A 58,865-nucleotide genomic window follows, 5' to 3' on the forward strand; every position below is an offset into this window, starting at 1 on the left:
AATCCCGACCATATTTCCTACCATAGACAGACGCTCAAAGGCAGAGGTGGGATCTCTCAGTCTCCCACAAAGGGTCCTGTGGGAATCAGCCCTTCTCAGTGGTGCTGTCTGAATGCAGAGGGGGCACGGAGAAGGGGCAGAGAGGGTGAGTGAGGAGAGGCAGCACCTCTCTACCCCTGTGCTCTCCCTCGCCTCTTATCCCATCATCCCCAAACACTCGATACCCCAGGACCCAGCTCCCCCTGCTTCCCAGCTCCACCAGCCCCAACTATTCAATGCCCAGTGTCCTTCCCAGAACTCATCGGCCTGGTCTCTTAACATTTGATCCCCCATAGCCCAGCGCCCTGAGGGATTCGGGGAAGTGAGGAGTTACCAGCCCCCAGGGACACTCCCCCTGCAGGGACAGCTCCAGGTAAGTGGGGGAGCCTAGCCCAGAGGCTGGTGGAAGATGTGGGGTGGGGACAGGTATGTAGAGTGAAGGTGGGGCCTGGCCCCAGTGTCCTTGTTAGGGTTTCTTCCCCACTCTGAACTCTGGGGTACAGATGTGGGGACCTGCATGAAAGACCCCATAAGCTTATTTCTACCAGCTCAGGTTAAACTTTCCCAAGCACAAATTTTGTGTGTGTGTTTGGGATTCGGTACGCTGCCACCACCGAGTGATTTAACAAAGGATCAGGGAAAGGACCACTTGGAGTTCCTGTTCCCCCAAAATATCCCTCCAAGCCTTACACCCCCTTTCCTGGGGAGGCTTGAGAATAAACAAGATGAACACAGACCAGCCTTGGGTTTTTAGGACCCTAAAAATCCCAATCCGATTTTTAAAAAAACCATAGAACTTTATTAGAAGAACAAAAAAGATAAAAGAACTAGCCTTGTAAGATTAGGATGGAAGATAATCTCACAGGCAATTAGCTTCAAAACATAGAGAATCCCACTCTCGGCAAAACCTTAAAGTTACAAAAAGAAACAAAAACAGGAATGCACATTCCCTCCAGCACAGAGAATTTCACAAGCCAAAAACAAAAGAAAATCGAACGCATTTTCTAGCTCGATTACTTACAAACTCTATAGGAGTTGGATTGCTTCCTTGAGCTGTCTCCGGCAGAGGCATCACACAGATAGACAGACAGACAAAAAAGCCTTCTCCCCCTCAGATTTGAAAGTATCTTCTCCCCTTATTGTTTTCTTTTGGTCAGGTGCCAGCCAGGTTACTTAAGCTTTTTACCCCCTTACAGGTAAGGAGGAATTCTAGGCTACCCTTAGCTGTATGGTTATGACACGCCCCCCCAAATCACAGATAGTGTGAAACACTGGCTGTGATTTCTTCCTGGAGCTCTAGGAGAAAACAGAATTAATAAGACACATGCATTTGTAGATATACTACTTGACAATATAAAGACTAACAATATATTTTACATTTTAAGGATGATTTTAACCACTTGTTTCTGGGAAACTTTTATGGGAGAGTGCATTAGCCACTTTGTTAGAAGCTTCTGAAATGTGTTGTATTTTAAAATTAAAATCTTGGAGAGCTAAACTTTACCGAAGACGTTTTTTGTTATTTCCCTTGGCGGTATGAAGCCACGTTAGCAGAGCATGGTCAGTTTGCAGGTGGAAACGCCGTTCGGAAACGTATGGGCATAGGTTTTCCAGAGTGTAGACAATGGCGTAACATTCCTTTTTGCTGATTGACCAGTAGCTTTCCCTCTCAGACAGCTTCTTGCTGAGAAACATGACAGGATGGAATTTCTGATCTGGTTCTTTCTGCATTAAGACTATTCCCACACCACGCTCGGACGCATCTGTGGTTACTAGGAACAGTTTGTCAAAGTCTGGGGCCCTTAGCACAGGGTCAGACATAAGTGTTGCTTTAAGCTGGTTAAAGGCCTTTTGACACGCATCAATCCACTGAACCGCATTTGGCTGTTTCTTTTTGGTTAGGTTTGTCAGTGGAGTGGTGATTCGGCTGTATTGCGATACAAATCGCCTGTAATATCCAGCCATGCCTAAGAAGGATTGGACCTGTTTCTTTGACTTTGGGACAGGCCACTTTTGGATAGCATCCACCTTGGCCTGTAGGGGGTTGGTAGTTTCTTGACCCACCTGGTGTTCAAGGTAAGTCACTCTGTTTAAGCCTATTTGACACTTCTTAGCCTTAACAGTTAGTTCTGCCTCCCTTATGCGCTTGAAAACTTGTAGACGCTCCAGGTGTTCTGCCCACAAATCAGAAAATATGGCCACATTGTCCAGATAGGCGACTGCATATTCTCCCAATTCCACTAGGAGACCCTCTACAAGTCTTTGGGAGGCGGAGGGTGCATTTTGCAGCCCGAAACGGAGCACATTGCATGTATACAGCCCGACACGGGTGGTGAAGGCTGACCTTTCCTTGGCGGATTCATCTAGCGGTACCTGCCAGTACCCCTTGGTTAAATTTAACATAGAGATGAACTGGGCCCATCCCAATTTCTCCAAATAGTTAATCTGTCCGTGGCATTGGATAGTTGTTGGGGCGAGTTACAGCATTTAGCTTACGGTAGTCCAAGCAAAAACGTATTTCCCCATCTAGTTTGGGAACTAGAACCACTGGAGATGCCCATGCACTGTCAGAGGGCCGGATTACACCCATCTGTAACATATCCTGGATCTTCCGTTCTATAGCAGTTTTAGCTTGAGGAGACACCCGGTAAGGTTGGACTTTAATTGGGTGAGCATTACCTGTGTCAATGGAGTGGTATGCCCGTTCAGTCAGTCCTGGGGTGGCTGAGAACGTCGGCGCGTAGCTAGCGCACAGCTACTGGACCTGCTGTCGCTTCATATGCCCAAGGGTCATGGAGAGGTTCATCTCTTCCACGCCACCATCACTTTTCCCTTTGCAGTAGACACCTTCAGGCCACTCAGCGTCATCTCCTCCCTGGACTGTAGACTGACAAACCTTTAATGCTCTGGGAATAAAAGGCTTTAGAGAATTAATATGGTACACCTTAGGCTTTCGGTTGGAGGTGGGGAAGGCTATGAGATAATTAACAGCTCCCAGGCACTCTTGGACCATGAATGGCCCTTCCCACGACGCTTCCATTTTATGAGCCTGGAGCGCCTTTAAGACCATGACCTGGTTCCCTACTTTGAAGGAATGCTTTTTGGCACGTGTATTATACCAGGATTTTTGCTCTTTTTGAGCAACTTTTAGGTTTTCTTTAGCAAGGGCTAAAGAGGTTCAGAGGGTGTTTTGTAGGTTGGTTACAAAGTTCAGAATGTTAGGTCCTGGAGAAGGTGTAAATCCCTCCCATTTTGCTGCTTTACCAACTGTAATGGCCCCTTAACCTTGCGGCCATATACAAGTTTAACTGGTGAAAACCCTAAACTGGGATGTGGTACAGCTCTGTAGGCAAAGAGCAACTGTTGCAACACTAGGTCCCAATCATTGGAGTGCTCATTTACAAATGTACGTATTATAGCCCCCAAAGTTTCACTAAACTTCTCCATCAGGCCATTCGTTTGATGGTGGTAAGGGATGGCAACCAAGTGGCTCACCGCATGAGCTTCCCAAAGGTTTTTCATGGTTCCTGCCAGGAAATTAGTTCCCGAATCTGTAAGGATGTTGGAGGGCCAACCTACCCTGGCAAAGATATCTGCTAGTGCCTGGCACACACTTTTAGCTGTGGTGTTGCTTAGAGCTACTGCTTCCGGCCATCGAGTGGCAAAATTCATGAAAGTCAGTATGTACTGCTTTCCTCTGGGTGTCTTTTTTGGGAAAGGACCCAGAATATCCACAGCTACTTGCTGAAATGGAACCTTAATTATGGGGAGTGGCTGGAGAGGGGCTTTGACCTGGTCTTGAGGTTTTTCCACTCTTTGGCATACCTCACAAGACCGGACATAGGCAGAAACATCCTTGCCCATTCCCTCCCAGTGGAAGGACTTTCCCAAACGGTCTTTGGTTCTGTTCACCCCAACATGGCCACTAGGATGATCGTGGGCTAAGCTCAAGAGCTTTACCTGGTACTTAGTTGGAACTACCAACTGTCTTTGAGGATGCCAGTTTTCCTGGTGTCCACCAGAAAGAGTTTTATGGTATAAAAGTCCTTTTTCTACAACAAACCGGGACTCCGTTTGGGTCTTTGGTAACATGGACTGGGCCCTTGTAGAAGTCTGAGGAACAGAGCTAGGTGTGACAGCTTGCTTAGCCTGGCTGTGGATGACCATTCCCACCCTCTTGGCTAGCTTCACATGACTGGCCAAGTCTTCCCCCAGCAGCATGGGAATGGGATAATCATCATAGACTGCAAAAGTCCACATTCCTGACCAGCCCTTGTACTGGACAGTCAACTTGGCTGTAGGCAAGTCAAAAAAGTTTGACTTGAAGGGTTGAACTGTTACTTGGGTCTCTGGGTCGATTAAGTTGGGGTCCACTAAGGATTGGTGGATAGCCGACACTTGTGCTCCAGTGTCCCTTCACACTGTAACCTTCTTCCCGCTCACACTCAACAGTTTTCCTTTGCTCTGAGGGTATCTGGGAGGCATCTGGGCCTGAGGACCTTTCCTGTGACTGGTGCAATGAACAGTAGTCTGTTGGGGTTCTTGGGGCAGTTGGCCTTTACATGCCCCGGCTCGTTAAATTTAAAACATCGCCCAGCTAACTGGTCACTGGGGTGAGGTGGGTTGCTGAAGAATGGTGTGGTTGGACGATAAGGTGTCTGGGGTTTTCCTTGGGGTGTAGCTGGGGCCTTGGGTGGCCCCTGGTAGTAGGGTGTGGTCTGAGCGTATCCCTTCTGGTGTTCGCTTAAACTGCGACCAGGGTTGTTCCTTTCTGCTCCCTCCACCTGGATTTTTCAGTTTGCCCCGCCTCTTTGGCAGTCTGGGACTGCTCGTATTGGTCAGCATACGAAGCAAGACTTTCTGCTGAGTCCATTTTCTTATCCCACTGTTTTATATTATCATTGGTCATATTTAGGAATTGTTTCTGAGTCATCAAATCACACACTCCTTCAAAGTTAGTTATACCCCTTCCTTTGACCCATTTATCTAACAGATCCTTTATCTGGTTTACATAAGCCACATTACTTAGTCCAGGCCCTCTCTTAAGGGCTTTAAATTTACTCTGTAAGTTTCAGGTGTAACTTGAAATTGTTTCAAAACCAAATCCTTGAATTTATTATAGTCAGAAGCCTCATCAATAGGCATCTTGTTGAATACGTCCAGAGCTCTTCCAGTCAATTTTGCTACCAATGTGGTCATCTTGTGAGTGTCAGGAATTGCATGAATTGCAATAGTCTCTCAAAGGTGAGGAAATATTCAGCAATATTACTGGATTCATCATACTGTGGACATAGTCGCTCCCATTGGTGGATTTTTGGGGAAGGATTGTTAGGGTTGGACCCAGTGGGCCCATCTTAGTGCTTTCCAGATCTAAGCATTTCACCTCCATCTCCGCCTCCAAGTGTGTCACCACCGCCTCCATCGCTTTCCTGTGGGCAGCCTTTTTGGCTTTCTTTTTTCTTTCAGCAGCATCTTTCTCGAGTTGTTTTAATTCGATCAGTCTTTTATGTTCCTTTTCTTTCTCGTCTGCTTTCAGTTTGGCTAAATCCAGGTTTTGTTGGACATTGCTTTTTGTCACCCTGGTCTTTTTGTGTTTAACCGAGCTATACCCAAGAGTTAGAAAGAAAAAAAAAGCCAGCTTGTGAATTCCCTGGCTGTAATCGAATACCTCTGCCTCCAGGCAAAGAGACAGAACCTGTAGCTGTTTTCAGCTAACAGAAAACCTCTTCAGTCTGTGCTTTTGGTTCAAAATGATCCCACCTCTCCCACCATGTCAGGGTTCCTTCCCCACTCTGAACTCTGGGGTACAGATGTGGGGACCTGCATGAAAGACCCCCTGAGCTTATTTCTACCAGCTCAGGTTAAACTTTCCCAAGCACAAATTTTGTGTGTGTGTGTGTGTTTGAGATTCGGCACGCTGCCACCACCGAGTGATTTAACAAAGGATCAGGGAAAGGACCACTTGGAATTCCTGTTCCCCCAAAATATCCCCCAAGCCTGACACCCCCTTTCCTGGGGAGGCTTGAGAATAAACAAGATGAGCACTGACCAGCCTTGGGTTTTTAGGACCCTAAAATCCCCAATCTGATTTAAAAAAAAACCCACAGAACTTTATTAGAAGAACAAAAAAGATAAAAGAACTAGCCTTGTAAGATTAGGATGGAAGATAATCTCACAGGCAATTAGCTTCAAAACATAAAGAATCCTCCTCTAGGCAAAACCTTAAAGTTACAAAAAAAAAAAAAAAAACAACCCAAAACAGGAATGCACATTCCCTCCAGCACAGAGAATTTCACAAGCCAAAAACAAAAGAAAATCGAACGCATTTTCTAGCTCGATTACTTACAAACTCTATAGGAGTTGGATTGCTTGCTTCCTTGAGCTGTCTCCAGCAGAGGCATCACACAGGCAAAAAAGCCTTCTCCCCCTCAGATTTGAAAGTATCTTCTCCCCTTATTGTTTTTTTTTGGTCAGGTGCCAGCCAGGTTACTTAAGCTTTTTACCCCCTTACAGGTAAGGAGGAATTCTAGGCTACCCTTAGCTGTATGGTTATGACAGTCCTTCTCCTCATCTCCATGGCAGGGGGATCCCGGCTGGGAGGGGAAGGGAGAGGGGGGAACTTCAGCCAGGCAGAGGGAGCAGTTGGAGGAGTTTCTCTCTCTCCCTTCCCCCACCTGTGGCCCATCAGCTCAGCAGCCAGGGCTGCAGCAGGGAGGAGGGGCTGATCGGGGCTTCTGCTCCTTTGTCTGTGGTTTGCTTAGGCCAGGCAGAGCCAGAGGGTCACTGACCAGCTGATTCTCGGCTGCTGCTGGATCCTTATCTGAGTGATGGGCAGCTGGGTCCTTGGGAGCCAAATGCCCCTGATGTGTGTGGGAATGAGGAAATGGAGGTGTCTCTGATGTCCACTGTGGGGTTACTTTCATTTGGAGCATTTTCCACACTGAGAACATCTCAGAGGTTACTTCCCTGTGCAGATTTGCAGATGCCTGATACTCTGGGAGCAGCACGCTGAACTTGATCAATTAGGACAAACTGCAAAGAATGGGGCAGACAATCCCCCAAACTGGTGGATATTCCAATACTTAGATTCACCAAACCAGCAACAAAACACCTTCTATGCCTATCTTACTGGTTACCCAGAAGCCAAAACACAGTTCCCTGAAAGCACAGGTAGTCAATTCTTTTTTTCAAGGTCAAAATTTCCTTGTCAAGCTATAGACAAAGTCCACACTCCAGAGAAAATAATAATAAAGAAACCACAACAGTAATGATAATAGAGAAATAAAAACATTTCAGGGTTCCATTCAAAAGCACCTGGTTGTCTAGATTTGGCCCATGTCTGCCTATTGACTACCCCAGCATTAAAGACACCCAGCCTTGGGCTCCCGCCCAGACAGCCCAGTTAAATATAATGCGGATTACTGAAAATCTTGTTCATCATCTAAAAAGTTCAGCCAACCCCAAACGATTGGATACATTACTCAAGAAGTTAAGGAATACTTCAGTTCTTACCCAAATACATGCTTACAGCCAATTCTTATTAACTAAAGTAACATTTATTAAAAGAAGTAAAGAGAAAGTCTTGATCATTATACACACAGACATGAATAGAGTCCTTAGGGCAGTTTCACTGCAGGGATGGTGCTTTAGAATTGAAGGGTCCTTTTTCGAATAATTTCATCAGGTTCTTGTCCAGATGTGGGCAAACCTTGGCCCGCAGGACAATCCTGCCAGGCCCCCAAGCTCCCAGCCGGGGAAGTAGCCCCCGGTCCCTCTCCTGCTGCCCCCCTCCCTCACAGCAACAGCGCGCCCCGCGGGCAGCGAGCTCCTGCCGCTTTGAGCGCCATGGTAAGGGAGCAACGGTGGGGGCAACAGACGTTCGGGGGGGCAGTCAGGGGACAGGGAATGGTTGGATGGGGTGGAGGTTCTGGGGTGGGACGGTCAGGGGTCGAGGAATGGGGGGGGGTGGATAGGCATGGGAGTCCCGGGGGGCCTGTCAGGGGGTGGGGGTGTGGATAGGAGTCGGGGCAGTCCCGAGACCGGGAGCGGGGGAGGTTGGATAGGGGGTGAGGTCCCGGGGGGGCCTGTCAAGGGGTGCGGTTGTGGATAGGGCTCAGGGGGGGAGTCAGGGGACAGGGAGCAGGGGGGTTGCATAGGGGGTGGGGTCCGGGGGAGGGCGGTTTGGGGCAGGGGTCCTGGGACAGGGTGGTCAGGGGACAAGGAGCAGGGTGGGGTGGATAGGTCGGGAGTTCTGAGGCCGGCAGTCAGGGGGCAGGAAGTGGGAAGGGGCGGATGCCAGGCTGTTTGGGGGGCACAGCCTTCCCTACCCAGCCCTCGATACAGTTTGACACCGCAGACGAAAAAGTTTGCCCACCCTTGTTCTAGTCTAATGTCCAAATCAGGGCAGTTCACTATCAAGGCAGTCCAGATGGGACTGGAGATCTCAGTCTTATGACTCAAGCTACCCCCAAATAAAGCTTAAGAAGATCTGAGAGAAAAGGATCAGGTCCCAAGAGTTTTTATACAGATTTTTACAGCCTCTCGATGGTACGTGGTCCTGGGGTGAAAAATAGGCTTTTGAAATAACCTTGAATTTCCTCAGCATCACCGGCAATTAACTACAGGGATTAACAGAAGGTGATTATCCATTAAGCAGTTCATGGACTGTTTACCACAAACTTTAGAGAGACATGCAGACAAGGACATTATTACACCTAACTTTTATCTAAATGTTAATATTTCCTTTTGATCTCCAAGTTAACAGAATACAGCCCTAGAGAGGAACTGTTTGATTACATTGTTGACCTCTAACAAGACATAGGTAAACAGAGACTACTACGGTTACCATCTTCCAATTCTTTAGGAATACAAGTTTAGATTTCAAAGCTCAAGCCTATAGAACATGCAATGGCCCTAAATACCATTTACACACTTAGGATATGTCTACACTACGAAATTAGGTCGAATTTATAGAAGTTGTTTTTTTAGAAATCGGTTTTATATATTCGAGTGTGTGTGTCCCCACAGAAAATGCTCTAAGTGCATTAACTCGGCGGAGCGCTTCCACAGTACCGAGGCTAGAGTCGACTTCTGGAGTGTTGCACTGTGGGTAGCTATCCCACAGTTCCCGCAGTCTCCGCTGCCCATTGGAATTCTGGGTTGAGATCCCAATGCCTGATGGGGCTAAAACATTGTCGCGGGTGGTTCTGGGTACATATCGTCAGGCCCCCGTTCCCTCCCTCCCCCCGTGAAAGCAAGGGCAGACAATCATTTCGCGCCTTTTTTCCTGAGTTACCTGTGCAGACGCCATACCACGGCAAGCATGGAGCCCGCTCAGGTAACCGTCACCCTATGTCTCCTGGGTGCTGGCAGACGTGGTACGGCATTGCTACACAGCAGCAGCAACCCATTGCCTTGTGGCAGCAGACGGTGCAATAGGACTGGTAGCCGTCATCGTCATGTCCGAGGTGCTCCTGGTCGCCTCTGTGAGGTTGATCAGTAGTGCCTGGACAGACATGGGCGCAGGAACTAAATTTGGAGTGACTTGACCAGGTCATTCTCTTTAGTCCTGCAGTCAGTCCTATTGAACGATCTTATGGTGAGCAGGCAGGTGATACGGATTGCTAGCAGTCCTATTGCAGCATCTTCTGCTGGGCAGGCAAGAGATGAGGATGGCTAGCAGTCCTATTGTACCATCTTCTGCCGAGCAGCCATGAGATGTGGATGGCATGCAGTACTTCTGCACCGTCTGCTGCCAGCCAAAGATGTAAAAGATAGATGGAGTGGATCAAAACAATAGACCAGATTTGTTTTGTACTCATTTGCAAACTCTGCCCCCCGTCTAGGGGACTCATTCCTCTAGGTCACACTGCAGTCACTCACAGAGAAGGTGCAGCGAGGTAAATCTAGCCATGTATCAATCAGAGGCCAGACTAACCTCCTTGTTCCAATAAGAACAATAACTTAGGTGCACCATTTCTTATTGGAACCCTCCGTGAAGTCCTGCCTGAAATACACCTTGATGTAAAGCCACCCCCTTTGTTGATTTTAGCTCCCTGTAAGCCAACCCTGTAAGCCGTGTCGTCAGTCGCCCCTCCCTGCGTCAGAGCAACGGCAAACAATCGTGCATCTGAGTTGCGAGTGCGGTCCAGAGCAGTCACAATGGAGCACTCGGGGATAGCTCCCGGAGGCCAATACCGTCAAATTGTGTCCACAGTACCCCAAATTTGACCCGGCAAGGCCGATTTAAGTGCTAATCCACTTGTCAGGGGTGGAGTAAGGAAATCGATTTTAAGAGCCCTTTAAGTTGAAATAAAGGGCTTCATCGTGTGGACAGGTGCAGGTTTACATCGACTTAATGCTGCTAAATTCGACCTAAAGTCCTAGTGTAGACCAGGGCTTAGAAGCATGTCTCGAAAGGCTGAATCTAGATCAATTAACCTGCAAGTTGCTTCACCCTTTCTGGCCATGGGTCACAGAAGTTTAAATGCTGTGTGGATTCTTTCATGTTTAATGAGGTGTGATCTCCCATGGATTCTCCCATGTTTAATGAGGTGTGATCTCAGTGTGAAATTTTTCCCACAGTCCAAGCACTTATAGGGTCTCTCTCCCGTGTGGATTCTCTGATGTCTTATAAGGTCTGACCTCAACGTGAAACTTTTGCCACAGTCCAAGCACTTATGGGGTCTCTCTCCTGTGTGGATTCTCCGATGTTTAAAGAGGCCTGATCTCCATATGAAACTTTTCCCACAGTCTAAGCACTTATGGGGTCTCTCTCCCGTGTGGATTCTCTGATGTCTTATAAGGTCTGATCTCAGTGTGAAACTTTTCCCACAGTCCAAGCACTTATGGGGTCTCTCTCCTGTGTGGATTCTCTGATGTTTAAAGAGGCCTGACCTCCATATGAAACTCTTCCCACAGTCTAAGCACTTATGGGGTCTCCCTCCTGTGTGGATTCTCCCATGTTTAACAAGGCCTGATTTATCCTTGAAACTTTTCCCACAGTCCAAGCACTTATGGGGTCTCTCTCCTGTGTGGGTTCTCTGATGTGTAACAAGGACTGATTTCTGTGTGAAACTTTTCCCACAGTTTAAGCATTTATGGGGTCTCTCGCCTGTGTGGATTCTCTGATGTCTTATAAGGTCTGACTTCCAAAGGAAACCATTTCCGCAGTAGAGGCATTTATAAGGTCTCTCTCCTGTGTGGGTTGCCTGATGTGAAAAAAGGGCAGATCTCTGTATGAAACTTTTCCCACAGTCCAAGCACTTATGGGGTTTCTCTCCTGTGTGCGTTCTCTGATGTGAAACAAGGGCAGATCTCCATGTGAAACTTTTCCCACAGTATAAACACTTATAGGGAACCTCTCCTGTGTGGATTGCCTGATGTGAAACAAGGGCAGATCTCTGTATGAAACTTTTCCCACAGTCCAAGCACTTATGGGGTCTCTCTCCTGTGTGGATTGCCTGATGTGAAACAAGGGAAGATCTCTGTATGAAACTTTTCCCACAGTCCAAGCACTTATGGGGTCTCTCTCCTGTGTGGATTCTCCCATGTTTAACAAGGCCTGATTTCTCCGTGAAACTTTTCCCACAGTCCAAACACTTATGGGGTCTCTCTCCTGTGTGGATTCTCTGATGTGTAACAAGGCCTGTTTTGTGTGCAAAACTTTTCCCACAGTCTAAGCACTTATGGGGGCTCTCTCCTGTGTGGGTTCTCTGATGTGTAACAAGGCCTGTTTTCTGTGTGAAACTTTTCCCACAGTCTAAGCACTTATGGGGTCTCTCTCCTGTGTGGATTCTCTGATGTGTAACAAGGCCTGTTTTCTGTGTGAAACTTTTCCCACAGTCTAAGCACTTATGGGGTCTCTCTCCTGTGTGGATTCTCTGATGTGTAACAAGGCCTGATTTCTGTGTGAAACTTTTCCCACAGTCTAAGCACTTATGGGGTCTCTCTCCTGTGTGGATTCTCCCATGTGTAACAAGGCCTGATTTCTGTGTGAAACTTTTCCCACAGTCTAAGCACATATGGGGTCTCTCTCCTGTGTGGGTTCTCTGATGTCTCATTAGTGCTGACTTTGAGTAGAAAGTTTTCCAGCACTTGAGGCACTGAGAGGGTTTCTCGCCTGTGTGGCTTCTCCCATGGTTATTCAGGTCTGAGCAATTATTGAAGCTTTCGCCACGGTCCAAGCATTGAAGGGGTTCCTCTCCAGTGTGGATTGTCTGATGTGTCACAAGGTGTGAGCTCAGAATGAATCCTTTCCCATAGTCGAGGCACCGATAGGGTTTCTCTTCATTGGGATTTCTCTGCTGGGCTGTGGGATCCTTGTGTCCTCCACCACCTATAATAGATTCATCAACTTCCCCAGGAACGTCCTCATGATTCCCATCCTCACTCTCACTCACTCTCTTAGCACCTGCTGGGAGAGAGACAATCCAGACAGGAGTCATCGTGCTGGGGAGAAAGAGGAATAGCACACAGGGAAAACCCAACACACTAAAGTTGTGAAGAATCAGCAATTGGATTTTGACTCCACATTCCACCCAAACACTCACAGGGAAGGAAAGTTGGGAAGTAAGCTCCAGCAGCTCACAGGGTGGGTGGAATGGCGTGAGCGATATCTGCTGACTACGGCCCTGCCCTGGCTGAGATGAGGAAGATCAGAGGGCGCTTACTCACACCACACATTTGGGATTCTCAGCTTTTTCCATCACTCACCACATGGTTTCTGTGTCAGTCCTCACCTGTGTGGGTGCCTCTCGGGATCTCTCTTTCCTCACAGGCCTGGAGATCCGCGACCCACAACTCTTCCCCTCGTTCCATCTGGGCGATCAGCTCAGGTTTGGGAATGGGAAACCCTGCGCAGGGGATGAAATCAGACCAGATCAGGGTGCATGGAGGATTGAGAGAGAGTCTGTCACAAAGGGCATTCCATGTCCCGGTGCTGTGCTGGGGGAACGTGGAATCCAAGGGGACAGGAACATGGTCACTGAGCCCCCTTGGGAGAGGCAGACATCTGGGGAGGTGAAGGGAATTGTGACTCCCTCACTAGGAGTTTGCAGGATCTGTGCATTCTGCGGGCCTTGCTGACAAACACACAGCTCTAGAGTTAAACCCCGGCCTCCTTCTAAACCTGCAGAGCCCAGAGCCCTCCCCATGGCGAGAGCTAGACCCAAGGAGGGAGATGAACAGAGATGCTGTGTGTGAATGAGAAATAATAGACAGGACACTTCATGAGTTCTGCCCCACTGAAAGCTGGAGGTGGGTGGGAATGGTTTCGCATGTCCATTAGGTTTTGACACTGTGGTCCCATTGGAGAGGGTACAGAGATGCAAGTCTCTCTCGCCGCAACTGTGGACTATGGGACAAATTCTCCTCCAATCTAACTGACCAGGGAAGAACGTAACCAGAGTCAGAAATGCAGGCCCTACACTTTCTAATAACCGAGGGAACGGGAATCGCTTACCCAGTGAGGTCACCGTCTCGTAGTTATCCTGCATGACGTCCCTGTAGAGGGCTCTCTGACCGGGGTCCAGGAGAGCCCCCTGCCCCTGGGTGAAATACACAGCCACCTCCTCGAAGGTCACCGGCATCTGGAACAACAAGAGTCCCCCACTCAGCACCTGCTGCTCCAGCCACAATCCCACTAGTCACGGGAAAGGAAGAAAAAAAAGCTCTGGGAGGGCCAGAGAAGCAGAATCCCTCTCCCACCCTGCAGCAGCCATGTGGCTTCAGGGGTGGGAGAAGGTGAGAGCTCCTTGTCCCCCCAGCACACAGAGCAGGGCAGGGTCTTCTCATTTCCCACACGCCTGCCAGCCACAGGCAGATACAGGAAGCAGAGCTCTGAGCCGGGGACAGGAATCCCGACAGCTTCCCTTCGTATTTCACAGCAGCCTCTGGCCAGTGGGGTCAGGCTCCAGCACTGGGAGTCTGGAAAATGTTCCAAGCCCTGTTTCCTGTTTCATAAATGAGGAAAGTTCCCCTGCTGCCAATGGGCCTATTCAGAAAAGCAGCAGGTGTGAGGATGCAGATATGCAGGCCTGGCTGTAAAGGCCGATACTCTAAGAATTTAGGTGTATTCTTATCACTTGGCTAGTTCTAGTGGTATAAAAGAAAGAATCAAAATCACTGTCTGCGGGTGGAAGGGCCTTCTCTTACTGTGACAGTCTGAGGCCCTGTGCTTAGGCGAAGGCCTTTGGCTAAGCAGCAGAGGCAGCCATAAGCCGGGAAGCGACCGGTCACCTCCTCACATTTCAACCTAGTCACATTGAAATAAGGTGCTATTGGGCTGTTAGGAATACAATCCTGTCCTGATAGTGCCTATCACCTCCAGAGAAAGGGAAGTGCCTAGAAAATGTAAAAGGAAACTTAGTTTGATAGCATCCTGTCTGTCAAGAACCCACTTATCAATAGCTGGGATGTGAAATCCTCACTTCTCTATTGTTTTGTCATTATAGTTCCCACTTTGCTATTGTTTATTTGCATGGTCTCTGTCTGATTCTGAGATTGTTTCGTCTTCTGTATAATTAATTTTGCTGGGTGTAAACTAATTAAGGTGGCACGATATAATTGGTTACATACTCATGTTACAATATGTTAGGATTGGTTAGTTAAATTTCAGGAAAATGATTGGTTAAGGTATAGCTAAGCAGAACTCAAGTTTTACTATCTAGTCTGTAGTCAATCAGGAAGTGAGTGGTGGGGGGGGTGGGGAAACTGCAATCATGTTTGGCTAAGGGCAGGAATGGGAAGAGGGACACAGGTAAGGCTCTGTGGTGTCAGAGCTGGGAAGGGGGACACTAAAGAAGGAAACTGGAAGTATGCTTGCTGGAAGTTCACCCCAATAAACATTGAATTGTTTGCACCTTTGGACTTCGGGTATTGTTGGTCTCTGTTCATGCGAGAAGGACCAGGGAAGTAAGTGGGTGAAGGAATAAGCCCCCTAACAGCAGGTTTATCACACCCTGTTTCCTCCCTGCCTCTCCCTTCCTCTCCTCCCCCCAGCAGCTCCCTTAAAATCCCCTACCTGAGCTGGCTCCATCATGGCCATTTTCCTTCCCTTTCTCCTGGAAGATGGGTTGATCTGGAGCGAAATCTGGACGTGATTCCTCAGCCTGTCAGGGTGAGAGGGGCAATGGGGGAGGTTTCAAAAGGGGCTTGAGTCCATTTCGCACCCCGATTCCCCCCCCCCCCCAGACTCTTTCCCTTGAGTCAGACGCTCTGGACTTTGCCATGCTGGGAAGAAACCCAGTTAGGTTATTACCACCCAGGCCAGCCCCCTCCCAGCAGAACTGAACCCACCGGGACACTTTGAAACTCTCCCTGTAACAGTGTCTCTGAGCCAAATGCTGGAAAAAGAGCAGAACCAGAAAAGCCACTTTTGGGGATTCCCTCTGACACTGTCCCCAAAGGCAGCGCCTGTCCCCCCACTCCACAAGCAGTGCAGTGATTCCAGGCAGTCAGCAACTGGCTTTTCCTCTCTCAGCTCCTCTCCTTGTGCTCAGGAGAGTCAGTCTGCCCAGGATAATGCAGGGAATGGATCTGGGCAGATCTGGGAACTTCTCTTCCTGCTGCTCCTTCCAGTCTCTCCACTCTCCCTTTTTATCATCTTCCCTCTCCCTGGAGAACTGGTGACTGCTCCATTGACGTGGGCCTTTGCTCTCCTTCGGGAGATCAGCCACTGACACTGCTAACAGGGGTTTGAACCCTAGAACTATCCATGAGGACAGCAGCTCTGGGACTCACAGACACACGGGGAGCCCCTCCCTCCTGTACTTCAAACTCGCCAGCAGGTCCCTGAAAGGGGCCCTTTGTGCAGAGTCACTTTCCTGCCATGTGGAGGAGCAGAAACTGCTCCCTGTAGGAATTTGCTACTTAGGGTGCACTGAGCATGCTGACTGAACTGAGCACGCTCAGTAACATCTGCTGAAGTCACTGCCCTTCACCCTGCCCTTATTACCCATAAGATTCTGCAGACTGTTTTTACAGGGGTTAAAAAGGAGGAAAGGGGGCAAATCGGAGGAGGGAGGTGTTGGCCAGATTCTGAGCAGGGGGAAAAAATTCATTGGTCAGGAGGGTCAAGCAGCTGGAAGCAGGGTTAGGATAGGGCCTGAAGGGCAAAATCAGGGATGGGGGGAAGGAGCTGGGGTTAAGCTCAGGGGTAAGGCGCTGCCAGAAGGTAATAGAGGGTAAAACCCTGGCAGGGGCAGATGGGGTATGAGTTACGCCGGTGGACTGAGACATCAGTGTTTCCAAAAATAGGGTGTGTGTGGGGGAGGGAGAGGGTCTTTTTTTATTTCTCCTCTCACAGACAGCTCCTGTCAGCATGGGCTTCCCAGGGCTGGGTTCTTAAAGGCATCCCAGTGACTAGCCACTGGAGCTCCTCTCTGTCTGATGTAACCTACTAAGGTGCTGCAGGAGACTTAATTCAGTGAAACAGGGACTTCCCTCCCCCCTCACCCCATCCTTTCCCCGCCCCGCAGTGATCAACTAGTTACCCGCAGTGTTGCCAATTTAGTCATTGGTTGGAAATTGCAATCGAAATTGAAACATTAATACACACTTTAAAATACACATACAGTGTATGATCAAATACTTGTACCTGAAAGTATAATAGGTTTGAAAAGTCTGAACAAAGACTGGCTTCCTCACACAGCTGTCGGCACACTGGTTTCGGCAATGTTGGCCAACCTTATCGTTTAAAATGATGATTTGTAAACAAGGTGTGAATGAGTTCTCCCCTGACAGCGAGTGATGAGCCAGGGGTAGGGGGAAGGCTTCAGGACCAGACTGTATTTACATGAACTCACCTACTCTGCGGAGGTATCCAGCAGACAGAGCTGTGGGGCCCAAGTGATCAATTTTGGCTGGTGTCGGGAGTTTCTGTACTAAACATTTTTATTATATTATAATTAATTTTTGCATAAGAACGTAAGAACAGCCAGACTGGGTCAGACCAAGGGTCCATCTAGCCCAGTACTCGGTCTTCCGACAGTGGCCAAGGCCAGAGGCTTCACAGGGAATGAACAGAACAGGCAATTATTGAGTGACCATCCCCTGCCGTCCACTCCCAGTTTCTGGAAAACAAGAGGCTCTCAGAGCATGGGGTTGCATCCCTGCCCATCCTGGCTAATAGCCATTGATGGACACATCCTCCATGAATTGATCTCGGTCTCTTTTGAATCCTATTCTAGTTTTGGCCTTCACACCCCCCACCCCGGCAAACAGTTCCAGAGGTTGACTGTGTGTTGTGTGAAGAAGTCCTTCCTTTTGTTTGTTTTAAACCTGCTGCCTATTAATGTCATTGGGTGACCCCTTGTTCTTGGTTACGTGAGGGAGCTTATTCACTTTCTCCACACCAGTCAAGATTTTATAGACCTCTATCATATCCCCTCTTAGTCCTCTCTTTTTCAGGCTGAAAAGTCCCAGTCTTTTTAATCTCTCCTCCTGTGGAAGCTGTTCCACACCCCTCATCATTTTAGTTACCTTCTCTGTACCTTTGCATGCAGTATTCAAGATGTGAGCGTTCCATGGATTTATAAAGTAAAAGTGGAGGAGCTTGGTTTGCCAGACTGACTAGCAAAGCCAATGCTGACAAACTATGTGAAAAGGCTGCAAAACACCAATCCTCTGGACTGCATCGACATGCAGAAAGCCTCATAAGCCAGTCGTTGCCAAAGCCAATCTGAGAAGAATTTAGTGAGGTGTTAAGAATGCTGGAGACACACCACAGTTTATGCGAACAAACATGGCTGTCACATCACACTTTCTCTTTAAGCAAGAATTACCACATGCTACAAACTGGGGGCCAATGTTAAGTGCACTGTCCAGCTGAAAAGTAAAGTACATTGACTTGATTCTTACATCTCTACAACAACAACTTTTGGATTCTATCAACCTCTACGTTGCTTTTACAGATGCCTGTCTTATAAAACACCAACAGTTGAATGGAGTGAGGCATTCCCAGCAACAGGGCTGCCATGTGATCAGGACAGAATAGAGAATATGAACAAAGAGTGGAATATCACATGATGAACAAATGAAGATTTGATTTCAACTTCATCATCATCACAAATGGTTCAACCCAATTTTTGTGCTGTGTTTCCTGGGATGAAAGAAGTAGGAATTCACCTCTTCCTACTCTCAGTCACAAGAGCTACAGCTGCGTGTTCTTGTTCCTCATTGAATAGAATTGTGTGTTCTGAAAGAAGTCATCTTCTGCCTGATCATGAGCATATCTTGAAGGAAGGAAGTATCTGACACATGAGAAGCCTCCAAAAATGAATGCCGTGCATTCGAGAAGTTCATTAACAGAGTTTGCACAGTAAGCTTGTATAGAAATCTTTAATTTGTGTGAGGATTTAAAAATGAGCTAAATCTAATAAAATGGTTGTGAAACATTTTTCAGTTTTTACTATGGTGCCATACAGCCCACCTTCACCCTAACAATCTCACCTGTCATCGGTCTTCCCCCCTCCCTCCAGAGGAGAAGGTGATACATCTTCGAGCAATGGTGGTAGGTGCGGTGATTGTGCTGGTGGAAGCCAGGGGAAGCCCTGGGGCCTCCAGGAGCACTGGGGAGTGAGGGTTGCCCTCACCAGTACAGAATAGGTGTAGCAGCATACACTCCACAGAGTGCATGGCTCCTCTGGGCTGCTCAGGACAGCTGGCAGTGCCTTCTGCCCCCACCCGTTTGCCATCAGGGTATTTCAAGAGCAGCAACATTGCGGCTTCCACATGCACGGGAGTGTTTGGGGAGGGAAAGGACTTTTTGGCCCCCTTCTCACCTCCACCACCACTAATGGCTCTGTGTGACGGCAGCCATATTTTGACCCTGTAACAAATAGATAGGAATTGTTTCTGCCAAGAAAAACGTCAGGGGAGCATAGGTGGTCCTCAGTAAGGGAAACAGGAAATCCAACATAGTTCTCTCTCCTTTCTATCCAGCCCCCAGAGACTAAAATACACCTGCATGAAGACAAACCCCTCTGGCTCATCTTTACCCTACAGATTTCAAAATCTCTGTCTGAACAAGCCCTTTCATCGCCAGTGAGACATTACCCTAGGAGCTGGCTGGAATCTACCCTCCCTTGGATTGGAACCTTTCTCAGTCAAGGCAACAGGACAAGGGCATTGCTGCCTGGGCCTGCCAGCTGAGCCTATGAACGGTCAGAGATCACACCAGCCCAGAGTTTAAATTATCCTCCATGTGTCCCGCGTCCCACTACAATGAATCCTACCCACAGGTCACTTGCACGGAAATATCAATATCAGGATGCTACATTGTTAGCACAGTAAGTGATGCTGCACAACAAGTGATGTTTAAATGACCTCACTATTTTTGATACATCTGTACACCAGGCAGGGTCGTTTGGAAGCTGACGACTTTATGCTTCCATCCCTTGCCACTGTCAAGTTTTACCAAATTACGACAAGTCAGCCCATAAGAACAATGTTCTTAGGTATGAGTAACTGCTACTGTTAACAATTTGCTACCTCTGTCCCAGAAGACAGGAAAGGTGAGTAGTAGCAGATTTCTACAGATAGCAGTTTCTCACACTATAGGGTGTGAGAAACTGTTATCTGTAGAAATGAGCTAAGTCAGCTAGCAGTTTTTAGCAAAGTAGGACTTGTCTGCTACATGTAGCAATTTCCTACAGGGAGCAGTTTCTCATACTATACCTACCCCAGCACTTTGCCCCAGGTCTCTCCCCTCACCTGCAGGCTCCGGCTCAGGGGCTGGTGTCAGCAGAGCCTGGAGTTGCTCTGGGGCTGGTTCCAGGCACCGGAGAAAGTCCCCACCCGAGATGGGCACTGAGGGGGCTTTAACAAAGGTCGCTCCTCTGCTGGATAAGCAGCAGCTTCTCAATTTGGGTTCCCAGGTCAAAATGCAGGAGGCAGCTTCTGATCCAGGCAGCTCAACTCCAGAGCTGTATCCTGAGCAGAGAGACACACACCAGCCTCCTCAATAGCCGGAGTCTTCTGGTGGCAACACCTGATGAATGAGTTTCCCTGGACTCCCCCTGCACCAGGGCCGGCTCTAGTTTTTTTGTCACCCCAAAGGGGAGGGGGAAAAAAAAAAGGAGTGCCATCCCTTGAGAAGTGCCGCCCCGCCCCAGACCGTGGCCCCTTGAGAAGTGCGGCCCCAAGCACATGCTTGGTTGGCTGGTGCCTAGAGCTGGCCCTGCCTGCACCGCCCTGGGACAGGCAGGCAGAGACTGATCTCACTGGCCCTCTGCACTCACCCCCTGCCAGAGCCAGCAGTGACTCCGGTCTGACTCCGGTGTGGCCGAGATCTGAATCCTGCATGGAAATCAGACCAGGGCCCTGGGCAGCCCCGAACGCCCAGGAGACAGACCCCAAAATCATGATTCTCTCTTGAAAAAAAACAAGTGAATAATACCTTGGGAGCACCGTGTGTGGGGGGAGGAGGGGGGTTGCCTGTGGATATTTGCTGTGGAGTTTCTGAGCGGTGAGGGGTTAGATCCCTGCCCAGCCACCCCCCAATGCTTCTGTGACCAGCTCAGGAAAAAACCTCCCACCCACCGGCTGCTGGAAGGGGCAGCCCCGCCCCCTCTCCTACTCCATGGGGCGGGGAGCTGCCTTGTGTCCCTCCCCACCCCCTCCTTGCTCTCTGGCTCTTCCTTCTCCCCCCAGCCAGTCTCCCCTTGCTCTCACATTCTCCCTCCAGCCTCCCCGCCCCACATCCCCCCTTTCCCTCCAAGTGACCCCCCCATCTTCTCCCTAGACCAGCCTCGTTCCCCTCAGCCCCATAATTCCCCCCACACCCTGATTCCCTGCAACAGCCCATCCCCCCTTCAGTGCAACCACTGCCCCCATCTCCTCCTGCCCCTGGATCGCCTTTAACCCGCCTCCTGCCCCGCACACACCCCTGTCCCCCCTTCGGTCCCCCTTTCCTACACCCCACAAAGCCCCTCTCCAGACCCCTCCCGGCTGCCCCCACGTGTTGCCCCAGCGCGGCCCGGCCGGGCTCCCCCCGCCCCGCGCACACCGGGGGCTGCGGCAGCTTTCCCGGGCCCGGGGCAGGGAATCGCAGCCGGCTCCGCTGGGAGCAGCCCGGGGGTGCCGAGGGGGGGCGGGTCTCTCTTACCTTCCCTCCGAGCGGGGCCCCCCGGGGCAGGGGCCGGGCCGGGAAGGGGCCCTGGCCGGGCTGGGGGCTCTGCCCTGGGAGAGGCTCCCGGGGAGCAGCGGGCAGGGCCCGGCTGGAGGTTCCCCTCTCCCGGCTGCAGCCCGGGCTCCGGGCTCCCAGCACCAGCCGCCGGGGCGCGGGGATCTCGCCGGGAGCCAGAGTCCCCGCAGCGGCTGCGAGTCACTTCCTGGGGCCGGGCCCGAGCCCCGCGATCCTCCCCCCAGAGCCGCCCCCCAGCCGCTCCTGGGTCCTAGCGATCAACCCACCGATCTGCAGGCCCCTGCCCCAGACCCTGCCCCCTGGGGACCCCACCTGACCTGGGCGCGGGCAGCTTCTCCCAGCGCTATGCAGGCCTCCTGCCTCGAAGCCACAGGATCACTGCGGGGACAGAAAGGAGACGTGCAGAGCCCGGGGCGGGTGGAGAAGGGGGGTTTCTAGGGAGACTCCAGGTTGTTCCAGAGGATCCAGGGGTGACGGAGCCGGGGACACTCTGTGTGTGATCCGCTCTGGTAACAGACTGGCACAGGGAGCAGGTGGTCAGAGCTGGTCTCATCTCTCCACACCAGGCTCACTGGCGACCAGCCCTGGGCTTCCAGCTCGGATCCCTCCCCTCGCTCGGGTCATGGAGCTGTCATAGATTTGCCCCTGGGTTCCTCTGGTTACCTGTAGGTCTGGATGAACCCACCCCTGGGCTCTATTTAAACCCCTCTCGTGTCTGCCTCCTCTCAGGGATCCCCTCTGCCCATGTCCTGGCTGGCTCCCCGTGTGGGCACTGACTGCAGCTCCCCTTTGCGCACCTGGATGTCGGCAGCGAAGCTCCTGTTGCTCTGGGACAGGGACTGGTGCTCTGCCCGCTCAGGCTTGTCACCTGTTTCCCCCTCATCGTTTTCCGATTGTCACCAAAACCTCTCCAACGCATCATCAAGGATCTACAACCTATCCTGAAAGACGACCCATCACTCTCACAACTCTTGGGAGACAGGCCAGTCCTTGCCTACAGACAGCCCCGCAACCTGAAGCAAATACTCACCAGCAACCACACACCACACAACAGAACCACTAACCCAGGAACTTATCCTTGCAGCAAAGCCCATTGCCAACTGTGTCCACATATCTATTCAGGGGACACCATCATAGGGCCTAATCACATCAGCCACACTATCAGAGGCTCGTTCACCTGCACATCTACCAATGTGATATATGCCATCATGTGCCAGCAATGCCCCTCTGCCATGTACATTGGTCAAACTGGACAGTCTCTACGTAAAAGAATAAATGGACACAAATCAGATGTCAAGAATTATAACATTCATAAACCAGTCAGAGAACACTTCAATCTCTCTGGTCACTCGATCTCAGACCTAAAGGTTGCAATATTAAAACAAAAAGACTTCAAAAACAGACTCCAACGAGAGACTGCTGAATTGGAATTAATTTGCAAACTGGATACAATTAACGTAGGCTTGAATAGAGACTGGGAATGGATGGGTCATTACACAAAGTAAAACTATTTCCCCATGTTTATTTCCTCCCCTCCACTGCTCCTCGGATGTTCCTCTTAACCGCTGGAAATGGCCCACCTTGATTATCACTACAAAAGGTTTTCTCCCCCCCGCCCCGACCCCCGCTCTCTTGCTGGTAATAGCTCATCTTAAGTGATCACTCTCCTTACATTGTGTAAGATAACACCCATTTTTTCATGTTCTGTGTGTATATAAATCTCCTCACTGTATTTTCCACTGAATGCATCCGATGAAGTGAGCTGTAGCTTTCAAGAAAGCTTATGCTCAAATAAATTGGTTAGTCTCTAAGGTGCCACAAGTACTCCTTTTCTTTAAGGGCCTAACTGGCCCTTAAGACGCTGATATCTTCCCTCACTCAGGCCTGTTACCAGCCTGCTTATTTGTCCCCTTCCACTGAGTGTTGAAGGCCACTATAGCTGGCACAGAACAGCAGTCATGAGTGAAAGAAGAAAACGCCCCTCTGGGGCAGCACTCAGAAAAAGAAAGAAAGTGAAGGAAGCTTTTCTATCTAAGCAGGAAGGAGCTCTCCTGAGATACACAGACACAAATGTTCACGGTGAGCCTTCCGGCCCCAGTGAGGATGTGAGTGGTGAGGAGATGCCTGATCTTCCAGTTAGTCGGAGTGCAGGTGACCTGGCAGCTACTGCAGCATCCCTATCTCCATCTCAAATGGATGTAACCATGCACATTCCTGAAGAAAAGTGTAGATCAGAGAAAAGTGTGGTGGAGGCACAAGAAACAGCTGCTCCTGAGTTTAGTTCCTTAAGTCTAGATGATCCAGGACTGTGGACCCACTTGAGCAGTAGCCCGAGGGACCTCCTTGTACTGCATTGGCCTCAACAAGTGAAAAACTTCATGTTCCCCAAAGACAATGAAAAGAGAAGTTTCCATCCAACACTTTACTGGTGTGAAATCCCCAATGGTGACAAAGTGGAGAGGCCATGGCTTATGTACTCAAAAACCCAGAATGCTGCATACTGGTTTTGTTGCAAACTCTTTCCGTCTAATGTTCCAGCCACATTGGGTTCTGCAGAAACAAAGGACTGGAAAAATCTGGCTAGAAATCTGGCATGCCATGAGAAGGCAGCAAATCACCAGAGAGCATTCCATAGGTGGAAAGAGCATGAGATGAGACTAAAGGTTAAAGGCCACCATAGATGATCAGCATCAAGAGAAGATTGCATCAGAGTCTCTTTACTGGCAAAATGTTGTGAAAAAGGCTCATTGCCATTGTGAGAATGCTTGCTACCCAAAACCTAGCACTGTGTGGCACTTCAGATCAGCTGTATGTGCCAAACAATGGAAATTAACCTTAACTGATCTTAAAATTGTGGAGCTGATGGCTGAGTTTGATGCTGTATTCCAGAAGCAGCTAAGAAGTGTCACCACCCAAGAAACGTGTACACACCACTACCTTGGAAAAACAATTCAACATGAGATCATACAGTTACTGGCAACAAAAGTCAAACAGAAGATGGTGGCAGATCTGAAGTCAGCAAGATATTACCCTGTTATTCTGGACTGCACACCTGACATCAGCCATACAGAACAAATGACTTTAATGGTGCGTTTTGTAACAACAACAGAACCTAGTGAAAATGTCCCTGCAATGGTGACTGTCAGAGAGCATTTTCTAGAATTTATTGACATTGATGATACCACAGGAGCTGGTATGACAGATGTGCTTCTTAAAAAGCTGGAAGATATGGGAATTGCGATAGCTGACATGAGAGGTCAGGGCTACGATAATGGTGCCAACATGAGAGGAAAGAACAGAGGAGTGCAGACACGGATCCGAGAGTTAAACCCTCGAGCTTTTTTTGTCCCATGCAGTTCTTATTCATTGAATTTGGTGGTCAGTGATGCAGCATCAGCTTCTAGTGAGGCTGCTGAATTTTTTAATGTAATTCAAAGCGTCTATGTATTTTTCTCGGCATCAACTCATCGATGGCAAATTTTGAAGCAACATCTGGGAACATCCTCTCTGATACTGAAACCACTGTGTGCCACTGTGACGAAGCGGGACTGTTCGTAGTGTTTCCTCTGAATATTGTGGGGGTGCCTCAGTTTCCCCTAGGCAGTTCTTAAGTATCTAGGTGGTGGGATAAGGGCATATGATTGTTGCAGAGCCCTAGAGGGCAGGTATGTGCAGGGGTCTGGACACAGAGAATGGCCAACACCCTGTTTCCTGGCAACTGATGGCCTGGGCCCTTCCCCCCTGCAAGGTGAGAACTAAAGGGTTGGAGAACAAAGGAATCAGGTGACCTCCTGGCCCGGGAAATGGACAAAGCCCAGAAGAGGAGGGGCTGGAGGGAGTTTCAGTTTTGAGGCTGGCTGGGGACATGGAGTGAAGTACAGACGTGGTTGTCTGGCTCACTGCCCCCCAAAATGGACCCGGCTGAGGGGTCCTGGTCTCTGCACCTACAAGCTCTGTGTTAGACCGTGTTCCTGTCGTCTAATAAACCTCTGTTTTACTGGCGGGCTGAGAGTCACATCTGACTGCGGAGTTGGAGTGCAGGACCCTCTGGCTTCCCCAGGAGCCTGCCTGGGCGGACTCGCTGTGGGAAGCGCACGGTGTGGCAGAGGATGCTGAATGCTCTGAGGTCAGATCCAGGAAGGTGGAAGCTGTGTGAGCTGTGTGTCCTGCAGACAGTCTGCTCCCAGAAAGGAGACTTCCCCAGAGTCCTGACTGGCTTCGTAGGGAGCAGTTCCAGAGCATCACCCAGGGACTCCGTGACAGCCACACAATAGGAAAGTTGAGTGGAGGCGATAAAGCCTATCAAACACCAAATTGGGAAGATAGATGATGCCATAGTTGCTATTATGGAGGATAATGCTGTGACAGGAACTGTTTGTGGGAGAACAGTGGCAGAGGGAAATGGAATCACCAGAAACATACATAACTTCAAATTTCTGTGTAGCTTAGTGTTGTGGCATGACATAATGTGTGAAATAAATGTTGTAAGCAAGAGACTCCAAGGTGTTGACCTTGACATATCTGGAGCAATGGAACAACTGGACAAAACAAAGTCATACCTACAGTTTTATTGCTCAGATGAGGGATTTCAAAATGTTTGAAAAGTGCAGAGAAGTTGTTAGAGGAACTTGACACTGAAGCTATTTTCCCACCCATTCAAGGATACAAGAGTCACCGCAGAAGAAGACATTTTGATGACGAGGCACGGGATAATCCCATCAGAGACCCCAAACAACAATTCAAAGTTGAATTCTTTAACGAGGTGCTAGATTGTGCTATACAGTCAATTGAAGAACATTTCATGCAGCTCAAGGAACACAGCAGTATGTTTGGGATGTTGTATGATATTCCAAAACTCCTCACTGTCCCTGAAGAAGACCTACACCAGCAATACAGGGCACTAGAGACAGTGTTGACACATGATGACATGCGCGATATTGATGCGAGTGATTTAGGTGATGAACTGAAAGCCCTTTCAAGATCAACTCCAAAGGCTGTCCTGGAATATATGTGCACAAAGAAGATGACCCACCTCTTTCCAAATGCTTTTGTTGCTCTGTGCATACTTCTAACACTTCCTGTAGCAGTTGCCAGTGGAGAACGCAGCTTCTCCAAGCTGCAGTTAATAAAAACTCATCTGTGCTCCACAATAACACAGGAGAGGCTGGTCGGCCTTGCAACCATCTCAACAGAGCATGAGCTGGCCCAGACGGTGGAAGTTCCAGCAGGAAGCAGTTCAAATCTTTGCAGCCAAGAAGGCACGGAAAGCACCACTTTGATTATTCAAACAGACAAAAATGCCAGTGTTTACTCTGCAGACAAGAAAAGTTACATTTGCTGTTCAGGCGTTTAAAAGTTAAATGTTACTTAAAATTTTGGAACAAGGCATTTTAAGTTGTTAGTTCAACGCTACGAACTGCTGCCTGCACAATTTGTGACCTGTAGTTGCTACTGACATCTCTATTCTCCCTTTTACTGCCATGAAACAATTTGCTGCCTTTGCCTTTCCCCATCCTGCCGTCCAGAGGGAGCACTCCCATCGCAACTTGCTACCTGTCACCTTTCCCCATCCTCTACCTTTCCCCATCTCCTGGCCCAGGGGTAACAGAGCACGATGATGGGGGTTCCCCTATCACAGTAATGCTACCTCTCCCTTTCCTCATGGTCTGGTCCAGGGGCAGCGCGTTATGACAGATGGGGGCATTCCTGTCACCATTTGCTAGGAGTGTGACATTTCTATTTTAAATTTGGACACAAATAAAGTACCTCTGTGATTGGGAAATGTGTTCTACAGCATTAAACCTCAGGGCGAGTGTTTGTAAACCCCAGAATGAAGGAGGTGTTATTTCTTTATTAGTCTCAGTCCATTACAGATTAGAACACAGAGTTTAATCTGATCAGGGTTTAAATTCTTGTAGTGTATTTCGCGGAACCCCCCATGCCCTCCTCCAATATGCGATAAAAACTCCATCGGGGTTGAAAATATTTACCCGAGTTCCACTCCGGACAGCTCCAGCTGAATTTAAGCCCTGAATCTGAAAATCAACCCCCCTTTCGCCTGTCTCCCATTCTCATCCTCAGGGTTGGCTGCGGTGGCCCATGACTCCAACTCCTCCGGTAGCCATGGGGCTCGGGGGTGGCACGGCATCACCGCAGAGGACAGCATGCAGCTCCTTGTCAAATCAGCATGTCTGTGTAGCCGCATCAGAGCGACTGCTTCCCTCCCTCGCCTCCTGATACGCCTGGCGCAGCTCCGTGGCTGTCACATGGCAGGGCTGCGGGACCCTCTTCTAGCCCTTCTCCCCCATGCTCCGAGCAATCTGCTCATAGACGTCCACATTTCTACGCTGGATGAGAGCCGGGCCTGCACAGCCTCTCCTCCCCACAGACCCAGGAGCTCCACCACCCCCTGAGCGGTGCCGGCAGCAGAGCATTGGGAGCCTGGAGCCTGCTCAGCTGGGCAGTTGCTAGGTGAGCTCTCCATGCAGAGCAAAGAGGAAATGGAATTTCAAAAACTCCCAGTCCTTAAACAGGAGGGGCTTGTTCCTGTGACCCTGGCTGATGGGCAGCAGAGTTCAAAACAGTGACCAGAGTGGGTCACAATGGGGCATTGTGGGACACCTCCTGGAGGCCACTTAAGCTGATGTAGACAACGCAGCGTATACACTGCCACTGCGTTGACCTAACTATGTTGACGTAAGCGCCGGACCTCTCTTGGAGGGGGAGTTATTCATTCGACGTAGCAGGCGAGTTAGGTCGGTGGGAGGTACACTGTAGTCTGGACGCTGACATTATTAGGTCGGCGTTTAAGCTGCCAGACTTCGACCTAACTCTGTAGTGTAGACCAGGCCTTAGTTGCTTAAGTCCCTTTGTGAATCTGAGTCTTTCTTTTAATGTTGCTCAAATCCTCTCTCTTTCCAGTTTCGTAACTTGGAGACTTGTGTAAACAGTAGGGAAAAAATGACACCCAATGAAATCCATTTATTGGCTTTCCGGGGCACAGTTTTAAGGTATGATCTCGGAGGCTGAAGAGAAAAGAAAGGGAAGATTTTCTCAGTGAAAGAATAATTGAACATGAAGATTGGGGTCTTGTTATCAGCATCGTAAAGTGCCACTTGCTCTGATAAACCCTGATCTTTGTGAGTCTTATGCTCAGAGTCACAGAAGTCTGTGGGTAGGTGAGAGCCTGGAATTGGTTCCAGCAGAATCTCAGAGCCCAGATGCCCTCTTCAGGTTTTACACAGAACCATCTCTTTCTCTTCACTAAAAAGAAAAGGAGGACTTGTGGCACCTTAGAGACTAACCAATTTATTTGAGCATGAGCTTTCGTGAGCTACAGCTCACTTCATCGGATGCATACTGTGGAAACTGCAGCAGATATTATATACACACAGAGATCATGAAACAATACCTCCTCCCACCCCACTGTCCTGCTGGTAATAGCTTATCTAAAGTGATCATCAAGTTGGGCCATTTCCAGCACAAATCCAGGTTTTCTCACCCTCCAGCCCCCTACACACAAACTCACTCTCCTGCTGGTAATAGCCCATCCAAAGTGACAACTCTCTTCACAATGTGCATGATAATCAAGGTGGGCCATTTCCTGCAGAAATCCAGGTTCTCTCACCCCCTCACCCCCCTCCAAAAACCACACACACAAACTCACTCTCCTGCTGGTAATAGCTCATCCAAAGTGACCACTCTCCCTACAATGTGCATGGTAATCAAGGTGGATTTCTTTGCTTTTAGAGCTTTCGCTTACAGTTACCCAGCTGCTTTTCTTCAAGCCCCTTCAAGGCATTTGCTGGTGGGTCTGTCTAGCCTTTCAGGACAGAGCCGTACAGATCTAATACCCTTGTGACAAAGTCCAAGACCAGAAGATTGAAATAAACTTTATTCTGGGAATTTACTCATCTGAATCTACAGCATCCAAATAACGAAACAGAGCAAAATAGGAGCATTGAGCTGGGGAATAGGAGGGAGAGGGAAACCCCACTATGGTTTTTATATTCAGAAGTAAAGAGCAGAGGACTTTGATGGATGACCTGAAATGAGTCAGAACTTAGGCCAGGTCTACACTATAAACTTCCATTGGTAGAACTATATCGCTCAGGGCTGTGACAAATCCACACCCCTCAGTGAACGCAGTCGTACCGACTGAACTCCTGGGGTAGACAGCGGTACGTTGACGGGAGAGCTTCTCCCCTGGACATAGCTACCACCTCTCAGAGGTGGATTAACTACACTGATGGGAGAAGCTCTCCTGTTGGCACAGGAGCGTCTTCACTTAAGCATTACAGCGGCGGAGCAGCACCGGTGCATTTGTTCTGCTGCAGTATTTTAAGTGTAGACCTGCCCTAAGACAGGCGGGCTCTGCTGTGACCCTGAGAGTGGCTCCTGGTTGGCCAGTTTTTGTGTGCCTGGAGGATCACAGAGTTACAGAGACAGGCATGTAAGAGGGTCAGGAAACTCCTGTCACCAGTATAATGCTAAGCAAGTAAGTCTTGTCCTCTCTCATCATTTTATTGTGAGTCTCGCAGCACTTGGTGTTTTTCTTAAAGTCCCAGCAGCTGGAGTAGGTAGATTGCAAGGCAACCTCAGATTATATTACAGATAAATTTCCTGCCTTCACATTTGTGTAGCAAAGATTGAAAATCGGAAACAAGAACACCCCAAAAGCTGGGAAACCAGACGGCAAAGAAAATGACACAATATTTAAAAAGATGTTGCAGCCAATCTCATGATTCTGGGGGGCCTGACACACTTTTTGAATGCTTCAGGCTGGCAAGACTGTGATTAGAATGGCAAAGTGTGATAGCTGTAATTTATATATTACCTATGTCTTTGCTCTACTTTAGATAGCTCATATTGAGTGATCCCTACTCCTCTGTCACAGGGATTAACAATATGTCGGCCAGTGAACACATAACGGTATGCTTACCAGTGAACTCAAATTCTACACGCCGGCTCCCAAAGAAGGGGATGATCTTCCCAGGGAAAGAGGATGTGAAAGTAAAGATCGTCTCTCTGCCGGAAGATGTAACGTCATAAAATGTAACTTCCTCCCCTTCATAATCCAGATAAAGCCCAATGTTACTGGGGCTACGAGGTAGGGCCAGAGCAGTCTCAGGGGAGGTGAGGGCCGAGTACTCATTCCCTGTACTCTGCAAAGCCCAGATCCCCTCCTCTGGTGTACGGCTTTTCGCTCCCTCATGTATCACAGACTCTTTGGCAATGCCCAAAACCCAATTACGTTTGTTCCCCACTTCCACTTGCCAGTAACACCTCCCTGAGGTGAAGCCCTTATAGCCCAGCACACAGGCAGCAGGGTAAAACCTGTTCTGTGTCACTAAATATCCCGTGTCTTGGTATTTCTGTATCACACTCTCATCTGTGGACACGACTGAACAGGGAATCCCCAGGTCTGGATCCGGAGTGGCCTGCACTGCACGAGGGGAGAGAGAGGCAGGAGGAGAGTGTTAAGTACCCAAAGCACCTCCCACCCGCCGATCAGCTCCTCCCCGTCCCACCCAGCGCCTTCCTCCTGCCACGGATCCATTGTTCAGCGGTGGGCAGGAGGTTCTGGGGCGGGGGGGGGGGGGAAGAGGGAGGAGTGGGGGCAGAAAGAGGCAGGGAAGGGGGCAGAATGGAGCGGGGCAGGAAGAGATGGGGCAGGGGTGGGGGCTTGGGGGAAGGGGTGGAGTGGGGGTGGGGCCCGGGGCAGAGCAACAGTCAAGCACCCTCTTGGGAACTGGGGAAGTCGGCACCTCTGTGCAGGCTAAACCACTCCAGTGCTGAGAGTGAGAGAGTCTGAGGCCAGAAGGGACCATCAGGTCATCTAATCTGACCCCCGTATATCACAGGCCACCAACTCCACCCAGCACCCACCTAACGCAACAACCAATATTAGCCCAAAGCCTGACAGCCTACAGCCGACCGTGCTATGATGTGCCACAGGCAGAGAAGAGGAGGCACCGAGGGTCACCAGTGCCCGAGGCCCCCGCAATGCAGGGAAATGATTCGGTGAGATACCCCCAGATAATCCTGGCACATCACCCGCAGCCACATGCTGCGGAGGAAGGTGAAAAGCCTCCCCCCGAATGCCACTGCCAGCTTGACCTGAGGGAAAATAGCCCTCCAGTGCCTTTCCCCCAATTCGCCTGTGAAAGACAGACCGGGTACCCCACGAATCACTGGGAAAGAAACTCAGAATAGCTGGTCAGCCAGGGGATGTGCTCCCAGAGTCCTAGAGCCACAGCAGCACCCGTGAGGACCCAGTAAGTGAGGTCAGGCTCAGCAGCATGGCTCCTTGCACCCAGCCCAGGCTAACCTGGGTGCTGAGCCCCAGGGTTCACTCTGCAGTGCAGACAGACCCTTACGGGCAGAGCTCAGCCCTGGGGGAGGCTAGGACCATTTCTCATGCTCCCCAGTAGCCTGGCTGGGGTGGGCCCTGAGTGTCAGTCCTGGGGAGCTGCCTGTTGGCTGAAGCTGAGCAGGAAATTCCCCATGGTTCCCGCCAGGCATCAAGGAGGTACTGTTAGGAGGGTGTGAGAAACTGGGATTTTTTTCAATTTTTTAATGAAGCCTATATATGCCTCAGTTTCCCAATATGCAACGTTGTTACCCAGTGGGTGACAAAAATACCGCAAAAATAGAGATGATGAGGAATTTTAGGCACCTACAAGGTTTGGTTGCAGCTAAGTGGGGGTCTTTGTGAATCCCAGTGTGGTCTAATTCTGGGACTGAGGTGCCTAAAATGGCAAGTAGACCCCCTCACCCCAAGTCCTTTTGTGAATCTAGCCCATACCCTTTCTCTCTGCATTTGAGCTCAGTTCATAGGGCCGGGTCTCAAGAGAAAGGAAGGATTGGAAGAGAGGTGATTTCATGTTGTCTTGACTCTGGTGACATTTCTACCGTTAATTAATGTAACCGTGATTGAGAGAGACCAGCTTTGGAGCTTACTCAGAGCTCTTCTTCAGGTCCATGTAGCTCAAAAACTTGTCTCTGTCACCAACAGGAGTTGGTCCAATAAAAGCTATGACCTCCCCCACCCTGTCTAATATCCTGGGGCTGACATGGCTGTCGCAGCACGGCATGGAACCGTGCTGTAATTCTGAGAGACAGCCCAAAGGAAAAGACCACAGAACGAGAGGCAGATCGGAATGGGGAGACCTTTCCAGTGAGACCAAACTAAAGTGAAATCATCGTCCAAAATATATTGTCCATCTCCTGCCTTACTCCAACGATCTCAAAGCACTCGGTGGCATTCACTAATTAGCACAACAAGGTAGGTTGGCCATTATTTCCTCCTTTTTCAAGATGGAGGAACTTGAGGTACAGAGTCTGGGATTTTCAAAAGGGCTGAGGCCACGTGGTGGCCAACTCCCATTGACAGTCAGAGAGAGATGGGGCCTAAATCCCTTAGGTCCCTCGAAAAATCCCAGCCATGGAGGTGAAATTCAACATTTTCTAAAACATCTGGTGATTGTGTGTCTCTGAAATGCTGAGTGGCCAATTTTGACACCCATGGTTGGGTCTGAGACAATCCAAGTGGAGGCCTGGCAAACTGGCATCAGCCCTGAGCCCTCCCCATCCCACCCACAGACGTCTAGCTGTGACGAGCTGAGAACTAATAGGCCAGAGTCCATCTCCTTCCACAGTCAGAGGCACATCTCGATGTGCCATCGCCATATCATGAGCCCAAATAACTGTTAAGTTACCTCTGAATTTCTTCAGAGCCTCCTGTAGACAAACATTTCTTTGGGAAGAGACGCCAACTCTCTCGCTCACATCCTGTGGCACAGCCATTGGTTTCTCGAACTTCACCTTCTCACACCTGGGGGGGGGGGGGAGAAGGGGGAAACACCCTAAATCTTTTCTTTCTTGAGAATGAGCTACCAGAGGCTGCTCTCTTGTGGGCTCAATGAGAGCCTCTAACTCCCACTGGTGAGACAATTCATCTCCTCACTGGAGTTTTTAAATGCCTAGCTCCTCCAATGGGAGTTAAAGAGAGTAAGGGGTCCACAGGCTGCCCCTCAGAGAGAAGGGCCTAATCTCATGGGAAAGGATGCTCCAGTGGTTAAGGGGTTGCTGTAGGACTCTGGAAACCTATGTTCCACTCCCTGCTCTGCCACAGCCTCCCTGCATGACCTTGGGCAAGTCACTTAAGGCTTGATTTTTAAAGGTGCCTCCTGGGATTTTCAAAAGCACCTAACCAAGTCAGGCTCCCAACTGCCACTGATCACAATGGGAGGTGCCTAACTCGCTTAGCTGCTTTGGAAAACCCCACCAAGTGCCTAGCTACGTCTCAGGTGACTAAATGCCCTGCAAAATCTGACCCTGGGGGGAAAGTCCCCTTCTAGCACCACGACGCGTGAGGGGGAGTGGGAAGGAGTCACGTACCTGCTCCAGGTGCTTTTGATGTCCTAGAAAAGAGAAAGAGTTCAGTCCCAAGTGCCACAAGATGCGGATCGCTTCTGCTCTGCAGGGGATTTGCTTTGCCATCCCTAGTTGAGCTCGAGATGCAGTTCTCTGCTGTTCGCAACTTCAAAAGTCCATTCACAGATTTCGATGGAATGGGACCCCTAAGCACACACCATGACTGTGGGTTTTCTCCTTCTAAATTCTATGGCATTTGCTCAAACAGACTGATCAGACGCATGAATCCTTGACTGCCACATGCAACTGCTGTGTCCAAAGTGTTTGCCTTTCTGCATGTATGCAATTCTGCTCAGCAGTTCTGGAAGCTGGATTCATTCTCATTTCTTAATAGGCCCTGCAAAGAACTTTGCTTTCCTAATCTCTCACTTCCTAGAAAGTGGAGTTGTGCCTTTTATTGCTTTCATATCGTTAGGGCCCTTCATTTTCAGTTTTTATTTTAGTTAATTTTTCCTGGGATTTTATCAGTGTTTATTACCACAATAAAAACAGGTGCAAATCAGTGCAGAAAACTATTAAGTTTTCTGGTTAAATATCGGGGTTTGTTTTGGTGGATGGAAAGACAGGGAGAAAAAGTATTCAGTAGATGAATGCTTTGAATTCTGTTCATCCCTGTGGTTTGCTGCAGAACTAAAACAGAACTCAAAGCACAAGGGCCCCCCTGAGTTTAAGAAAACAATATATCTGAAATCCCCAAATAAAACGTTTCATTTGAACAAACAGGTTACTGGTGTAGAATCATAGAATATCAGGGTTGGAAGGGACCTCAGGAGGTCATCTAGTTCAACCCCCTGCTCAAAGCAGGACCACTCCCCAGCTAAATCATCCCAGCCAGGGCTTTGTCAAGCCTGACCCTAAAAGCCTCTAAGGAAGAAGATTCCACCACCTCCCTAGGTAACCCATTCCAGTGCTTCACCACCCTCCTACTGAAAAAGATTTTCCTAATATCCAACCTAAACTTCCCCCACTGCAACTTCAGACCATTACTCCTTGTTCTGGCATCTGGTTACCACTGAGAACAGTCTAGATCCATCCTCTTTGGAACCCCCTTTCAGGTAATTGAAAGCAGCTATCAAAAAATCCTCCCCCATTCTGCTCTTCTGCAGACTAAGCAATCCCAGTTCCCTCAGCCTCTTCTCATAAGTCATGTGCTCCAGCCCCCTAATCATTTTTGTAGCCCTCCGCTGGACTCTTTCCAATTTTTCCACATCCTTCTTGTAGCGGGGGGCCCAAAACTGGACACGGTACTCCAAGTGAGGTCTCACCAATGCCGAATAGATGGGAATGATCACGTCCCTCAATCTGCTGGCAATGCCCCTACTTATACAGCCCAAAATGCCGTTGGACTTCTTCACAACAAGGGCAGATTGTTGACTCATATCCAGCTTCTCGTCCACTGTAACCCCTAGGTCCTTTTCTGCAGAACTGCTGCCTAGCCATTCGGTCCCTAGTTTGTAGCAGTGCCTGGGATTCTTCTGTCCTAAGTGCACTTGTCCTTGTTGAACCTCATCAGATTTCTTTTGGCCCAATCCTCTAATTTGTCTAGGTCCCTCTGTATCCTATCCCTGCCCTCCAGCATATCTACCCCTCCTCCCAGTTTAGTGTCATCTGCAGGTGCAATTGCTGAGGGTGCAATCCACACCATCCTCCAGATCATTAATGAAGATATGGAACAAAACCGGCCCCAGGACTGACCCTTGGGGCACTCTGCTTGACACTGGCTGCCAACTAGATATGGAGCCATCGATCACTACCTGTTGAGCCCGACAATCTAGTCAGCTTTCTATCCACCTTCTAGTCCATTCATCCAGCCCATACTTCTTTAACTTGCTGGCAAGAATGCTGTGGGAGACCGTAGCAAAAGCTTTGCTTAGAACGATTAGTCTATAAATATTCACCTTCGATAATTGGGCCACACCATTTGCAGCGCATACGCGCAGCTTCATCCTTCTCTCCTGTTGTTGTTTCTTTAGCCCTTTTGAATACTTCCTTGTGTTCTGAAACGTATTCTGAGGTAGATTTTCATTTTCTTCCCATTTTAGTGCGTCAAATCTTGAACCCATTGTCCACTAACAGTTTGAAATGTGTACTTGGTGGGCGTGTGATTTATCAGTCGGTTCAGACGCACACGCACTTCAGAGCTTGCGTGCGTGCCTGTTGGTTTATTGTGTGCATCTGCTAGACAATACGTTCTTTCTTCAGCAGGCAGCTGTGCATATACACACAGACTAATGTATTATCGGAATACAGAGATCTCATGCAATGTATTGTATTTTCTTAATTAAACAAGTTTTTTGTATATATTTGAATGATAAAAAAGTAGGATGAAAATCAGAAAAACCTCAATAATACTTTTTTGTAAAACCCAGAAATTTTTTGGTAAAAATTCGTTTAAACTGAAAATGAAGGGGCTTACACAGGATGTCTCAAAAAGGCCTGAACCATCTGCCTTTAAAACAGCAAAACTGTTTCCACATTGGAAATATTAGAAATGTCACATTTTGTTTTCCCTCACTTCGCTGAAGGACACACTGACAGTCTCCATTGTGGAGTAGGACCTCTCCAAGAACTTAATAAACTCCAAAGCTAATCAATCAGAATCTCTCCCTTCCCTGGGCAGGGATCTGGGTGTCTCTGTCTCACCTGCAGGAATTCACTTGTTGGCTGCTGACACTTCTCTTCTATCTCACTGATCAAGTCACCGAGACGGGAAATCTTTTCAGACAGTTTGGTGACATTTTCATCCTGTATCTTCACAATTTCCTTGTCCAGCTCTTCCAGTTGGGCCAGCAGGAGTCGCTCTTGCTCATCCAGGAACTGCCGCAGTTGCTCAAATTCAGACATGATCTTCTGCCTCTCAGCTTCTATCTTTCCCTATAATGAAGGGACACAAACAGGAAAGGACAGATCAAGGACAAGGGTTGCCAGATGTCCAGTTTTCAACTGGGAAGTCCAGTCAAAAGGGAAACCTGGCAGTGTCCGGTCGGCACTGCTGACTGGACATGAGAAGTCCGGTTACCCACAGTAACAGGCTTCCACCACCAGAGGGCGAGACGAGCAGCAGCTGCTGCTGGAGCCTGGAGGAGCACTCAGGGATGGCTCCATGGGGGGGAGAAAAGTAGCGGCATCTCCCCCATCCTGCTCCAATCACCCCTCCACCCCTGGAGCGTGGCTCTCCCTCTCCCACCCTGCCCCAGTCACCTCCACCACACCCCTAGAGCTCTGCTCAGCTGGCAGGGGGAGGGAGGTGGAGAGAGCAGCAAGCGACAGTGGGAGAGGGACAGAGGAGTGGGGGGCGGGGCCTCGAGGGAAAGTGGCGGCAGGGCACAGGGCAGGTTCCGGTGCTCAGCATCCGGTTTTCACAAATGAGAAAGTTGGACATCCCAGACTCTCCCCATGTCCCTGATAGGAACAGTTCTTAGAGCCCTCTTTTCATATCAACCTACTACAAACACATGGTTGAGATTTCAGGAGAATATGCCTGACAGTCTCTCAGCTGGCCTGAATGAACAACATGTTCCGAAGTGCCTTCGGGACGTACGCCTCCAGTTCCCATTTTCAAAAGGTCACTTTGGATGCTAAGGAGCCTAAGTTTCTTTGAAAGTGACTTTTGAAAATAGGACAGCTCTCCCTGCATTTTAAGCCCCTAAATACCTTTGAGAATCTGGCCCTTAGCCACTTGCAAAATTGTTAACCCTAGGCTCCAAAATCACTTAGGCACTTCTGAAAATGGCACCCAATCTCTCTAAAATGATGAGTTTTCAGGTCTGAGTGGCTTAGTATATTCTGTTGATCATCTAGAATCTTCCAATAGCAGAAAGGTTGGAAGGGGGGAGGTCTGACTCAGAATCAGAAATACATTGGCAAAGAGTTGTGGAGAAGACTGAAGAAGGAAAGGGTTCTGCTGGTTATCCACATAAAACACCAGTTACAAAACACACCATGCAAAATGCTTCTTCTCCAGTTTTTGCATGTTTCATCTGGCATTCTGTTAATTACACTGTTCCAGAGGAAACCAGTTGTGCCTGGTGGAGATTCAGGAGGAAGATTTCTGAGATACAAAACAGCCACTGGGTGCCTAAGTCCTACTGACAGTCCATGTGAATTAGGCACCTAATCACCATACGTGCCTTTGAAAACCTCCCCTGAAATCAGTGTTTGTAGCTGGATGTGTGGGGAATAAGATCAGTGCTTTAAGTTGAAACTGGAAGCCAGTGGAGGAATGAGCCCAGAGGGATGATAAACAAAGATAAACATGATCACACCCTGCAAGGGTGTCTCAACAAGAGACAAAGTGCTTGAGGTTATCAAGATGATGTTTAAAAAAAACGTGAACGGTACAGAGCAGAACAGTGGTTCTCAAACTTTTTTACTGGCGACCCCTTTCACATAGCAAGCCTCTGAGTGTGACCCCCCCTAATAAATTAAAAACACTTTTGAATATTTTTAACACCATTATAAATGCTGGAGGAAAAGCGGGGTTTGGGGTGGAGGTTGACAGCTCACGACCCCCCATGTAATAACCATGCGACCCCCCGAGGGGTCCCGACCCCCAGTTTGAGAACCCCTGGAGTAGACGTTTCTGGATACCAGGGAATAATGTACGGATTATCAAGAGGAGCGAAGTTCGGTTTCAGATCGAGTGGCGTAAGGAATACATACTCTGCAATATCCCCGATTGGGGGTAAGAGGTTAAGGGGTCAAAGTACAGACATTGAGACATGAGGGTGCGTTGTTCATATAATAGGTATGTTCAGGTGTGGTATATAATGGGTGGATACAATCATGAGGATGGATTGACCCTCATTTTGTGAGATTTAATGTTCAGTGAGTTTATGGTTCCAGTTCATATGGTCCAACGGACAAAGTCTCTCGGTCCCCAATACATCACAGCTAACCCTGATCTGAGCTTGACCTTGCTCCCAGTTAGCACATTTTATCTCAGTTTAACTGGACAAGGTGAACCCTACACACCACACTAGGGTCAAATTAAACTAGGTTCAAAATGTTTGCCTGTGAGGGCCTTGCACCAGAACAAAGACATTACATTAAAAAGTGATTTGAGGTACATCTGTCCTACACAAATGTTGTGGTGGTGTGTAGAGGACGTACACTATATGCACCCGCTAACATGGGCATAAATAGCAGTGTAGATGGCGAGGCATGGCTTAAGCAAGTAGAGTTGCAATATGCCTGAACCCTCTGGGTATAAACCCTACACACAGGGCTCTATACACCCCCAAGCAGGGCCTCCCCCATCTACACTGAGTGTCCCGCTGCTTCCCCAGTGCCAGAGCCTTTCCCCACCACAGGAAAAGGCTCCAGGGAGTGGGGGAAGGCTCCGGCCGCTCTGCTGCCTCCCCCTGCTGGAGTCTTTTATTCACACATGTAGCTACACATGACAGTGTGGACACAGCCTGTTTCTCACTGTGCTGTGTGGCTACACATACCCTACAGGATGCCCCCAGTGGTGTGCCGTGTAGATGTAGCCATAGCTAAATCAAAGCAGTGCTGCGTGTAGACCAGGGCTGACACTCTCCCCACAGAGAGAAATATCACCCCTGACTGATGTAACTTCTGGACCATAACAATGGGGACCTACCAGATATTCCTGGCTTTGCGTCTCTGCATCCTGTTTCCACTCCAGAAGTTCTCCTCTCTCTTGCTTCAGTGTGTTCAACTGGGTTTGAATTTGTTCCTGAGGCAAGAAAAACAATGTTTGGGGTGGAGGGGAAGGTCAACCTGCTAAGGTGTCTGTCCTCTGTGCAATTTATATACATTGCAGTGCTGATTTCATTATCTGAAGCTGGGATTTTCAAAGAAGTCTCATGAAGTTGGGTTCTCAACTACCATTGATTTTCCATCTCCCTCTCAAGTTGCTCTAGGACGGTGCTCATGGCAATGTCACAACTGACTCTTGAGAGGTGGGAGACTCAAATCTCTTCTCCTCACCAGGCAGAGGGAGAACTTGAACTGGAGTCTCCCACATACAAGGTGAGTGCCCTACCCCCAGGCTAATGGTTATGAAGAAAGTCTTCAACCTAGGGGTGACAGTGGATGAGAAGCTGGATATGAGTCAGCAGTGTGCCCTTGTTGCCAAGAAGGCCAATGGCATTTTGGGATGTATAAGTAGGGGCATAGCGAGCAGATCGAGGGACGTGATCGTTCCCCTCTATTCGACATTGGTGAGGCCTCATCTGGAGTAGTGTGTCCAGTTTTGGGCCCCACACTACAAGAAGGTTGTGGATAAATTGGAGAGAGTCCAGCGAAGGGCAACAAAAATGATTAGGGGTCTGGAACACATGACTTATGAGGAGAGGCTGAGGGAACTGGATTGTTTAGTCTGCAGAAGAGAAGAATGAGGCGGGATTTGATAGCTGCTTTCAACTACCTGAGAGGTGGTTCCAGAGAGGAAGGTTCTAGACTATTCTCAGTGGTAGAAGAGGATAGGACAAGTAGTAATGGTCTCAGGTTACAGTGGGAGAGGTTTAGGTTGGATATTAGGAAAAACTTTTTCACTAGGAGGGTGGTCAAACACTGGAATGCGTTACCTAGGGAGGTGGTAGAATCTCCTTCCTCAGAAGTTTTTAAGGTCAGGCTTGACAAAGCCCTGGCTGGGATGATTTAATTGGGGATTGGTCCTGCTTTGAGCAGGGGGTTGGACTAGATGACATCCTGAGGTCCCTTCCAACCCTGATATTCTAGGATTCTATGATTCTTCCCCGGCCACGTTGTGCGGAGCAACACAGGTGCAGAACTCCATCTTGCATGAAACAGCTTAGGTAGCTAAGCCACTCGACTCCAGGAGAGGGGTTCCCAGGTGTGGATCAGAGACAGGCCCATTCCTACACCAAACTCTGGGGGAGTTGGGGCTTAGGACACACCCCTCTCATCAGTATCTCCGGCGGGCTAGTCTCCCCAGCTAGCATGCTGGCTTTTGTGGATGCCTCTCTCCCCCCAAATGCCTAATTCAGGATTTGTTGTTCCAAACTGTACCAGATGACCGGAGGATAGCTGATGGAAAGCCAGCTTTTTTAAAAAGGCTCCAGAGGAAATCCTGGCAATTACAGGCCGGCAACCGTAAGGGCTTGTCTGATTGTCAGATGCTGGGACTGGGCAACAGGGAATTAATCCTTTGGTAACTGCCGGGTTCTGTTCATTTCCTCTGGGGCACCTGGCATTGGCCACTGTTGGAAGACACGATACTGGGCTACATGGACCACTGGTCTGACTCAGTGCAGCCGTTCTTATGTCCTTAGTGATTTTCTAGGTGTCTAAAAGTTAGGCATTGCAGTGCTGAGCATCACAACACCCAAGTGCATTTGGGGATTCGGGCCTAAATCTCCTTTGCAAATGGGACTTCGGCTCTAAAGTCAGTTGGTGCTCTTGAAAATGTGCTCGAAGGATCTTCTTCTGTAATTCCCCGGGGGTGAGGTGTTGCAGAGCCAGAGAGAGGATTTAAAAGGACAGCTCCCATTCATTTCATGGCAGCTGGGCATCTCAGGCCCCATTCTCAGCCCTGCTTCCTTTCCTTCTATGCTGTATATGTCATGCTGCCAGGGAAGAGAGAGGCCTTTGGGGGCACCAGACCTAATATAGAGACCTAGGGACTCTGTCTAGAACAGCCCTTTGCATCCAGCGAATCCTCCAAGTGCTGCAGGGCAAAGGGTTGAAGTCGTATCCATTTTGCAGCAGTGTAGGGTAGGGTGCCCTGCTCCCATGCAATGACAGAGAAAACTATATGAAGAAAGCTGAACATCAGAGAGTTAAAGCTGAGCAACTTAAAGGGAAGGGAGTTTTGGTAGGAATGTTTAACACACTTTTAAAAAAAAATAGTACATTAAACTCCGGTGCCTAATGAACACTTGGGAGAAAGAGACTCCTGGTTAAAAATCCAACACACTCACAAGGTGCATAAATATTATGCTCGATTGTTCGGCATGGGGGAAAGGGCTTGTTCAACATGGTCCTGGGAATCAGCCATTTTCTTCCTTTAATCTTATTGTGGCACTACTACAGCCCACTTTGTCCTTACAGCTAGCGTGGCGTACAGCACAGCGGATTCTGCCCCGAGGGGATTGCTCTGTCCAGCAGGTTTTTTAAGGTTTCAGTCCACTTGGGCTTCATGGGCCCTAAAATGTTGCAAAACTTCAAAGGTTGTATGGGCAGGACGTGAGCCACTGGTTCAGGGAGGCTAACCCCCAGTCCAGCCCCTTCTGCCAGAGGCCCCCCCAGACCAACCGCGGGGGAAGAGCTGCAGATCCCCGGCAGGAAGCAAGAGGGAGTCTGGGGGTGGAGGGGGCCACGCAGGGCTCTGCCTCCCCTGGCCCGTCATATACCTGTCGCCCATGATTTCTGCTTCAGGAGCAGCGAAGTGACCATCCTTCAGCAAACCCAGGAAAACGGGAATTCATCATCCTGGTTTTTCCTTGAGGAAAAAGTTACGCAGATTAACCTTTGTTTCTTAAACACAAATCTTTCAGGGCACCTTATGCGACAGAAAGTAGCAGAGAACAAACTCCTTGAGAACACTGCTGACCATGTGTTATTTTCCTGTGGCTTGCCTGAAAGCAGCGGTCATCAGCTGTGAAATGCTCAAGCTGGGGCGCTACGCCTCCAGTCTGCAGCTGTGCTGACATGTTGGTAATGTGACGGTAGAGAACTGCATGACAGGAGTGATGAGAGGCGGTGTGGTCGAGTGGCTAGGGTACTAGGATGGGCATGGGGAGGCCAGGGTTTAATTCCTGGCTCTCCTACTGAGCTGCTTTGTGAGCTTGGTTAAGTCACTGCCGCTTCTGTGCCTCTGTTTCCCTCCCACTCCTTTGATTTGTCTCCGAGCATGCCCACCAGATCAGGCCCCGTAGAGGAGAGAAGCAGAATGCCTGGTTTTCCCCAGCTCATGGATTGCTCTGGGTGTGGCCAGGAGACAGGCAGCCAGATGCCATGGGGGGCAGCTGTGCACATGCCCAGAGACAGAAACACAGGCACTGAAAGAAGTTGTACCCTGAATACACAGGCACTGAGTGAGTCTGAGCTCCTCCATAATGACAGGTTTCAGAGGAGCAGCCGTGTTAGTCTGTATTCGCAAAAAGAAAAGGAGGACTTGTGGCACCTTAGAGACTAACCAATTGATTTGAGCATAAGCTTTCGTGAGCTGCAGCTCACTTCATCGGATGCATAAAAGTGGATTATCATACACATTGTAAGGAGAGTGATCACTGTAGATAAGCTATTACCAGCAGGAGAGTGGGTGGGGAGAGAAAACCTTTTGAAGTGATAAACACCCATTTTTTCATGCTCTGTGTGTATAAAAACATCCTCACTGCATTTTCCACTTTTATGCATCCGATGAAGTGAGCTGCAGCTCACGAAAGCTTATGCTCAAATCAATTGGTTAGTCTCTAAGGTGCCACAAGTCCTCCTTTTCTTTTTGGGCTCCTACAGGAATTCTGGGGATTGCAGTGGAGCCGAAAACTGGCATTTAGGTGCCTAAACTCCAGATTTATCCACTTAAATCTGGGGTATAGACACCTTAAGTACCTTTCAGAATCCCCAGCCTTTGTCTATCTTGACTGTTTACATCAGTGGTCCCCAAACTGGAGCACGGAGGAACATTTGAGGGAGCATGGCAGGGCCAAGGCCAGCCCCCACAAGGGGCAGGAAGGGAGTGCCACTCAGATCTGCTATGGCCCCCTTGGCCCTGGCTCCTACCCCAGCTCCACTCCCAGCCCCAGTCTTGACCCTGGCTCTGCTCCCAACCCCAGTTTGAGCCCCCGACTCCCGGCCCAGCCCCACTTCCAACCCCAAGACACCCCCACAGCTGTGGCCCCAGCCTCTGACTGTGGCCCCACTCACAGCTCCTAACCGCAGCTGCGGGTGGGGGGCCATAGCCAGGGTAAGGGAGAGCCTGAGGGGAAAAATTTGGGGACCACTGGTTTAGACTCTCTGTGTGTTTGTACAGAGCCTCGCACAACAAGGGCCCTGATCTCGGTGCCTTTAGGAGCTATTGTAATACAAATTGCAAACATGCCCAAACCGAAGTAATTACCCTGCACAGCAGATTCCTACCTTGTAGGCCTGGGCAGCCTCCTCTGTGGGGACCACCCTGTGAGTACGGTGAGCCTGGGACTCTCTGCAGATCACACAGATGAGCATTTGGTCCTGGTTACAGAAGAGTTTGAAAGGCTCCTGGTGCACCTTGCACCAACCTTCTCCTGCTGCTGTTTGGAAACTCAGCTGCTTGGCTATTTCTACAAAGTTCCCCAGTTGTCTGTTCGGCCTGAGGGTCCTCTGGGGAAAGGTCTCTCTGCACTGAGGACAGGAGACAGCTGTATTCGATCCCTCCCAGCACTGGGCGATGCAGGCTTGGCAGAAACTGTGCCCGCAATCTAAAAACACGGGATCCTTATAAAAACTCAGACAGATGGAGCAAGTTGCTTCATCTCGGAAGCTTTTCAGAGGATTCACTGCAGCCATGGCTCCCTGCAGACAGTGTCACAGGGATCTAAGATGTGGCTTAACCCCAACAGGGCGTTTTTCACGTGGCTTCTTTGGGGGCTTTTTTGGCTAATTTTTTTTTTTTTAAATGTCCTGCCGGAGAACATGATTGGCTCCCTGTTGCCCAATCCCTCTCCCAACACCCAAAGCAAGGAGAGGGGAAGAAACCAGGACTCTGAGACTGACAGTGCCCAGGGCCAATGGGGGAGAGGCCAGTGCGACAGGTCAGCCCGATAGGGCATTACAGATGAAGGAGGGAACCTGGAATCCAGCTCAGTCAGCTGTGGGTTGGGTTCCTCTTCCCTAAGTGAGGTCCTCGGGTGAGAGTGTTGCATGCATGCGTGTGTGTGTGTCCGTGCCCTGCAGTGCCTACTCTCTCCCCACCGCCTGCCTCCTGCCTGGGCTGCTCGGGGGGTTGGGTGAGCTGATAACAGTGGGCTGTGGTCAGTGATCTTTCTGTTGGTGCATTTCTGGTGGTGGTGTTGCACCTACATGGGGGAGGGAGGACGCAGGCAGTGGGTGACAGGGGGCTGCAAAGCTGAGGGGGGCTGCAGCATAGCTTGGGCCAAGTTGGGGCCAGGGAGGACTGGGGAGTGGCCAGGCTGGGTTTGAGGGTTGTGGGGGGAGGGAGTGGCGTGCACAGCACCACCGCTGTTGGCCAGTGATGCTTGGGGCATTTCTGGTGGGGTGGTGCGCTGTTGAGGGGGGTCTTTTGGGGGTCTGGTGGTATTACGGCTGTACTAGCGATTGGCCACTGGCATGAGGGACATGGACCGGTGCCAACCCAAAGCAGATTGGCTTGTTTTGGGTGATTTGGAGGGGTGGGGAACGTAGGCAGAAATTAAACCTTGTCTGTCTGAGGAGAGAAATGAAACTGATGTGTAAAAAGTTGCTTAAATCCGCTTCCGATTTTGCTTTGGTTTAGTGTCTTTAATGGGGCTACTCAGTCTGCTGCCTCAATTTTGTCACTGCAACATAGTGACGCTGATCCAGGCTGGATCAAATCCAGGGCCCAACTACACCAGAATCCTGTCTCCAGCAGCAGTCGGCACCAGGTGTCTCTGAGGAAGATGGAAGAACCACACAGTTGACAGATTCTACACGCATAGTAAACCCAGGCTCAGATTCAGGTTTAAGGCCAGACCCCTCTCTGGACCTCAGTTTCCACACCTCTAAAATGGGGTCAATGATAGTGACAATGATAGGCTCAGCTCCCAACCCTAGCAGCTTGGCTGTTCCATGCCCTACTGTGTACCGAAACTGACTTGAAAGGACTATCCAAGTCCCTCCCAGGCCTGTTCCCATTGTGGGTCTCTCTCCTGGCCGAGCACAGGCTGTTCTTAGATCGTCCAACAGGCTTGGATCCTAGTTACATGCTGCTCCTTCTCATGTGACCCCTGCACTTATTCCCTTCACCTGGGGATAGGTTCAGTTGAGCTACTACCCCTTTCATGGCCATCTCACCCTGGGACAGCCTGAAACTGGAAACCTGTGCTCGAACAGTAACTGTTTGCTAGGAAAGGTGCTGAAGACACAATGGAAGAGGAAATCCTTTGGACTGGATTGAAATTATTCCAAAGGAAAGTGAATGAGAGAAAATGTCCAGCGTTATCCTCCTTGCGAAAGAAATAATTGAAGGTCAGAAAGGACCATTCTGTCCATCTTCTTTGTAACACAAGCCCTAGAACATCACCGAGTGCTTCCTCCAGAAAACCTGCTATGTGGGACTGAGCCAGAGCACGACTTCTGGAAAGAAGAAAGTGAGGTGACACACCATGAGGAAGACGGATCATGGAGTCCTGCATTCAGTTTTGGCGTCCACCTTTGAAAAAAGATTTGGAAATATTGGAGATGGGGCAGCAAAAAGCAATGAAACGTTTTGTGGGCTGGAGAAAAATGCCTGTAAATGAGCTATTGAAAGAGCTCAGCCTGTTTAGATGATAAAAAAGATCGGGAGGTGACGTCATTGAAGTGTTGAAGTGACTTCACGGAGAGAAAATATCGGGTATGAAAGGGCTCATTAATCTAGCCGAGAAAAGCATAACAGTGGCTGGAAACTCAAAAGAGACCAATTCGTATTCGAAAGAGGGCACACATATTCAATCGTGAGGATGAATCACCAAAGGAACAAACTAGAAAGGGAAGTGGTGGGAATTCCCCACCTCTTGATGTCTTCTAATGAAGACGAGATGCCTTTCTGGAATGTGTGTAGTCAAAAACTAGCTACTATGCTCTCCAGAAAGCATGTGATATGCAGGGGGTGGGATGACATGCTCTAATTGTCTCTTCTGTCCATAAAGTCTGCTCATGTATGAAAAACTGAGCGTAGCATGGGGAGAAGCCTCTGATGTTTTACTGTGTTGGGCTTGAGCCCACAATGAACGCTCATTGCGTGGGGTGATCCAGGGGAAGCAGCTCAAACATCCGGTGTGGCTGGACAGGGGCAGGACATCAGCACTGCAAGGGAGGGGTGGGTGTGGCAGTGACATCACAAGGGCCTTTGGCAGGACCTCAGCCTATTGGACAAAGGTGGTGGGGAGGCGATGACCTCACAGAGAGATCTTGACATCAGCCAGGCAGGACAGGGGTGCAGGACAGGGGCAACCTCGGAGATCCCTGTGGCTTTGCTTCAGCACGTCTCCTTCTCGAGGTCTCTCCTGGAGGACTGAGAGAGCATTCATTTGCACGTTCGTGAGCGCAAGGAGGACCCTCTTCGGAGTTTTCTCCTTTTCTTGTAGTGGTTTTGCTCGAAAACAGACGTCCCTATATAGAAGGTAAGAGCCTCGGAGAGGTTTGGAACCTGTTCAGTCTGATCTATCACGTGCCGGCTGATTTTTAGGAAAGGAAAAGCCTCGATTGTGGGGGCAGTATTTTATTTCCAACCTAGGACTTTGTCCCTTAGAATTACTGGGGACGTTGGGGTTTCTCCTTTTTGTTTTCCCTTTTCCTGTCTCTCCCTCTTTTCTCGTCTTCTCTTGCATCTTTGTCCCTTTCCCCTGCTTTCCTTTCACCACCAGGACCTGTCTGTGCATGTGGAGTTGGGGATGGAGGGGGGGCCGGGGGGGGGGTTTGCATTCCAACTCTCATTGCGGGAGGCCCTCCCAAAGACATGTGGCTGGAATGGTGCTCTAAGAGTGACTCCCTCCGGTGGTGACCCGGGACATCTGGTGAGAACTCTCAGCTTTCTGCTTCTCAGAGTCTCAATGCTGATTGGGGGAGCTTGGGGCTATTGTGAGGGAGGAGGCTCAGGTCTTTGTTACCCTCTTTTAAGACCAAGGAAATAGGCTGCAACCTAACATGTATTTGATTGCTCTTTCCGCTTTTCTCCATTCATTGTCTTTGAGTAATTCACGATTCTCTCTCTAATGGACTAGTTCTTCTAAAACACTTACTAAAGAATTAGGTTTTAATAAAGCCAAATGCAACCCCATAGCTCCAGTAACAAAGGAGTCAGGTGGCACCCTACAGAATGGGGGACAATCTGCTGGAAAGCATTGACCCTGAAAAGGATTTCGGGGCCATAGTGGATGAGCTACTCAACATGATCTGTCAGTGTGAAACTGTGTTAAAAAAGGTTAAAGCCATTCTTGGCTGGATAGAGTAGTGAGGATGGAAAGGGAAGTGAAAGAGCATTGGTGAGACTGATGTTGGAATGTTGAATCCAGTTCTTGTGTCCACATTTTGAATATTATGTTAAAACAATTGGAGAGGGTACAGAAAAGATTTGTAAGTGAGTGATGGGGATGATGCCTTCTAATGAGACATTGAAAAAGCTCAATCTGTTTAGTATATACAAAAGAAGAAGGAGAGGTGAGTTGCTTGACTTCATGGAGAGAAAATGTTGAGTGTAAATGGCTCTTTTTATGTAGCAGAGGCATGACAAGACCCCATGGATGGAAGCAGAAATCAGAAAAAGTATAATGACAATAAGACCCAGATTTGTAAGAGGGTGGTTCGTCATTGGCACAAAGAACCAAGAGAAATGATGGCTTCTCCATCTCTTGATCACTTTGAATAAAGACTAGATGCCTTTCTGGAAAACGCTGAGTAAAAGAAAAGCCCAGCTCTTCTGACATACAGGAGGCCTTAGGATACGCAGGGGATCAGATTAAATGCTCTAACGGTTCCTTCTGGCCATAAAGTCAACTAACTTGTGAAAACCTAATTGCGGCCTGGGGAAGAACCTCTGTGTTCAACTGTGTAGTCGGTGTCACCTCACAAGGAAGAGTCATTGAGTGGGATGATCCAGGGGAAGCAGCTCAGACATCCAGTGTGGCTGGACAGGGGCAGGACATCAGCACTGCAAGGGAGGGGTGGGTGTGGCATTGACATCACAAGGGCCTTTGGCAGGACCTCAGCCTATTGGACAAAGGTGGTGGGGAGGCGATGATCTCACAGAGAGATCTTGACATCAGCCAGGCAGGACAGGGGTGCAGGACAGGGGCAACCTTGGAGATCCCTGTGGCTTTGCTTCAGCACGTCTCCTTCTCGAGGTCTCTCCTGGAGGACTGAGAGAGCATTCACTTTCACATTCGTGAGAGCAAGGAGGACCCTCTTCGGAGTTTTCTCCTTTTCTTGTAGTGGTTTTACTCAAAAGCAGACGTCCCTATATAGAAGGTAAGAGCCTCGGAGAGGTTTGGAACCTGTTCAGTCTGATCCATCAGGTGCCGGCTGATTTTTGGGAAAGGAAAACATTAGATTGTGGGGGCAGTATTTTATTTCTGACCTAGGACTTTGTCCCTTAGAATCACTGGGGACATTGGGGTTTCTCCTTTTTGTTTTCCCTTTTTCTCTGTCCCTCCTACTTTTCTCTTCTTGCTTCCTTTTTCCTTTTCCTCTGCTCTCCTCCCACCACCAGGAGCTCTGTGTGTGGAGCGGGGGCCGGACCGGGGGGGGGGGGTTGTGGGAGGCCCACACAGAGAGGTGAGACTGGAATAGTGCTCAGAGAGTGATCCCCTCGGGGGTAACCAGGGCCATTCTTTGGGCTATTTGTTGAGAACCCTTAGCCTCCCACCCCTCAAAGTCTCAACCTTGATTGGCTGAGGAGGGGGCTATTGACAGGGAGGAAACTCTAGTCTTTGTTGTTCTCTTTTATGACCAAGCAAATAAGTCACAACCAGTTAAATGTTTGACCAATGTGGATGCTGCTCTCCATTCATTGTCTTGGAGCAGTTCGTGATCCTCTCCAACATTCCAATTCTTCTGAAATACTTGCTGAATAATTACTATGAACAATTGTTGGTCTGTAGCTCATTTGAGAGCAACTCTGCTACTGACTGGCTGCATCAGCTAAGACAAGTCCGTGCTCCTTTCTCAGCCTTCGTTTCTCCTTCTGTCAAGAACGAATAACAATCCTCTCCCACCTACCTCGCCATGGGTGGATGCTGGGGATCCACTGAAGAGTGTCACTCAGAGCAGTGCAGACTAGGGGTGTCCTATCACACTGAGCCATATCCGATTATGACCTAATATTCTATTGGTTTTGTATTTTATTCTTTTGAAATTGTGAAGAGCAGCAACTACTTGCAAAGAAATTTCATCCTACTTCTTATGAGTTCAAGAAACAAAGTGGTTTCGTCTGAATGGATTTTCTGACAGAAAACGGTTTCCATGAAAATGTTCACACCTGATTTCCTGGGCTTTATCCCTGCCTCCGGGGGGTTGTTGTCTGTTAGTTCGAACAGGAGTCAGGACTGTTGTCTTCTCTTTCTGGCTCTGTCACCGCTTTGCTGTGTGGCACCTTGGGTAGGTCCAATGGGAACAGGGTCAATTCTCTAACTCCAGGCAGCAGGGAGCCTGGGTGAGATAAGGGATGTTAAGGCCGTCTGCGAAGGAGAAAGGGATGTTTCCAGGTGATGAATGTCAAGAATTCTAAACTTTGCAAAAATGGCTAGTCTCGAGAAACAAGAACTAGTTGGGGCCAAACTTTAACCATTGTCTTTTTTAAAGCCCATTCAGGGATGTGAGTCCCAGAGAGCCATAGAGAGGGGGAGCAACTTGCCCAAAGTCCCACAGATCAATAGGCAGCAATGGAAGCAGGAGTGACACTCCCTCTCAAAGGCAGGGGGACCAGACATTAGGGCCTGGTTGCAATTGCCAGCTGTGGGAGGGAGTGTGCGGCAGTGGTTAGTGAAGGGGTCCATCCATGGCTCTGACACTCAGTGTGACCCTGAGCCGGTAGCTGAGGTCCGTTTGCCGTCAGTAGGGTTGGGGTCCCATCGCTACAGCCCAGTGGGCTTGGGAAGCTCCAGGAAGGTGTGTAAAGTGCTGGGATGTCAGGATCCTGGAAGCGCTGTCACCTCCGCCCTAGGGCCGTGTTCTGCACCCCCCTGCTGCTGGCTGGGTTTCTCCGTCCCTTGGCAATCAGACAGACTCTTGTTTTCACAGCCAGTCGATCGCCCTCGTGTCATCACCCTGCCTGCTGGCTGGGCAGGGTAACTCCTGAGGTCACCATCCTCTCCAGCCTGCCTTGGGCTTGGAGAGTGAGGAGGAGGGCGAGGGACGTCTGCTGACCCTGAACATCCACCATCCATTATCCCATCACTGAGAGCAAGTGAGTGGCATTCGGGTTCCTCGGTGGCTTCCCCTGTCTGTCTGGGGAGAGGCAGAAACGGGGAGAGACTATCTCCAAAGGGGGATTTCCTTTGCAAACAGCCCCCAAGAGCCCCTCACTCTTAGGCCAGGCAGGGGCTTCTCCAGAGCCGTCTCCAGTGTGTTTGGAAAGGTTCCAGCAAGGGGGCTCCCAGCCCTTCCCTTGTGGGACACTGTTCCCCAGGCTGAGAGTCTCCCTGTGAGCTGCTGAGCCTGGAAATCAATGGGGAACGAGGAGGGCCCTGGTCTTCCTGTGCCTAGGCTCTTTGTGACTTTGACGTGGTGAATGGTTTCCCAGGAGAAGTCCAGACTCCTGGGTTCTCTTCCTTCTCTAGCCTGGGTGGGAGAGTGGCCTGGGACGACAGGAGCGGGCCTCTTGTCCAGAGGAACCGGTGGTGTTTGGGACTGACCCCACTGCTCGAAAAGGATGAGAGTTCCTGGATATTGCAGCAGCAGGGATTATGAGGGGGAACGTTGGGAGCAGATCATGCAATGAACTCCTGCCCGTGTGTGTAGATGGCACTCCCTGCACTCCTGTAGGGGCAGAAGGGGCGGCTGTGGTTGGAGCAGGGAGGAGGAGGGACAGAAAAGCCCCATGAGTGAAAGGCTGCCTTGAGCCCAGACTCACACCTGCTTCCCGCTCGGTTCCAGGATGGCCAGGCTCCTGCGGATGTTCAGGAGGAAGGCTCTGCAGGTGGCCCCAGAGCCTGAGGGAAGCAGCTGCCGTCTTCCCAAGGGGCAGAGCAAGCCCTGTGTCCCCGCTGGCGGGGAAGCAGGTCCCGTCCAGGCCAGACGGCGGAAGTGCCCGGCCTTCTGGAAAAGGACCCCGGCTCCCGGCGCAGGCGCCGAGCTGGGAGAGGCCCCGACCAGGCCCCAGTGGAGCTGGCCCAGGCTGCGGTTTGGCAGACAGGACCCAGCCCAGGAGGGGCGCCGGGCAGGGTGGCTCTGGGGCTGGTTGTGTGGGCAGCAGCGGCCCCAGGAGCCCAGCCCTCGTTCCCATCAGGAGGCCTCGCCCTGCCCGGTCTCTGAGGACCTTCCAGCCCCCGCCGGCCAGGAGGTGGAAGGTCCCTGTCCCAGCACCGGCAGCTCAGCCTGGGACAGCGGCAGCACCTGGGCCTCTGGCAGCAGCCAGGCCGATGGAGGCCACTGCTTTGTTCCAGGTGAGGAGCCGGGCTGGGCTCCGGGAGGGGTGAGGACGGGATGTGAACACCCTGGGCCCAGACGCTCTCCCAGGGATATGGGGGGGCGTGGGGTCCCCAGCCCAGGAGTCTGGCCTGAGCCACGCAAACCCCACTGACAGCAGCAGCCGTCACACAGCTGCCCCTTCCCCACGGGGACCTGGGGGTGGGGGTGTGAAGAGCTGCTGCCACTTTGGTCTTTGCTGCTCCGGGGCCGGGGGAATCGGCACCTCCCCTGGAGTCCTGGGCAGGGGAGGGGGGCTCTGCTCTGGGCTACGGCAGCTGTTGGGGGCTGAAGGCATCCCTGAGAGGGAGGTTTGGGGCCCGATCTGCCCTGGGTGCCTGAGGTGGGAAGGGGGGTCTTGAATCCTGCTCTGCCCACCACGCCCCTGTCCTTCCCTCCCTGGTGCAGGGACCCCCCTGGATTTGGAGCAGGAGGAAGGGGTGGACGTGGCCAAAGATGAAGCTGCTCTCAAAGTCATCCGAGAGCAGCTCCAGTGCAGAGATAAGGTACAAATGTTCCCCACCTGGGCTGGAACCAAGATTGCCCTGTCCCTTCCCAGCATCCCCACCCCCTGCCCAGGGTCTTGTCCCTCCTGATCCACCACCCCTAATGGGGCCCTTTTACATCCATGATGTGGGACCCCCAAGATGGGGGTGTTTGTCCCACAACAGCCCAGGTCGTCTCCCCCCACAGGCACTGTCCCAATTCCTGATCCTGCTTGTGTAGGAGTGGAGGGGGGGATTTGGACAATAGGCGGGTCCCCACAATCCCCCATTGAGGCCTGAGCCCTGAAGCTGGTTTGGGTGGGGCAGGAAGGTCCCTAGCTAACAGGTTCTCTCTCACTATACCCCACTCCCGGTGGGTCCAGGACGAGGGGCAGCAGCTCCTGTTCCTTCAGGCCATCTACCCCGCATGTCTGGCTGCACGGGAGAGAGGGGAGGACACACTGGAGCCGCGCTGCTGCAAGGCGGCTGTGGTGAAGAGGATCGTGGTGAGTGAGACACGCCATACGGCAGCTGGAGGGAGGAGGGAGACATGGGATTGGCAGGGGTATGGCCGGGCTAATGGGTGGGGGCCGGGTGGTGTTGGAGGGGGCAGCAGAGGACAAGGATTGCTGGGGCTGAAGACTTGGGAGAAGAGAAGGGAGAAATTGTGAGATTGGTCAGTAGTGGGCAGGGGGGGAATTGTGGGGCTCGAGGGCAGCTGAGAGTTGGGAACAAGGAATCACATGGTTCCAGCTCGGTCGTCAGGATGGGGCTGAATGGGGGCAGTTTTGACAGGGAGGAGGAGAGAAGGGGATTGGGAGTGAGCTGGCCAGGAATCTGGGAAGGGGGACAAGTCTGATGGGCAGGAAGGAATCGGAGAGCGGTAGGTGGTGGGGGATCCTGCTGGCCATGTGGGGCACTGGCTGTGTCATCTCCTCACTGGGAGGTGTCAGTCGGGCCTTAATCTTACATGCTCCTTTGTCTCCTTCGCGTCTCACAGGAGCTCATCGAGGAGCTTCCCGATGACTCGTCACCCAGCGCCGTCCTCGCTCACTCCCTGGCTGCAGTGGGCTACCTCTGGTACCGAGACAGCCCCACCCCCCACCCCGCCGGCTCCTCTCACCCCAGGGCTGCTCAGGCCCAAGGCTGGGAGTCACCGTCACTGTCCCTCCCAGGTCACCTCCCCAGAGTGGCGCCTCTGGCAGAGATGGTGGGGTGGGAAGGTTCACTCTCTCCATGACAGGGGCCTTGGGGAGGGGCTCACTCCCGGGCTCAGATACAGGAGGGGCAACAGGCTCCAGAGAACAGGAGCTATTCCTGTCCTGCCACTGTCTGTCTGGGACGCCTTGGCCTTGTCATTCCCTAGCTAAGTGCCTGAGTTTCCATTCTCGCCAGCCTGTGCCTCTATCCCTGTGGCTTGGTGTCTGTGAGGGCGACAGTCCCACCCCTGTACTGCACAGTCTAATACCAGCTCCTCTCTCTTGCCAGCACCATGAAACCTGCCCTGGAGCCAGCCCTAGAGACCCACCTCTTGCGAGCTGCCCTTCACTCCGTCTTCACCCTGGGCACGGAAAAGGACGCCACTGGCATCCAGGTACCTCCTCATCCTCCTCCTCTTCCAGAGCAGTCCTTGGTCCCTGCTCCCTTGATTCGCTGGAGCTCCAGCTTTAGGGATGGGGTAGCGGAGATGGAACAAGCTGCAGGGTTGGATCCTTCCCTCCAGCAGGGAAGAGATTACCCCTCCCTGGGGGATTGCTTGCTTGCTTGCTCGCTTGCTTGCTTTCTTTCATAAGCCGTGTTTTGCCCAGAAGCCCAGCTTCCATCCATAGCAACTTGGCTGTTTCATACTCTTCTGCCTACAAGGCCCTCTGCAGAGACCTGCTAAGCTCATGGATCAAAGGTCCAGAGGTCATCAATTCTTGCGAATTGCCTGCAGTGCGATGTGAAGGAGAGAGCCCGGGAGATATTTTTGGGAGTCTCCCCAGTGCTTCCCAGAGACCCCTCTTCCCATCCTGTGGCAGATGTAGGCCCAGGTTCCCTAACTCTGACCCATGCTTTGCAGGCTCTGCACAAAGTCATCCCAGAGGTCCTGGATGCCATGCTGGGGAACCTGCTGGCAGAGTCCCCAGACACAGACAGGCTCCACTTCATCTTGGAGGTGAGCCCCATTTTACTGTAACTCTTTGGGGGACTGGTAAGGAGAGACTGGAAGATGCATTTTCTACTCTGTCTTCCTAGCTGGGTCCCCAGTGGGCTGTCCTTGGTTGGGGAGGTCAGTGCAATGTAGTGTCAGGTCCTTCCTTCTTGAGGGACAGAGGAAGGAGCTGGGACTTCAAGCCAGAGCTCTGCCTGGTTCTGCTGAGCACTAAGCACCGGGCTCCTGGCTGTCTTGGGGAGTGAGAGTCTGAAAACCCACCCTTCCCCCACCCCTCCAACACACAGAGCCCATGAGATTCGGGAGATGGTTCTCAGAGCAGAGGCACATGCTCCTTCCTAGAGAAACAGGAGGAGCCCAGGGAATCAGCCCTTCCCTCTGATCTGCTCTGAAATTCCTGGGGGGATTGTGCTCTCAGTCACTCCCTACATCCCCCCAAGGATTTGCGTAGCAGGGAAGGGCCGAGGGTTCAGTCTCCTTTCTGGTGAACTGTTCAGGAATCAGGAGTTCTGGGAGGATGGGACCAGCCCTGACCCCGAACATTGTCCCAATCTAGAGAGACGCTGAGAAGTTGTGACCTGAAGGGTACAAGCTGCGTCCTGGGGGAAAGAATCCCCTTCTAAAGCTCTGCCATCAAGGACTCAGATATTGCCCCCTGCGCAGAATGTCTCAGGCCCCTGGGGCTGGGGGCATGGGGCTCATTTGCAAAGCAGGAGCAGCTGGCCACTGAGTCTGACCTGCCTCCTTTCCCCACAGCATGTCAACCTCTGGGTCGTGTCCAGGGTGTCGCAGGAGCGAGCCAGGGCTATCAGGAGCAGCACAGCCCTGCTGAGATACACAGTCACCCTCCCTGAGTTTGACGTAAGTGAGCTCCGAGCCCAGCTTGCTGGCTCCAGGCGGAGGCGGGCTGGCTCCAGTAGCTGCAGGATCTGCTGCTGCTGCTGCCAGGGCTGTGGCTTAGGAGGGTTCTTCTTGGGGAGGCAGAGTCAGAGCAGGACTGAGCTAGGCTTGAGTCAAGTTCTTCCTGTCCTGGTTCAGTGTTGTCCCTGGGCCTTTAAGGGGACCATGCTCCAGCCCCTGCTTGGCATCCCAAAGCAGGTGTGGGCTCCCTTGGCAGCAGAGCAAATGAAGGGTCGATCTCAAGCTCCTCTCCCCCAGCATCTCCTGCAGAGGGGCTAAGAGGAAGGAGCCCTCTGGCCCAGGGAGGACAGGGAGCTGAGAGGAAAATGCTGATGGAGTCCCCTCTGCTCTCCCTTCCATTAGATCTCAGCCGAGTTCCCTCGGATGGGTCACCATGTGGCCCAGCTGGCTCTATTTGTCAGCGATCCAGACAAGGACATCAGCCGGCAGGCCAGGGAGGGGACTTACCGGCTCTACCAACTGCTGCTCCAACAGAGGGGTAAGGAACCCAGCTGGGACACGGAACCCAATAGGGGACTAAGAGTGACCACAGGTGGATAATGGGACCCCAGACCATTTCTCTCAGACTGACCCCAGCCGGAGGACAAGTCTCTCTCTGCCTCTGTTCTTCTCCACTCCACTGTGCAGCCACCAATGGGCTTGGAAGGACACAGAAACTGCAACCAGAATGAGGAGAAAAGTCTCTCTCTCTCTCTCTCTCTCTCTCTCTCTCTCTTCCAGGCCTGACCATACATGACGTGGAAGATCTCTGGTGCTATGACTGGCACCAGGACAGCAGGCTGTTGGGCTACAAGAACACAGCCAGAGTGGGGGAGGTAAGGGCACTGTGCCAGGGCATGACACAGCTCAGGGAGTGGGGCTGGCTGGGTTCCCTGTAGTGGATGCCTCCTGGAGACAGGAAAAGAGCCCGCTCCTTATTTCCAGCTCAGAGTTCCTCATCCAGCAACCAGTGGGACAGGCTGGTGCTAAAGGTCCCACATTGGAACCTCGCTAGTTGCCGTGATTTGAGGAGAATCCCCCGTGGGTGAGTTAAGATAGGATTATGGCTCTGGGTGTCTCTCTGCTCCTTGTCCCCCTGGCTGATCCCCAAGTGTCTGAGAGGAGAGCACTGGCTCAGCCAGTCACGATTGCTTGATCAGACCCTTGTTGAATTCCCTGCACCCTGTAGAAGCAGAGAAAGGAGGTGGGCTTTGCCCAATTCCATTGCCGGTCAGGAAGCAGAATGCCCCAACCTGGGAACTGGGTAGGGGACATAGTGAGCTCCAGAGCCAATATGGACCACATGGGCCCCCCTCATGTCTCCAGCCCTGGCCAGGGAATGGCAGAGTATCTGGACCTCAGCCACTGTTCCAAAGAAGCACATTGTCACTGAGCCAAGTTGCGGCTACTTGCTGCACAAGTAGAAAATCAAAGACACCCCTGCCCCGCCCGCGTCTCACAACTGTGGTGAGAATATCCAAACCTTCGAACACACCGGAACACAGTGCCCCCAGACTGGAGTCAAAGGTGAAATGGGTGATTTCCACAACATCACAGAGGAGGCCTTGGAATGGCTCCTGGATGGACAAGAGCATCTACAGAATGCTCCTCCACAGACGCCCCGTGAGAGAGACTGTGTGAGCTTGTCCCGCCTCCCACAAGCTGAATTGCTGCAGCGGAAGAAAAGTCTCCGAGGAGCGTCTGGGACGGGGACTGGGCCATGAGTCTCCTTGTCCTTGTCAGGCTGCAGGTTGGATTCCCCTTGAAGAAACCAGGGAGCTGCAGAGGCCATAGCCAGCAACTAGAGAAATTACTTAGCTGGGGGAAGAGACCTCTGGTCTGTCAGCTCCAACCCCCTCCCCCCCACAACAGCACACACAAACTCCTCTAGCCGCTGAGGTGCAGGAGATCTCTCTGCTGGAAGCAAGACAGGGTCCCCTGTAATCTCTGTGCCCTACACAGCAGAGTGGACCTGCTCACACACATTAGAGATCCATTTCCAGCCCATCCTGGCCCCTGCCATAAATTGGCTTCCCGAAAGAGCCACCGGAGGCTTTGGTCCCTCAGCATCTGCGACCTTTTAATAAAGGGTCTTCCCTGAGCCCTGGGACCCTGAAAGCCTCCTGGGGAATGAAGTGCCTTGGCCACAGCAGCTCTCTTCCCCGCCCTTTGGGGCACTAGACACCATTGTACTACCAGGACTTGGAGGCTGGCTCTGGGCAATCTGCTTGATCCTCGTGTCCTCTTGGTTTTAGGTCTTTGGTAAATTTTTCTCCATCGAGCAGAGAAGATCCTTCCTGCGGACAGCAGTGCTGGCCATCCACGACCCTCTGCTGCGTGTCAGCCAGGCTGGGCTGGTGCTTGTCTACTCCCTCCTGGGGGAAGCCCAGCAACTGATGGGGGACACAGTAAGCAGCTGCAATCGACTGAGGAGCTTGGGGTGGGGCCCAGGGCCCCATTCCCATCCTATCGGCATTCGCTGGCCTGGTAGCAAGGAGCCGAGTGGGGACTTCTGGACTTCATGGACTTCTGTTCTTAGGATGTGGTGCTCTGCTATCACTCCTGGGAAGGACAGGAGAGTCCCCTAAGTGCCCTCTGGGAACCTTTCCTGCCCCACAGAGCTGCACCCATTTCCCCATGGCCTAGTGTCCATGTCACCCGAGCCACCATCGAGAGTTGCTCCCATCCCTGGCAGCCTGGGAGGCCAAGGACTGACTGGTGATGGTGACTGAGCAGGAAGGGCTGAGGCACATGGGCGTGGGAAGCTGGTCTTGCTGCTGGTAGGGCTGGACCCGCTCTCAAGAGATTGGGAGGATTCAGTCAGCAGGGGTTGCTGACCTGCCCCGTTCACCAGGGCTGCCATCAGCTTTTGTCACTGGGGTGACTTGGGGAAAGGTCTCAAGCTCTCCCCATCCCACTTCACTGCTGCCAGAATCCCTCCTGCCCCCCACCACCATTCTAGAGCCCCCTCTCTGCCCTACCTGGGTGGGGATGGAGGTGGGGGTGGAGGAGAGGGTTCTCCGAACTTGAGCGGTGTCCCCAGGTGGGTTGGAGGTGGAACAGCTGTCAGGGGCACTGATGGGGAGGTGGCAGGAGCTCACCCGACAAGGAGGGGGGTTGGCACTGGAGGTCACTAGAGAGGACAGCAAGCCTCCATCCTGGGGTCAGGAGGGTGAATCCACCACTCAGACATGAGCAGCTGCTGGGTGGAAATGATGGCGCTGGTTCCAGGTGCCCTTCATCCTCCCTGATTCCTGGGGAGTGTCTCAGTCTCTGACATGTTCTTGTTCCCCTGCAGCACGAGGATGTCACAGCCAAGGTCATGGGCCAGCTTCACATCATCCGGCACTTGCACCAGATGCCCGAGGCGCTGCAAGGGCTGTGGCTCATCTGATGCTCTTCAAGGTTCCTCTCCCTGTTCAGCAAGTCCCGC

The 58,865-nt window shown here is 50.7% G+C and overlaps 2 protein-coding genes across 2 annotated transcripts; both read right to left on the reverse strand.

Moving 5' to 3' along the window:
* Window positions 1-6,298: 6,298 nt before the first annotated feature.
* On the reverse strand, window positions 6,299-21,368 carry LOC311530817 (uncharacterized protein). The gene is made up of 5 exons (XM_084647759.1): window positions 21,146-21,368; window positions 15,062-15,149; window positions 13,502-13,628; window positions 12,780-12,893; window positions 6,299-12,454 (listed from the first exon to the last, which is right to left on the reverse strand). Exons 2-5 carry the CDS (start codon window positions 15,083-15,085, stop codon window positions 10,512-10,514), a joined length of 2,208 nt encoding a protein of 735 aa, XP_084503885.1. The 5' UTR covers window positions 15,086-15,149; window positions 21,146-21,368; the 3' UTR covers window positions 6,299-10,511.
* An 8,568-nt stretch (window positions 21,369-29,936) lies between these two features.
* Window positions 29,937-44,119, reverse strand: LOC311530869 (zinc finger protein RFP-like). The gene is made up of 6 exons (XM_084647851.1): window positions 43,691-44,119; window positions 39,225-39,320; window positions 36,266-36,496; window positions 33,587-33,609; window positions 32,905-33,020; window positions 29,937-30,629 (listed from the first exon to the last, which is right to left on the reverse strand). The coding sequence occupies exons 1-6, from the start codon at window positions 44,096-44,098 to the stop codon at window positions 30,064-30,066; spliced, it is 1,440 nt and encodes a 479-aa protein (XP_084503977.1). The 5' UTR covers window positions 44,099-44,119; the 3' UTR covers window positions 29,937-30,063.
* Window positions 44,120-58,865: the final 14,746 nt, after the last annotated feature.

The sequence above is a fragment of the Lepidochelys olivacea genome (assembly GCF_965140295.1).
Source record: "Lepidochelys olivacea isolate rLepOli2 genome assembly, chromosome: 14".
Taxonomy (NCBI): Eukaryota; Metazoa; Chordata; order Testudines; family Cheloniidae; genus Lepidochelys; species Lepidochelys olivacea.

Bases quoted from the DNA above. Each gene is read 5' to 3' on its own strand.
- LOC311530817 (XM_084647759.1), bottom strand. From the start codon at position 15,085: ATGGCCATGATGGAGCCAGCTCAG. The intron at 12,894-13,501 runs GTAAGCGATTCC...TCCCCTGCGCAG, and splicing joins CGAGACGGTGACCTCACTGG to GGTTTCCCATTCCCAAACCT. The intron at 12,455-12,779 runs GTGAGGACTGAC...TCTCTCTCCCAG, and splicing joins CCCGAGAGGCACCCACACAG to CAGGTGCTAAGAGAGTGAGT.
- LOC311530869 (XM_084647851.1), bottom strand. From the start codon at position 44,098: ATGGCTGCAGTGAATCCTCTGAAAAGCTTCCGAGATGAAGCAACTTGC. The intron at 36,497-39,224 runs GTAGGTCCCCAT...CCTTCATTATAG, and splicing joins CGCAAAGCCAGGAATATCTG to GGAAAGATAGAAGCTGAGAG. The intron at 33,021-33,586 runs GTACGTGACTCC...CCCCCCCCCCAG, and splicing joins ATCAAAAGCACCTGGAGCAG to GTGTGAGAAGGTGAAGTTCG.